The 70,600-nt window shown below is 48.5% G+C and overlaps 1 protein-coding gene and 1 long non-coding RNA gene across 3 annotated transcripts; one reads left to right on the top strand and one right to left on the bottom strand.

Moving 5' to 3' along the window:
* Nucleotides 1-32,734: 32,734 nt before the first annotated feature.
* Nucleotides 32,735-34,255, bottom strand: LOC144374616 (uncharacterized). The gene is made up of 2 exons (XR_013433972.1): nt 34,070-34,255; nt 32,735-32,999 (listed from the first exon to the last, which is right to left on the bottom strand). It is a non-coding gene; the product is annotated as an uncharacterized LOC144374616 (long non-coding RNA).
* Nucleotides 34,256-34,421: 166 nt separating this feature from the next.
* LOC101957842 (uncharacterized) lies at nt 34,422-68,193 on the top strand. Of its 2 annotated transcripts, none has more exons than XR_013433971.1 (6): nt 34,422-34,619; nt 37,087-37,246; nt 52,722-53,900; nt 64,763-64,882; nt 65,055-65,115; nt 66,069-68,193. XR_013433971.1 is itself a non-coding variant. In XM_078037376.1 (6 exons), exons 2-6 carry the CDS (start codon nt 37,189-37,191, stop codon nt 66,858-66,860), a joined length of 1,086 nt encoding a protein of 361 aa, XP_077893502.1. In that variant the 5' UTR covers nt 34,422-34,619; nt 37,087-37,188; the 3' UTR covers nt 66,861-68,193. The 2 variants fall into 2 exon arrangements, 1 of the variants encoding a protein (XP_077893502.1); XM_078037376.1 differs by lacking the exon at nt 52,722-53,900 and having other exon boundaries at nt 65,800-66,536; nt 66,751-68,193.
* Nucleotides 68,194-70,600: the final 2,407 nt, after the last annotated feature.

Raw genomic sequence — 70,600 nt, 5'->3', positions numbered from 1 at the left:
CCCACTCCTGCTGTATCAATGTACACAAGTTGTTCGTCACCCCCTGGTTATTTTGCTGCAGCCAGACTGCTGCACTGGTTGTCTGAGGGAGCTTGATTACTGCAGCAGCCATTGTAGAGGGGATTCACCCCTAAAGGTGGGAGACTCCTCCCACCTGGGTGTAGGGGAGACCTTCTATACTACTGCAGCCAGGATAGAGGGGACTCATCACACCAGGCAAGAGACACCTCCCTCCTGAGTGTGACGGAAAGCTAGTAAGCCACTACAGCCAGGATAGAGGGGACTTGCCCTTTAAAGCAGGAGACCCCTTCCATATGGTTATGTTGTGAGGGCTAGTATACCACAACAACCAGAAAAGAAGGGACTCGCCCTTCCAGTCAGGAGACCCTTCCCTCTTGTGTGTCTGGGAAAGCTGGTAAACCCCTGAAACTAGGGTAGGGGGATGTCACCCCTCTATGCGGGAGACCCCTCCACCCTGAAAATCAGGGGAAGCTCCTTAACCTCTGCAGCCAGGGTAGAGTGGACTCACTCTTCTAGCTGTTACCATGGAGCCCAGTAGGACAATTCTGTTATCATAGTAGAAATGAAGCTATTTCTGTGAAGCCCAGCTGAAGGCCAGTGGCTTTATTTATGTATTTTTGTGAAAAACTAGGAAGAAGGTGCCCAGTACCTGGAGTGCTAATTTTTTTCCCAGCCAGTGGCCAAGTAAAAAAGGGTAATAGGAAAAGAGGAAGTTTAACTTTTCTGTAGAGACACTTTGCTGACAGTTCTGAAATCAGTCATGGAGAAGATTTCTGGAGAAGGTCATTTAAGACTTTTCTATGGGCCTGGGTAGGGAGGGACAAGATGGGAAGGTGGGGCTGACAGCAGCTAGGGTGGATCTAAGAATGAGAAAGGAGATGTAAAAAGAATAATGGGAAAGGGGTTTGGTATTTTCTCTATCAATGAAAACTTGAGCAGTAGAATAGGTTGAGCAGAGGGGAGAATGGGAATGAATGTCCCAAAAAGCCTATGAGGGATGTGAAATTCTTAATAACCTGTTTTCAGTGATGACAAAGCAACTTCAAAGGAAATTTTCACCAGATCTCAGAGAGGGGTCCAAAGGCTCTCCTCAGCTAGTTTGAGCTTTGGGTTAACTGGTAAGAGGATCTGGTGGGACCAGGTGTGGGCACTGACAGGAGAAGAGAGGAGTGAGTGGGTAGAGGGATAACTTTAGTACCTGTGTAAGGTACCGGCAAAATGTCGGAGGAAGAGACCACAAGAGACTGGCTTCATAAAAAAAGCATAAGGGGATTTTTATTGAGGATCCCAATTCAGCGCACTGAGACTCTAAGCCCATTCAAGAAGCCAGAGCAGCCCAGAGCCCAGAGCAGGGGTTGAACAATGCTTAAGTACATTTTGGGGGGAAGATTGGGGGGAGGGGCTTTGTATACATCACAGTCTCTTTTAACAAATCACCTTACACCACGGGAAAATCAAACAATAATTCTAAGACTTGATTAGTACATTCATTGGCGGAAACAGGGCTTGCTGGAGTGATAGGTCTTTCCTAAGGAGGGGGTTACATTTAAACTGATTGGTTCGGACCCTGAATGTTTACATGACAAGCAGCACAGGGTCTTGAATGCTTACGTGAGGAGTTGCACAGGACCCCAGGCCATTAATCAACTAAATGGCCAGTAGGGCCTTGTCCTATTTGCCTCAGGAATTTAACCCATTCTTTGCAGTTTAGAAGCAGGTTTACAATGCCAGGTCCTTTACATTTTAACTCAGGCTCTGCAGCTTAGAAACTTTACCCTTTCACCTGCTACCCCAGCAAGGGAGCAATGGTTTGAGGAAGAGCAGTGGTTTGGGTTTTTAATCTAGTAATTCGAGGGGAGAAAGCAGGTTATTGAGGTTGGAGAGATGATGGAGGGGCTGGGGCAGAAGTTTGAGGGTGAGGACCTATGTGAGCCATGTGATAGGATGGAGGTTTATAAGCAGGGTCAAAAGTAGTGGATGAGTCTGGAGGAGAAGAAAATTGGGTATCCATTGTTGTGGGAGTTTGTTTGCAAGCTAGAAAAATTTGTAGAGGTTTGCAAGAGGTGCAGAGAGCAGAATTGGATCAGTGCAGGAAAAAAAAACTTGGACATAGGGGCTCTTTACCCATTTTTTGGAATGCTCACAATAATTGTAATAATCCCTTAGAAAGGAGAGATCCAGAGATCCCAAAGGGGGTCATTTATTTTGTCTAGGGGATAAGTGGGCTAATTTTGGGTGCTATATTTGATAATTTTGGGGGTTTGATGTCTGGTATCAAGAAGAGGGTTTTGAGGTTTTCCAAGAAGCATTTTAAGGGAGAGTCAACCGGTAGAGAGGACACATTACCCATTTCTCAAACATAGTATAATGGAGAGGGAAAGGGATGCAAACATAGTATAAGGTAAAAGGATGGTGACACAAAGTTAGTGTAAGGGAGAGGGAGGAAACTGATTTATTGACAAAAGGATCATCCCTGATACAGCCAAAAATTAGAGGAGTGCCTAGTGGCATATTGGAGTTGCAGAGATTGTTTGTCACCAAATCCTGACAATAGAGGCTCCTGTCCTTGACAGGGCCAGAAAGAGAGAAAGAGAAAGACCAACAGAAGAAAGAGAGATCATGTGAGAGTGAACACAAGAGAGGAATATAGAGAGAAAAAGAGAGGGGGACCTAGCAGGAGGAGGTTTTTATAGCTAAATTCTAATGGGGTCTCTGGGTCTGCAAGCTGCCCTGTTGGCAGACAATGATGGGATCACACAGTAGTAGCTAAGGGTGTCATCTTCTGCCCTCAGGCATATAGGGCAGGGGTCAGATTTGGGTTTCTGTTGCACCAGACAGGTCAAGTGATCAGCCTTGAGTGGGATTGAGTATTCAGACTTTATGCAAACAGGTGATAAAGAACCAGACAGAGGGGGTTTTGAGTGTGTGGGTTATCCTGCAGCTAACTTTTGTCAGATGTCCTGCAGACAACTTAGATCAGCCTGTCCTGCACCTAACAAGGCAGAATAAATATACCCCCACAGCCAGGATAGAGAGGACTCGCCCCTCCATGCGGGAGACCCCTCCCTCCTGGGTGACCTGGGGAGCTTGATTACTGCAGCAGCCAGGCTAGAGGGGAAATGCCCCTACAGGCGGGAAACCCTTCCCACTTGGGTGTGTGTTTGGGGAGCTCCTATTCTGCTACAGCTAGGGTCGAGGGAACACATCCCTGCAGGTGGAAGACCCCACCCACCGTGGTGGACTGGTAATTCTTTTATGTCAAGAGCTAAAGTAGGCAGGACTCTCCCTTCCGGGTGGGATACAACTCCCACCTGGTGTCGGGGGAGCTTGTATACTGCCAAAGCCAGGGTAAAGGGGACCTGCCTCTTCATGTGAAAGACCACTACCACCTGTGTGTAGGGGGGTGCTTGTATACTGCCTTAGCCAGGGTAGAGAAGACTTGCCACTACAGGCGGGAGAACCTTCCCATCTTAGTGTCTGGGAAAGCTTGTATACTGCCACAGCCAAAGTAGAGGGGACTTGTCGTTCCAGGCAGGAGATCACTGCCACCTGTGTGTCCAGGGGAGCTCGTATACCCCTGCAGCCAGTGTAGAGGGGATTCGCACCTCCAGTCAGGAGATCCCAAAACCTAGGTGTCAGGGGGGACTCCTATACCACTAGAGCAAGGGGAAAGAGGACTTGACCCTCCAGGTGGAAGATCCCTTCCACCTTATTGTAAGGGAAGTTTATATTCTGCCACAGGCAGGGTAAAGGTGACTGACCACTAGAGGCAGGAGACCCATCCCACCTAGATGTAAAGGGGAGCTTCTATACCACTACAGCCATGGTCAAGGGGATTTGCCTCTCCAGGCCAGAGACCCTCCCCCCTCTGTGTGTCAGGGGAAAATCCTTTACCTCCTTTACCGCTGCAGCCAGGGTTGAGGGGACTTGCCCTTCCATGCGAGAGACCCACCAAACCTGGGTGTCAGGCAAAGCTAGTAAACTAGTGCATGCAGGGTAGAGGGGATTCACCACTTCAGGTGGAAGACCCACCCACCTGGGTGTGGTAGGGGGGAGCACTTATACTGCTGCAGCCAGGGTACTGGGGACTTCTCCTTCTAGGCAGAAGACCCCTCTCATCTGGGTATGAGGGGGAGCTCATATAATGCTGCAGCCAGGGTAAAGGGGACTCGCCCCTCAAGGCAAAAGACCCCTGAGTGTTAGGGGGAGCTCCTAAGCCACTGTGGTTAGGGTAGAAAAGACTCGCCCCTTCAGGCAGGAGACCCCTCTCACCTGGGTGTAATGAGGAGCTCATATACCGTCCCAGGCAGGACTTATCCCTAAAGGTGAGAGTCCCCTCCACCTGGGTGTCCTGGGGGGTGCTTCTATACAGCTGCAAGCAGGGTAGCAGGGACTCAAAATCCCAGGCAGAACACCACTTTCACCTGGATGTCCAGGGGAGTGCCTATCCTGCAGCAGCCATGGTAGAGGGGAATCTCCCCTCCAGGGAAGAGTCCCCTCCCAGTGGATGGCCAGGGGGAATTCATATACCTCCACAGCCCAGGTAGAGGGGATTTACCCCTCTAGGCAAGAGACCATCCAACATGGGTGAATGAGAGAGCTCCTATACTGCTACAGTCAAGGTAGAGGGGACTCGCCCCTCCAGGTCAGAGACCCTCCCACCTGGATGTCAGGGGAGCTCCTTTACTGCCACAGCCAATGTAGAGGGAACTCATGCCTCCAGGCGGGAGACCCCTCCTTCCTGGGTGTCTGGGAGCTTCTATACTGCATTAGCCAGGGTCTAGGGTACTCTCTCCTTCAGGCAGGAGACCCCTCACATCTTGATATGGGAGGGTACTCATATAACTCTGCAGCCAGGAGAGAGGGTACTCACCCTACTAGGTGGGAAACCTAAACCCTGGTTGTCAGGGGTTCTTATATACCTGCAGAGGCAGGGAACAGGGGACTCACCATTCCAGGCAAGAGAGCCCAACCACCTGAGGGTGTTAGGTGGAGCTTTTATACCACTATAGCTAGGGTAGTGGGGACTCCACCCTCCAGAAAACAAACCCCTCCCACCTCGGTGTTGTGCTGGAGCTTGTATAGAACCTTAGCCATGGTAGAGAGGTCTCACCACTTCAGATGAGAGACCTCTTCCACCAGGGTGTCTGGGGAGAGCTCCTATACCATCGAAGCCATGGTATACGATATATGTCACTCCAGTTGGGAGATCCATCCCACCTGGCTGTTAAAGGGCAGTCTTAGACAGCTGTGGCCAGGGTACTAGTGACTCACCCCTCCAGGCTGGAGATGCCTCCCACCTGGGTTTGGACGGATCTAAAATACCTAGGCAGCCAGGGTAGGGGAAACTCGCCCCTCCAGGCTGGAGACCCCTGCCACATGAGTGTAAGGGAGGGGGAGCTCTTATACCACTGCAGCCAGGATAGTGGGGACTCGCCCCTGCAGACAGTAAACCCCTCCCACCTGGGTGTCGTAGGGAGTTTGTATATCACCTTAGCCTGAATAGAGAAGACTCGCCCCTCAAGGCAGGAGACCTCTCCCACCAGAGTGTCAGGGGGAGCTTTTATACTACAGCACCCAGGGTAGAAGTGAATTGCTCCTCCAGGCAGTAGACCCCTCCCACCTAGATGTCCACTGGGGGTGCTTGTATGCTGCCCTAGCCAGGGAAGAGGGTCTCGCCCCTCTAGTTGTAAAAGCCCTCCCTCCTGCGTGTCAGGGGAGCTCCTATACTGCTGCAGCCAGTGAAACTCAACCCACCAGGCGGGACACCCCTCCCCCCCGGGTGTTGCAGGGAGCTTGTATACCAAGTTAGCCAGGGTAGTGGGGACTGGAGGTGCTTGTATACCAATTTATCCAGGGTAGAGGGGACTTGAGGTATGAGTCACTCTACCCTTGCTGTGGATGTTTTAAGCTCCTCCTCCACCCAGGTGTGAGGGATCACCCTCCTATAGTGGTGAGTGCCCTGTACCCTGGCTACAGCAGTATAGGAGCTTCCCCCTGACACCCAGGTGGGAGGGGTCTCCCTCCTATGGTAGTGAATGTCCTGTACCCTGTCTGCAGCAGTATAGGAGCTTCCCTGACACCCAGGTGGGAGGGGTCTCCCGCATAGAAGACGGAGTCCCCTCTACCCTGGCTGCTGGGCTTTAGGAGATTCCCCAACACCCAGGAGGGAGTGTTATCCTGTCTGGAAGGGTGAGTACCCTCATTCCTGGCTGCAGCGGTATATGGGGAGAAAGGGAAGAAAGGGGAATGGATGGCACAGGGAGAGGGAGGCTAAAGGCCTAGATTCACTGAAGGCTGGCAGGATTGAAGAGCAAGACCCAGGCTGAAGGAGGCCAAAGCCCCCAGGCAAGGGGCACTGCTACCTTGTTCCAAAGGAAGACCACAGAGCCAACATCCAAGTTTCAGCCCCTGGCTCTGGTGAGTATCCTGGAAAAGGAATATGGAAAAGGCACCCAGCAGGGACAAGGACAACAGGAGGGCTGAAGGAAGGCACAGTGTGAAGTGCTGGAGAAAGGGTGTTTTTGGGGTGCGGGCCAGGACCACAGAAAACAGCTCAGACTAGTGACCTAGAGGAGGGCCCAGACTAGAGAAGAGCAGAGAAGGGTGGGGCCAGACAGGTAGGGATTGCACTAGGGTTGTGAGATGCAGGGAAGCCTAGGGGATTAGGAAAGTGGCCCCAGCAAGGTGCACAGTTCAAGCCCAGAGGAGCAAGGAGCAAGAAGGACCCTCAAAAGCTCAAGAGAAAAGCCAGTCCAGGGAATGGAGAGCCAAGGGCCAGCGCTGGGGCAGGTGGCTCAGGACAGTGGACAGTGCTGGGGAGGGAAAAAAGGGAATCCAGCAAGGGGGAGGGGGGATCGAGGCCCAATGCCACTGCCAGGTCTCAGGGTTCCTGGTGCTGCCCCAAGGGCCTAGGGAGAGTAAGTAGCCTAATTGAGGATCAGGGTTCTCTTTCTCATAAGGCACTCTGGCCCAGATGAGGATCAAAAGGCTTATGATGTGAGGGTACAGTGGGGGGTCACAATGGGTGCAGAGAAAAGCAAGTGTCAGGACCCAATCAAGGAGCCCAGGTAAGGGACCAACCCCACCAAAAGGTATTAGGGACCCAATGATCAGGAGGCCTCAGCTCCAGGAAAAAGCAGTAGGGGAAGGAGAAATAGGATCACCATGAGGATGGGGAGACAGAGGGCTTCGCAAAGGGCACAGAGTGGAACGATTTTGGGGGCCAAATCAAGGAGTGCCCAGGTCAGACATGACAGGAAGACACACCAGAGAAAGGAATACAACCCAAGTAATGGATAAGGAGCTCAGGCTGGCAGCCAGGCCAGGGGACTCTAGGGTAAAAAGTCAGGGTGAAGAAAAGCTGGGTTAGGTTAGGGGCGGCTTTCAAAGCTAGAGGGCAGGAGAGTGAAAGCAGGGGATCGCCCAGTGCAATGTTATCACTTGGCCCAAGTCTACTACCAATTGTCAACTTTGGGTGGCAATGATGGCCCAGACAAGAGGCCCATAGGGATCCTCAGGGCCCAGAGGCCAGACAATTCAACTCCTCTTCCCCCCTGTGAGTAGATCCTCAGAGCGGGACCAGGACCAAAGGAGGGCAATGTGAGGGATGCTTTTAATCGAGGATTGGGGGGTGTTGGTGGGGCGCCAACAACCTTTGGAGGAGACCAGCCTAAGGAGAAGCAGGGGAAGAGGAGGGTCCTGGCAATTACAAAATAAGACAGTACAAGGTTAAAAGAGGGGAGACACAGGAGGGGGCCAGAAAGGGGCCTCAAATCAAGGGACAGGGACTGGGTCCTGGAGAAGGGTGACAGGGGCTCCAGCAAGGAGCTAGGCCCAAAAATGTGTCCTGGGTCCCATAAAAACAGACAGGGCTGTGGAGGAGAGAAAGGGGAGATGAGCGTTCAAAGCCTAAGTTCACTGCTCGGTGTCAGGATTGAGGAGCAGGGCTCAGCCTGAGAGAGTCCAAATGGCCCAGGCAGTGGGCACAGCTATGTTTTCCCAAAGGGAGCCCACAGGGCCAAATGCTCAGTTTCAGTCCCCTGGACATGGTGAGCATCAAGAGAAAGGTATCTTGTAAAGGGGACCAGCAGGGACAGGGAGAACAAGAGAGATGAAGGAGGGTACAGGATGAAAGGCCAGAGAAAGGGTGTTGATAGGGTGCGGGCCAGGACTCTTGAAAGGAGCCCACGCTAGGGACCAACAGGAGGGCACAGGCCAAGAAAGGGCAGTGAAGTTCAGGGCCAGCAGATGGGCAACAGTACAGCTCTGTTTCAGGGAAACCAAGGGGAGCAGGGTCCCAGTGTGGCCCACAGTCCAAGCCCAGGGAAGCACGGAGCAAGAAGGGTTTCCAGAACCTCAACCAAGGAGGCAGGCCAGGGAATGAAGAGCCAAGGGCCAGGGCTTGGGCAGGAGGCTCAAGACAGTGGACAAGACATTGCAGGGATTGCAGATTATCTGGTAGGGGGCAGGCATGTTTCTGGCCCAGGGCCACTGCCAGATGTCAGCATTCTGGGTGCAGGACCAAAGGCCCAGAGAGAGCAAGGGACCTAGGTGATGGGCAGAACTCAATTTCCCATAAGGTGCCTGGCCCAGATGAGAATCCAAGGATAGGGACATGGCAAAGGAGGCTTGGCAAATGAAGGGGGCCAGGAGGAGGGCGATGGGAGTGCACAGCGGGGGTTCTTGGTGGGTCGTGGGGAGGCAAGATTCAGGACCCAAGCCAGTTGCCCAGACAAAGGACCCACCTGAGTGAGCATGGATGAAGGACCCAAGGAGCAGGAGACCTGTAAGTGCCTGGGGAAAGCATGAGAGGAAGAGGAGGATGGGATTCTCAAGGACCAGGAGACAGAGAATAGCACAATGGGCATATAGTGTAGCAAGATGTTGCTTCCATGCAAGGGGCCCCACAGGTTAGACCAAACAGGAAGAGAGTCTATGCTATACCAAGTGACATGAGGAACAGTGTCAGGGGCTAAAGTGAGCACCCAGGCCCAGGGACTGAAGCGCAAAGTGTCATGGTTAGGGAGATCTGGGTTGGGGTATGGGCAGCATGCAAGGCCAGTGGGCAGGGGAAAAAAGGGAGGAGATCTCTCAAGGCTGGGTTGAAGCAAGTCACATGTTAACTTCCAGGCCTCAAGTTTCAGGCAGCAATGTGGACTCAGGCAAGAGACAGGGATCTGTTTCCCATAGGGAACCTTAAGGGCACAGAGGGCAGCTAATTTGGCTCCTTTTCCCAAATGAGTAGATCCTCAGAGAGGGACCTGGACCAAAGGAGGGTCTAAAGAGGGCACTGTGAGGGGATACCTTGTGTATGGAAGTTGTGGTTGTGGTCAGTTAGCAGCCAGGATCCATTCCAGGAGACTAGGCTAGGGAGAAGAAGGGAAAGTGAAGGGTCCTGGCAGTGCCAGGATAACATAGCACCAGTGGAACAGAAAAGAGGCACAGGATAGGGCCTGTAAAAAGAGGCCTGAAAACAAGGGAAGGGAAAAGGTCCTCAAGAAGGGCAGCCAGGGCCTTAAGCAAGACACTGGGCCCAGTAATGGAGAGCCAAGTGTTAGCATCTGGGGTTGGATGAATGAAAAAGGACATGGATAGGGAGGTGAGAGAGGGGAGAAAGAGGAGCAGGTGGCACAGGGGGAGGAGGGCTCAAGACCCAGTTGCACTGCAGGGTGTCAGGATTCCGAAGCAGGGCTGAGGGAGGCCAATGGGCACAGGCAATGTGCAGGTCTATGTTTTTTCAAAGAGAGACTGCAGGGCCAAGAGTACAGGTCAAGTTGCCTGGCCCAGGTGAGCATCCTGGGAAGGGGATCAGGAAAACAGGCCTGGCAGAAACAAAAACCACCAAAAGGCTGAAGGAGGGCTTAACCTGAAGGGCCATAGGTCAGGAGTGAGTAGGGTGGGGGCCAGGATACCAGCAAGAAGCCTAGAGGAGGACCTAGAGGAGGACACAGGCCAGGGGAGAGCAGGGAATGCCCTCAAAGGATGAGGGTGCTGCACTAGGGCACTGCAGTACAGGATAGCCAAAGGGAGCATGGAAGTAGCCCCAGGGATGGGCTCTCAGATAATGCCCAGAAAAGCAGTGAGGAAGAAGGGCAACCAGAGGCTCAAGCGAGGAACCAGGCCAAGGAACTTAGAGCCAAGGGCCATGACTTGGACAGGGGACTCAAGAAAGTGGACAAGATTTGGGAGGGAAAGCAGGGGATTCATCAGGGGGCAATCAGGTTTCAGGCCCAGGGCCACATCCATGTTTCAGAGTTTCTGGTGAAGGACCAAGCACCTAGTGAGAGCAAGGGGCACAGGCGAGGGGCAGTACATTGTTTCCCATAAGGCACGTGGACTCAGATGAAAATCCAGGGCCAGGGTCCTGGCAAAGGAGGCCAGGAAAGGGAGTGTGCCCATAATGAGGACGATGGGAAGGCATAGATTGAGATCAGGGTGGGTGTGTGGAGGGGCTAGAGCCAGGACCCTTGCCAGGCACCCAGGCAAGGTACCCACCAGATCAATGTTGATGAGGGACGCAAGGACAGGAGACCCAGGAGCACCAGAAAATGGCACAAGGGGAAGGGGATAAAAGGCCTCCAGGAGGACCAGGAGAAGCCAAGGGGTACCTAGGGGAAACCTACTGGTGGACCCAAAAGGAGCCCCCAGGTCAGACCCAACATGAAGAGACTCCATGCTATGGAAAAGTCCATGAGGAAAACAGTTAGGGGCTCAGGCAAACACCCAGGCCCAGGGACTGGAGTGCAAAGGGTCAGGGATACGGAGGGCTGGGTTGCAGTAGGGGCAGCATGCAAGGAGAGAAAACAGGGGAGAGAAGAGAGTAGATGGCTCAGGGCTGGGTTGGAACAAGTCCCATGTTATCTGCCAGTCCTCAATGTTCAGGAAGTGAAGGGGACTCAGGCGAGTGGCAGGGCTGTTTCACATAGGGAGCATTCAGGGCACAGAGGCCAGCTAACTCCACTCTTCTGCCCCAGGTGAGTTGATCCTTAGAGAGTGACCTGGAACAAAGGAAGGGCCAAAGATGGTACTGTGAGAGGATACCTGATTGACGAGGTGGCGGGGGGGGGGGGTTAGACTGCCAGGACCCATTCGAAAAACAGAAGGCTGAAGGAAGGCACAAGCTGAAGGGGCACAAGTCGGTTCTGAGTGGAGTGGGGGTCAGGATGCCATCCAGAAGCTCAGGCAAGGGACCTAGATGAAAACCTAGGCTTGGGGAGAGCAGGGACCACTAGCCTGGGAAGGCAGGCCTGCACTTGGGTACTGTTATACAGAGAAGCCAAGGGGAGAAGGGAAGCAGCCCCAGCAAGGAGCCCTCAGACAATGCCCATAAAAGCACTGATCAAGAATGGCCACCAGAGGCTCAAGTGTGGAGCCAGGCCTGGGAATGCAGAGCTAAGGGCCAAGGATGGGGTAAGGAGTTCAGGACAAGGGACGGGGCTTGGGAGGGAAGGCAGGGATCCAGTTGGTGCGAGTCAGGTTAAAGTGCCAGTGCCCCTGCCAGGTTTTATGGGTCTGGGTGCACAATCAAAGGCCCAGGGAATGCAAGGGGCCCACATGAGGGGCAGGGCTCTGTTTCTCCAAGATGCCCTGGTGAAGATGAGAACCAAGGGCCAGGGATCAGGCCAAGGGGAACTGGCAACAGAGTAATCTATGAGGACAGTGACCACAAGGCGTGGAACAGGCTTGCAGTGGGTACGGAGAGGGGCACAAGCCAGGACCCAAGCAAGGGTTCCAGGTAAGGGACAAACCCACCCAAAAAGAGGATTAGGAACCCAAGGAGGAAGAAGCTTGCTCACCAGGGGAAAGTGCTAGGGGAAGGAGAGAATGGGGCAGTGCTAGAATGAGAAGAGAGAGGTAAGTGCAAAGGATAAGGAGGGGAGCTCAATAGGGGACTCAAGCAAGGGGCCCCCCAGGTCTGTCCCAACAAGAGACCCCACGGGAAGCAACACGACAAAAGGAACATTATCAGCGGCTCAAGTGAGCAGCCTGGAACTAGAACTGGAGTGCAAAATATCAGGGATATGAGGGCTGTGTTGGGGTAGGGGCAGCATGCAAGGCTAGATGGCAGGGCATTGAAGGGAGAGGATCAGGCAGGGCAAGGTCGGCACTTGGCCTTCAATGATCAGAGACCAGCCAATTCCACTCTTCTGCCCCAGATAGAGTGGATCATCAGAGAGGGACCTGGAACAAAGGAGTGCCAAAAGAGGGCACTGCGATGGGATACCTTGTGTCCAGAATTGGAGGAGGGGGGAGTCAATGGGGAGTCAGAACCCATTCTTGGAGCCCAGCCTAGGGAGAAGCAGTGGGAGGGGGAGAGTCCAGGTGATGCCAGGATAGCACAATACTGTTGTAGGGTCAAATAAGGCAAGGCACTGAACATAGCAGAAAACAGTTTTATTTGGCTGCAGCCTGGCTCAGAGGGTACAGCTTTTACTGTTATCAATGAATCCCCTGTACCCCAATTTCAGGCAGTTTCAGAATTTTATACACAGCATGTAAGGGGAGGAGGTCAGAATTTCACATAAAAGCAGCTTTTTCTTTCACTATTTTGGGCAAGTTAACTCTTCAAGGACAACACCTGAGTAGGGAGATCTTCTTTTCCCCATTTTTCTTCTTCTTGCCAGTTGTCACCATGGAGCCCAGTTGGTAACATATCTTAAAAATGTAGACATCTCTGTGAAGCCCAGCTCAAGGCCAGAGGACTTGTTTTCACATTTCTTCAAACTACTATAGAGGATATGTTTGTGAAAAACTAGTAAGGGGATGCCCAGCACCTGCAGTGCTGGTATCTTCTCGGCCAGTGACCAAGTGAAACAGGGCAACAGGAAAATAGGAAGTTTATGTATATTGAATGGTTTTGCAGAGACTCTTTTTCTAACAGTCTAAAAATCAGCCATGGTGAATATTTCTTTAGAATCCCAGGTAAGACTTTTCTGTGGAGAAAGGGGGTGTCACTTAAATCCCCCATTTAACAATGCTCCCCATAAATTAATCCTTTAAACTTAAGAGCACAATTACCATTATATTGGCTTAAGGCCTTATAATATCAAAATCTTAGTTGTTGTCATCTTTCCAAAATCAGCTTTCATAGTGCACTGGTTAGTTTTAATCACAGTGGAGCATAATATGGGAGCAATAAACAGGTTTACAGCAGAATACCCAGTATAGCAGTTAAGGTTTTAAATTTACCTAGGGTTGACAACCATCTCCCAAAAGCGTGTTTGGGACCCAAAGTTGAATGCTCTTCTAGATATACACTAGCACATGTGCTAGTTCTCTTGTGTTGTTGGCTATATTCTTAATGTGTTTGCATATTTCAATACATTTGGATGCCACAATCTGAGCTGTTGAACTCTCCACATATTTCTCTCTCCTCAGCCAGTAAATTACTTAATGAAGCAGTTTTGATAGTTAGCCATTAGCGTTGGCTCTGATTTGTGGCTAGGAGGTTTAAGGCTGTGATAGTCTGATTAATAATTATTTCTAGTACAGCTTTTAAGTAAATAATTCTGTTTAACAGGTAAATAAGGGTTCTATATCTCCAACCGCCATTTTGTACCCAGGTAATGGGACCATAAGTGGCAATGATCCTCTGGGGTGGCCACTTACCTTCACCCCAAGATTGGTGACCTCCTAAATCATGTTACTTCCCAATGGACCTCTTTTTTCTTTCCAAACAGTCATCCATCCATTGCATTCCTCTAGCTGGACAGGTCCTAAATATATGTTTTACCCCCTCTTGGTTACTGTATATTTTCTTGAAATATAGTTCCTATAATCTTCATGGTTGGAATTGCAGTAGAACAGAACCTATTAAGTTTACCAAAGGAAACCAAACTAAAGAATAGACTAATGTTTTGGTTAGCATAAGTTAAACAGCATAAATTAACAAACCAAAACTAATAACACCAAAAAAAATCGTAGAAAATTTATATAAGCAAGATAAAAAAGCAAAAATGAATTCTTTTACCCAGTGACCAGTCAGTAGGTGTTACTGTTATCAAACCAGTAGCAAAACCCAGAGAATTTTGTATATATCTAGAAGCAAGGGGTGCCAATGCATTATAGTATACAAACTATATTAGCTGTTGAAAGTGTTTATTAGCCCTGGTTGGAAGTATATCTTTCATGGTGCATTGATAAGCCAGTCCCTCCTGTGTGGCTGAAGAAGGGCCATAGTCTCCTCAAGCTTTGGCTGTGCATACACCAGTTGGCTTCTGGAGTGATTGGAGCAGGGCTGTTGCTTTTCTGATCCTCAAGCTTCTCTGGTGCTCCTTGTTTTTCTAGAGAGCTTCAAGGGCAAAACAGCATCTGGAGTGCACACACAGTCAGCAGCTGCAGGCTTGAGTCTAGTGTATTCAATCAAGGGACCTATTTTTCAAAGTTGACAGCAGTTGGGGTAGATAAAATAAGAGGGAAAGGGCCCTTCAAATAAGTTTAGGTGTTTGAATATTCCATTCTTTGACCCAGAATCAATCTCTAGGCTTGAAGGGGTATGCACCTGTGGTAAAACATAGTGACAATCTTTCTCTAACCCAATGGTTGAGAACCTGTAAAGTTTTTCATAAGTCCTGAAGCTGTCTTCTCAGGGTGAATTCTCATATCTCTCTTAAGTCTCCCAAAAGTCCTCTTATAAGAGGGGGGCCTCACTACGTTATCTTATAAGGAGAGAATCTAGTCTTCCTAGTGGGAATGGATCTAATCCTCAACAGTGTCATAGGGAGAATTTCATCACAATGTAAGTGAGTCTCCTGACATAGCTTACACAATTTAGACTTAAATTCCTGTTCACCCTTTGAACTTTACCAAAACTCTGCAGCCTATAGGCAGTATATAACTTCCATCTTATATTTAAACTCTGGTCATAAATTATATCACCTCTGCCCAAAAGCTGGCCCACTGTTTGAGCCAATAGTTATTGGGATAAAAAATCTGGAATCATTTCCCAGAGAAGCATCCTGGTTATCTCCCTTGACTTTTCAAGGCGGGTGGTAAAGGCTTCCACCCAGACAGAGTAGGAACAAACAAAAACCAAAAGTTACTTATAGCCCCGTGGCATGGTATTTCAGTGAAGTCTACTTCTAATTCTTCAAAAGGTGCTCCTCCTATAGTTTGGATTCCTGCTGGGAACTCTGGCCTCTGACAAGGATTGTTATGAGCACAAGACTCACATTCTTTTCAGAATATCCAGGTGAAGTTTGTGAGCCAGAGAACATTGAAATGTTGACTCACAACACTCTCATGTGCTCTATTTCCAATGTGTTCTCCTGTTTGATAAAGGCTAGGGCTAGATTTTCTGGGATGGCTATGCTGGCCATCACAATATCTCCATCATCCTCCTGGGAAAAAATTTTCTTTTTTAGTCTTAAACTATTTACATTCATGTTGGGAGTATGTTGGCTCCCATTCTGTTATATAATCTGCCATGCAGAAGGGAAGCCTTTAAACCTGGGACTCGATTTTCTTCTCATTTCTTGCAGACAATTCCTTAGCCTCTCTGTATACACCCTCCAGTTGCCCAGAGAAATCACAGTTTCCCTTTTGATGACCGTGGCAATATATAATCACAACGTTCCTGGGAGCCCACAGTGCATCCAAAATTTTATGAGTTTCTTGACCATACATTATGCCTTCTTTTCTCCTGAGTTAATGAGCCCCTTTTCTTTGTATAAGGCCCTATAAACATGAAGGGTAGAAAACACATATTTTGAGTCTATGTAAATATACACCCAGACTTCTGTTGTAAACTGAGGTACTCGAGTCAAAGCAATAAATTTTGCTTTTTGTGCTGAGGTTCCCTGAGGCAGAGGTTCTGCCTTGATAGTGGAGTCCAGAGTGACCACTGCATATCCAGAAAAACAGAACTCATCTTTAATAAAACTTCTTCCAACCAATATTTGTCTCATAGCCAATTTATCAGCTTCCAACAACAAAAGATCTGTGGCTCCAAGGGCCCGTAAACAAGGTGTCCAATCTTGGGCTACAGAGCCCAGCTCTTTGGACAGGTTTCCATATCAAGACTCCTACAGCCATTCCAGACTGTCCCTGGATGTACAGAAAGTAAAGCTTTGTGAGGTCAGGTAGCCCTAGAACAGATGCACTGAGAGTGCTTGTTTAATGTCCTCAAAGTTCTTTTGCATACGTGGCCCACATATTAAAGGATACAATTCTCCCCCCTTTGAGGCTCCACAGAGGGGTTTCCTATAACTGAAAGTTGGGGATCCATATATGGCTGAATCTGTAGCCCACAAGAATTCTCTATTCTGATAGCAGGTTGAAAGGAATGGAATTGAGCATATTTCCTGTTTCTTTTGAGGTCCATTGGCTATTGTCTGTTCTGTTGCTGAGTCAGATGGTAACCAAAGTATTTGACCTTTTTCTTGATATATATAGGCTTTAAAGTCAGAGTCCAGTACTGTCTTAAGGATGGTGTCCTCAAGCCCCTGGGAGAAACTGTCATTTAGGGAAGGGGAGCATACATAAATCATCTAGCACTTTAAGATGCAGGAATTTTTTTGGTATCACTTCGTATAGGATCTTGGCTGGTGGGATTCTCTAACTCTCAAATCTAATGTAAATCTTAGCAGAAATTGATGACCTGAGACATCATTTGTATAAAAGACACCTATGTCAATCTCAGCGTGGGCCATCTGCCATGGTTTGAGGACAGGTTCCCAGGAGGTTCTGATGTGGCGGCCACATTTTTCTCACCTAGTTGTTGCTCTTTGTCTGCGTGGCTTTTTTTCTCTTGACAGGTGGGAGCCTGCTCTAATTGTGTATAGTAGCTACCCCACTTGTGATTTTGTTCACTATGCCTTGGTGCATGGGGCTCTGTGTCCCTTCCTGTTGGTGGCTCACAGCAAGTGGCTTGGAGCCAGGGTTGCATGACCTTTTAGAGAGTGCAACCTATGGCTCACTATGGTGAAATATATATATATATATATATATATATATATATATATATATATATATATATATATATTTTGAGATTTGTAGCAGCTGAGCCGTCCTGAGGAACTGGGTCCTATGCATCATATACATTTGAGTGTGTCTATTGGACCCCTGCAATATTCATCAAACATCAATTTATGAGCAAGTGGGAAGAAACTGAAAGGAGAAGTTAGAGCCAAAGGCTGGGCGAAAGAATTCATTCCTTCTCTGTTCAAGGCTTAGCATTTGAGCATGGCAGTATGTGATTTCTCACTGGGGCCACTGCAGCTTTCCCTTTTTGTCTGGCCATGCTATTTTTTCCTTATAAACATTTTGACCATTGGCTTTGTTCTAGTGAGACCTCCCATTTGAGTGACATCTGTGTTGTGGCGAGGGCAGCTGTAAGGAGATCCATCCTCTTCTTTATCTTTTTGGTCTGCCTGTCTTTGAGCCTCTGGGTCTCCATTGAGGAAAACTGTGGTGGCCATCTTCTTCATCTCTGGCACACTTCTCAGTAAAGCCAGTTTGTAATTTTTAGCAAATGTCACTCTAAGCCTGTTCCACAAAGGCTGCATTGGTCACCTGTTGCTTGAGCCTCTGCACCTCTTCTCTGACAAACTTGCATTGTGGTTCCCCTTGTATGATGCTTGCATGGTGCCCCTCTTTCCCGGGCACCTCTGGGCAGAGAGAGGGGCAGCAGCAGCACTGGACAGACACTCACTTCTGAGTCAGTTGGGCACAACTCTTTTGATTATTACTGCCAGTTTCATAAGGCAGAGGGGCCTTAGGCAGATGTGGGGTCTAGGGAAATATTCAGGGCTATCAGAGGTGCAAGAGGAGAGATGCTGGAGCAGTGGGAAGATTTGCTTGGCTCTATTTGTCTGCAGATGTGCTCTGGCTTTGACTAGGTCTTAGGTCTGGCTTGGATTCCTGGGCACAGTTTATTTCTTATTTTTTTTTCTCTTAGACTTCCTTTGACAGCTTCTTGATATCTCTTTATTTTTAGCCCTTCTTTGTTGTGGCCTCATCCTAGATCTGGATAATGGACTGAATCAGATAAGTCATGGTCCAGAGTTTCCTCCATGTAGGAGGAAGTATGATTTTTCCAGCTTCTGAGTGCAATGGTGATGAAAGGCTGGCACACAAAACTGCCTTGTCTCCCTCAGGTGTTTCTCTGGTCAATATGCACAAGTCTTTAGTCCCTTGCAGGGGCATATGGAGTGCTCTCATCTGGGTTGTTCCTCTGATCTTGGGGCAAATCTCCCACCTTAATCTTTGGAGGTGAAAGAGTCTTTCATTGTAGGAAGCCTTTGGCTCTGAGGACACCAAAGAGAAAGAAATACCCAGTATTGGAGGCCATCATTTGTTGCTTCTGAGGATGACAAGGCTGAGGGGACAGTTTTCTTTCCCACTGGTATTGGCAAATTTGGGTAGAGTTGCACATAAGGTGGTGGGTCCTCTTCTGGCTCATGGGGCAAACTGTTTCCCTTCCTGTTTTTCCTCCATCAGGTATTCTGGTCAGCTGCTTTGCTCTGGGTCTTAGAGACCTCTAGGCTCCTGGCTAGCATCAGCTTGGACTGTCTATCTAGACAGGCTCTCAACAAAGGGGGCTGTTTCTGTACTAACTCTTGACAGCAATCAATGTAAAAGAAATGGTTCAGGGACTCCAACAATAATAAAAAGGCCCTCAGCAATGACTCTCTCATCTGAAGAGCCTTCTGTTGCCCAGACCACATCTTGTGTGGGCCATTCTAATTCAGATAGTATGCTACATTTTTGGAATGAGTTTCACCCCACCATTACCAGGAAAACCTTCCTAAAGGTTTCTAACAAACATTCCAGAAGGCTCAGTTTCCTTTGTGTGCCTCCCATGTTCCAGCCTGCATAAGCATCACACCTGTAGGACAAGACTCACTGTTTACATCTCATGCTATTCCACTTGTGGGGACTTAGGGCCCTCTTAGCATTGTGGGTTAGCCTCAACCCCTGACCTGGAGCTTTCACCTAGATGTTTGTTGGTGAAATTCCACCATAGACTGTATGATGTGCCATGGAACCTCAGATCAAGACTCCTCACTCGCTTCAGCTCTGGAGTTTGGTAGGAAACCTTCCCTTTGTCCATCTCATTTGCATACTTTTCCCACAGACATGGTCAGAAATAAATTTATATACTGCCCAAATTCCAACATTTCCAAACCAAACAAATCGGGTGTCATGGTTTTCCCTCTGCTCACTGACCCAGAAAAAAGTCTACTAGGGCAACTCCCTGGGTCTGTTTCAGCTCCATCCACTTTGGAGAAAACTCAGGACTCAACAGAAGTTGATCAAGCCTCTCTTTCACCCACTTAGGCCTTGAAGAGGAAGTGAGGTTGTCTTCAAAAACAAATGGACCCAGGTCCTAACTGTTCAATTGGGCAGAGCCTCAAAACCCTAATTCTGGCTTTTGCTGCCTGTGGGTCCCTTTGTGCTCTAGGATGGCAGCCCCAGGGTGCTGGGTAAGTTGATCCTCCTTCAGACCGAGAGTGGCCTGGGTGTGCCAAGGAGAATGCAGTGCCCCCCCCAGAAAAGTGGGTCCGTTGATAAAAGAGAGGCACAATAGCCCTCCCTACCTCCTCTGTCCCATCTGGTCCCCACAAATGTTGTAGGGACAAATGAGGCAAGACACCGAACATAGCAGGAAACAGTTTTATTTGGCTGCAGCCTGGCTCAGAGGGTACGGCCTTTGCGTAATCAATCAATACCATGAAACCCGCGTTCAGGTAGTTTCAGAATTTAATACCCAACATATAAGGGGAGGGGTTCAGAAGTTCACAGTCTGAAAAAGTTCACATAAAAACAGATTTTTCTTTCACTGTTTTTGACAAGTTAACTCTTCAAGGAGAACTCCTGAGATGGAGAGAAATTCTTTTCTCCATTTTTTTCTCTCCCTGCCAGTTGTTACCATGGAGGTAGGTTGGTAACATATCCTTAAAATGTAGACATTTCTATGAAGCCAAGCTCAAGGCCAACAGCCTTGTTTGCACATTTCTACAAACTACTATACTTGATATGTTTGTGAAAAAGTAGTAAGGTGTGCCAGCACCTGGAATGCTGGTATCTTCTCGGCCAGTGACAAAGTAAAACAGGGCAATAGGAAAATAGGAAGTTAAGCAACATTGAATTCTTTTGCAGAGACTTTTTCTGACAGTCCTAAAAACAGCCATGGTGAAGAATTCTGAAGAAGCCCATTTAAGAGTTTTCTGTGGAAGATGGGGGTTACACTTCAATACAAGGAGAACAGAGGGGAGGCAAAGGAGGGGGCTCGATAAAGGGGCTTGAAATCAAGGGAAAGGGATAGGATCCTGGAGAAGGGTGGCCTCAAGCAAGGAGCCAGGCCCCGGAATGGAGATCCAAAGGCAGGGTCCCATGAAAACCGACAGGACTATTAAGGGGAGGAAAGGGAGAAAGGGGCACGAGTGGCACAGGGAGAGTAGGGCTCAAGGCCCAGGTCCACTGATGGGTGTAAGGGTTTGGAAGCAGGGCCCAGGCTGAGGGAGGCTAAAGAATCCAGAAAAAGGGGAAGGGCTACATTTCTTTCAAAGAGAGCCTGCAGGGCCAAAGTCCAGGTCCAGACCCATGGCCATGGCGAGCATTCTGGTAAAGGGATAAGGAAAAGGGGCATCACAAGGACAGTGACAATAGGAGGTCGCAAGGAGGGCACAACAGGAAGTGCTGGAGGATGCCTGTTGATGGGGGGGTGCAGGACCCCCACAGGAATACCAGGCTAGGGACATAGAGGAGGGCCACATTCTGAAAGAGCAGGGATAGGTGAGGCCTGCGCAGGAAGGCAGCACTAGGTTTCTGCCATGCAGGGAAGCCAAGGGGAGCAGGAAAGCAGCCCAAATGAGAAGCAAGCTGAGAGCAAGAAGAGCCATCAGAGGTTCAAGTGAGGAAACAGGCCAGAGAATCATGAGAAAATGGCAAATACTGGGGCCGGCGGGATCAGGACAGTGGACATGGCAGAGGAGGGAAAGCAGGAGATACAGCAGTGAGGAAGCAGGCTCCAGGCCCAGAGCCTTGCCAGGACTCAATTTTCCAAGAGTAGGACCAAGGGCCCAGGGAGAGTAAGAGGCCCAGTTTAGGGACAGGTCTCTCTTTTCCATGAGGTGCGCTGCCCAGACAGGTGCCTGGCAAGGGATGGGTGACATGAGGAGGATGATGGTAGAGCAAGTGAAAGGGTCCTGGTGGGTGCGGAAAGGGCTAGAGCCAAGGCCCAAGCCAGGATCCTAGGAAAGGTACTGATCCCATCAACAGAGCAATAGAAATCCCAGAAACAGAAGGCAAGCACTCCAGGGGAAATCACAAGTGGAAGAAGAGAAAGTGTTGACACTAGAATGTGGAAACAGAGGGCAGAGCAAAGGGCACCCAGTGGAGTGCACTTAGGGGCCCAAGCAAGGGACCCTAGGTAATGCCCAATGTGAAGTGACACCGTGTGATGCCACACAACATGATGAATGCAGTCCAGGGCTCAGGCAAGCAGTGAGTTTGGGATACTGGAGTGCAAAATGCCAGGTTGAGGGAGCACTGGGTTGGGGTAGGTGTATCATGCAAGGCTAGATGGTAGGGGAGTTAAGAGAGATGATTGTGCAGGGCAAGGTCAGCAGATGGCCCAAGTCCACTGACAAATGTCAAGGTTTTGAAGGCAAATGCGGCCCAGGTGAGGGGCAAGGCTGTATTTCCCATAGAGAGCCTTCAGGGCCCAGAGGCAAGCCAATTTCACTCCTCTGCCCCAGGTGAGTAGAACCTCACAGACAGAAAAGGACCAAAGGAGGGCACTATGAGAAGATACCTTGCTTCAGAAATTGGGGGTGGGGTTGGTGGGAAGCCAGGATCCCTTCAAGGATCCCAGGCTAGGGAGAAACAGGGGGAGGGGAGGATCCAGGCAGTTCCAGGATATCACAGTACAAGGGGAACAGAGGGGAGGCCCAGAAGGGGCCAGAAAAATGGGCCTGACATCATGGGACAGGGATAGGATCCTCAAGAAGTGTAGCCAGGGATTCAAGCAAGAGACGAGGCCAAGAAATGGAGAGCAAAGTGGCAGGACATAGGCTGGTGTCTCGTGAAAATGAACAGGGCTGGGGAGGGGAGGGAGAATAGAAATGGAATCGAGTGGTACAGGGAGAACAGGGCTCAAAGACCAGGTCCACTGCTGGGTGTCAGTGTTGGGGGAGTAGGGCCCGGTCTGATGGAGGCTAAAGGGCCCAGGAAAGGGGCAGGGCTACATTTTCTCAAAGGGAGCTCGAAGGGCCAAAAGGCCTGTAAAGTCCTGGGACCTGGTGTGCATCTTTGTAAAGGGATCAGGAAAAGGGCTAAGGTAGGGACAGGGACAACAGGAGGTCCAAAGAAGGGAATAGCAGAATAGACTAGAGGATGTGTGTTGTTGGGTTGGGGGCCAGGACTCCAGAAATGAAACCAGTCTAGGGACTTAGATGTCATACCATGCCAGGGCAGAGCAGGGAAGAGCAGGACCAGGCAGGCAGGTACCACCAGGGTTCTGCAAGGAAGGGAAGCCAAGGAAATCAGAAAATCGGCCCAAGCGAGGTGTGCAAGTCAAAGCCCAGGGACGCTGGGAGCAAGAAGGGGCACAAAAGGCACCAGGGAGGAGCCAGTCCAGGGAATTCAGAGTGGAGGGCCAATGCTGTGGCAGGGGACTCATGACAGTGTAGGGCCAGGGAGGGAAGACAGGGGATCCGAAAGGCAACAGGCAGGCTTGAGGCCCCGGGCCACTGCCAGGTGTCCAGGTTCCATGTTTAGGACGAAAAGTCAAAGGAGAGTAAGGAGCCCAGGTGAGGGGCAGGGCTCTGTTCACTGGTACTAATGAGAATCCAGGGCCATTGAATGGGCAAAGGGGTCCTGGCAAGATACAAGGCCCAGGAAAATGGCAACAGGAGGATACTGCACAGGATCATGGTGGGTGTGGAGAGGGCCCATAGCCAGGACCAAAGCAAGGAGCCGAGGCAAGGGTCTCATCTGACCAACCAAAAATGAGGGGCCCAAAGAGCAGGAGGCTCCAGGTGTGCCTAGTTAAAACACAAGGGGTTGGGAAAAAGGGGGCAAAACGCAAAGAAGTAGTCAGCTGGATGCACAGGGCAACCCTAGAGAAGCACGCTAGGGGTCCTAAAATGGAATGACATCAGGCAAAGCCACACGATGCCATGGGACTCTGGCACACAGTCAGGGGCTCAGGTGAAGTTTCAGAGACAGGGAGGCTGGGTTGGGGTTTTAGCCACATTGTCGGCCAGATGGCAGGAGAGGGAAGGGAGGGAACCATGCAGGGAATATCTGGCACAAAGCACACTTCCCCTGCCAGGTTTCAGGTTTCTCGCAGTAAGGGAAATGAGGTGAGTGGCAAGGCTGTGTTTCCATAAGGAGATTTCAGGATGTAGAGGCCAATAGCCTGCCCTGGGTGAGTAGATCCTCAGAGAGGGACCAGAAGCAAAGGAGGGCCTAAGGGGGGAAACTGTTAGGAAATGCATTTCGTCCAGATGAAGGGGGAGGGTGTTGGTGGGGAGCAAGGACCCAATCAAGGAGCCCAGTCTGACAGAAGTAATGGAGGAAAGTGTCCATGCAGTGCCAGGATATGACAGCAGAAGAAAAACAGAAGGGAAGCATAACAGGGCCCCAAGTAAGGGGCCTGAAATCAAGGTACATGAGCAAGATCCTTGAGTAGAGCAGCCAGGGTCTCAAGCAAAAAGCCAGGCCTAGGAATAGAGAGCCAAGTGCAAGGGCCTGGGTCAAGGCATATGAAAACAGACAGGGCTGGTGAGGGGAGAGACAAGAGAAGGAGCTGGTAGTGCAAAGGAGGTAGGCTCAAGGCCCAGGCCCACTGCAGGCTGTCAGTGTCTGGGAGCAGGGCCTGGGCTGAGGGAGGCCAAATGGCCTATGCAAGTGGAAGAGCTATGTTTAACAAAATGGAGCCCCTGGGGCCAAAGGCCAGGGCCAGTCTCCTGGCCTGGGTGAGTATCCTGGGAAAGGGAACAGAAAAAGGGGCCTGGCAGTGTCAGGGATGACAGGAGGGCCAGAGCCTGAAGGGTCTGATGATTGATGTGGGTGGAATGTGGGCCAGAATACAAGAAAGGAGCCCAGGTTAGGGACCTAGAAGAGGGCCCAAGACATGGGAGAGCATGGAAGGGTGGGGTTGGTAAGGTGGGGCTGCACTAGGGGACTAGTACAGAGAATCCAAGGGGAGCAGGGAAAGAGCCCTATAGAGGGTCCCACACACCAAGCCAAGGGAAACACTGAGCAAGAAGGGCCACCAGAGGCTCAAATGAGGAGCCAGGATAGGGAATGAAGAGCCAAGGCCTGGGGAAGGGGCCTCAGGTAATTGGAGAAGGGTGGGTAGGGAAGGCTGTGGATCCAGCAGGGTGCAGGCAGGATTCAATCCCTGAGCCACTGCCAGGTTTCAGGGTTCTGGGGCAGGACCAAAGACTTAGGGAGAGCAACGGGCCCAGGCCAGGGGCAGGGCTCTGTTTCCTATAAGATGCACTGGCACAGATGAAAATCCAGGACCAGGGACTGGACAAAGGTGGCTGGCAAGGGAAGAAGGCCAGGAGGTAGACAAGGGGAGGGCTTGATTCAAGGTCACAGTGGGTGTGGAGAGGGGTGAGATCCAGTAACCAAGCAAGAAGTACAGGCAAGCGACGGACCTGACCCAAGATAATAAGAGACACAAGAAGCAGAGGACTGCACAAGGGGAAAACAGGGAAGGAGAGGAAGCGGCAACGTGAGAAGGAGGAGACAACTGGCAGGCGGGCGGCACAAGGGGCACCAAGGGTAGTGAGGTAGTTTACACAAGAAAGGGGCCCCTGCATCCAACCCAACACAAAAAGATGCCATATGAAGCCATGCAATACTACCCCACACGATGAACGAGCACAGTCAGGAGCCTAGGCGAGGAGCCAGGCCTGAAGACTGAAGTGCAAAGAGTCATGGTTCAGGAGGGATAGGTTGGGGTAGGGGCAGCATGCAAGGGGAGAGGACAGGGGAGGGAAGGGAGGGAATCCAGCAGAGCAAGTTCTGCACAAGGGCAACATCCACTGCCAGGTCTCAGGGTCCGGGCAGCCAAAGGGGCCCAGGTAAGAGGTTGGGCTCTGTTTCCCATAGGAATATTCAGGGTACAGAGGCCAGCCAATTCCACTCCTCTTCCCCAGGTAAGTAGATCCTCAGGGAGGCACCTGGACCAGAGCAGGTCTTGGGAGGGTAGGGAGAAAAGATAGGGGAGCTGGTGGCGCACAGGGAGAAAGGCTCAAGGCCCAGGTGCACAGATAGGTGTCAGGATTGGAGAGCAGGACCCAGACTGAAGGAGGCCAAAGGGCCCAGGCAAGGGGCAGGGCTACTTCTTCCTTAGAGATCCAGGAGGGCCAATAGGCCAGGTCCACTCATCTGGTGTGGGTGTGAATCCTGGGAAAGGGATCAGTAAAGGAGGCTTGGCAGGTACAGAAATAAAAGGAGGGCCAAAGAAGGGCACAGAGGGAAGGGCCATAGGATGGGTGCTGCTGGTGTATGGCCTGGACCCCAATAAGGAGCCCAGGTGAGGAACCTAGAGTAGGGCCCACCCCAAGGGAGAACAGGGAAGGGTATAGATGAGCAGGCAGGAGGCACTAGTGGACTGCAGTGCAGGAAGACCAGGGAGAGCAGGGAAGCAGCCCATGAAATGGGCCCACAGTCAATGCCCAGGCATACTCTGGGCAAGAAGGGCAAGGAGAGGCTCAAGCAGGAAACCAGGACAGGGAATGGAGAGGCAAGGGCTGGGGCTGGGGCAGGAAGCTCAGGACAGTGATACTTGCATGGGAAGGGAGGAGATCTAACAGGGGCAGTCAGATAGAGGCCAAGGGCCACTACCAGGTGATAGGGTTCTGGGTGCAGGACCAAGCACCCAGAAAGAGCAAGGGACCCAGGCAAGAGGCAGGGCTCTGTTTACCATAAGGCCCCCTGGCCCAGATTAGAATCCAGGGCCAGGGACCTGGCAAAGGAGGCCTGGAAAGGGAAGGGGGACAGGAGGAGGGTGACGGCAGGGCATGGTGGGGGATTCTGTTGGGTGCTCAGAGGGGCAAGACCCAAGACCTAAGCCAGCAGCCTAGGAAAGTGACCCACTCGACCATTCTTTGATTAGAGACCCAAAGAGAAGGACAGAGGAATTCACGAGAGAAAGGTGAGGAAGGATTTGCATGAGGACAATAAGAAAGAGAAAAGCACAAGGGGCACCTGGAGGCACCTGCTGGGGGGCACAAGCAAGAGGCCCCCAGATCAGACCCAACAAAAAAAGACTCCATGCTACGGTAAAGGACATGAGAAAAGGGGTCAGGGGTTCAGGCGAGCAGCCAGGCCCTGGGACTGGAGGGTAATAGACCTAGGTTAGGAAAGTTTGAGTTGGAGTTGGAGCAGCATGCAAGGCAAGGGGGCACTGGAGAGAAGGGAGAGGATTTCTCAGGGCTGGTTCGGAACAAGTCACATGTTTACTGCCAGGAATCAAGGTTCAGGCAGTAAAGGGGACATAGGCGAGTGGCAGGGCTATTTCCCACTGGGAGCATTCAGGATGCAGAGGCCAGCCAATTTCGCTCCTCTTCCCCAGGTGAGTAGATCCTCAGAGAGGGACCTGGAGAAAAGGAGGGGCAAAAGCGGGCACTATGAGGTGATACCTGTGGTGCAGAGTTTGGGGTCAGGTCAGTGGGCAGCCAGGACTCATTTGAGCAGCCCAGGTTAGAAAGAAGCAAGGGGAGCAGAGGGTCAGGGCAGTGCCAGGATACCTCAGCATAAGGGTAACAGAGGGGGAGTCCCTTCTACCCGGGATACAGTGGTATATGAGCTCCCCCACCCACACCCAGCACAGGAGGGGGCTGGTATAAGGGGCCCGAAACCAAGGGATATGGACAGAGTCCTCGAAAATGGCGGCAAGGGGCTCAAGCAAGGAGCTGGGCCAAGTAATGGAGAGCCACGTTCTAGCACCTGGGCCTGGGTGAATGAAAAGGGACACAATTGTCTGTGGAGCTCTTATACCTCTGCAGCATGGGTATACCAGATTGGCTCCTCCAGGTAAAAGAACCCTCCACCTTGGTGTCCAGGCTAGCTTGAATTCTCCTCTGCCCATGGAGAGTGAAATTGCCCCTCGAGGCAAGAGAATCCTCCCACCTGATTTTGTAGGGGGAGGCTCGTATACAGCTGCAGCCAGGTTAACAGTGACTCACCCCTCAAGGCGGTGGATACCCCTTTCACGTAGATGTCTTAGGGAATTCCTATACCTCCACATGGAAGGTGGTGGGGACTCGCTCCTCCAGGCGGGAGACCCCTCCCTCCTGGGTTTCTGTGGGAACTCTTATACCTCAGCAGGCAGGGTAGAGTGGACTCTACCCTCCAGGCAAGAGACACTTCCCAACTGGTTGTCGGAGGAGCTAGTACACTGCCCCAACCAAGGTAGAGTGTACTTGCGCCAGCAGGCGGAAGACCCCACCCACCTGGGTGTCTGTCGCCCCTTCAGGTGAAGAAATCTCCCACCTGGGAGTTAGGAGACCTCCTATACTGCCACAGCCAGGGTTGCAGGGTCCCGCCCCTCCAGGCGAGAGACCCCTCCGACCATGGTTCGTACAGGGGGCTCCTATGCAGCTGCAGCCAAGGTAACAAGGACTCGCCCCTCTAGGCAGGAGAACCCTTTAACCTGGACGTCTGAGGGAATTCATATACCTTCACATGCAGGGTGAAGGGGAATCTCTCCTCAGGGCGGGAGACCTCTCCTTCCTGGGTGTCTGGAGGAACTCCTATACCTCTGCAGGCAGGGTAGAGGGGACTCGCCCCTTCAGGCAGGAGATGCCTCCCAACTGGGTATCAGAGGAGCTAGTGCACAGCTCCAACCAGGTTAGAGGGTACTCGTGCCACCAGGTAGGAGACCCCTCCCACCTAGGTGTCTGGGGGATCTTGTATACCACCACAGCCAGGTTGGAGGTGACTGGCCTCTACAGGTGAAACTCATCCCAACTGGGTGTCAAAGGAGCTCATATACCGTTGCAGCCAGGGTAGAGGGGACTCATCCCTCCAGTTGGGAGATGCCTCCCAGGTGGGTGTCCTGGGAGCTCTTATATAGCACCAGCCAAAGTAGTGGGGACTCACCCCTCCAGGTGGGAGAACCCTCCCACTTGGCTGCTGGGATGAGCTTGTATATCATCAAAGCCAGGGTCGAGGGGCCTTGCCACTCCAGGCGGGAGACCCCTCCCACCTGGGTGTCTGAGGAAGCTTGTATACCTCCACAGCTAGGGTAGAGGGCATTTGCCTCTCCAGGCAGGATACGCCACCCACCTGGGTGTCAGGGGGCCATATTATACCACCATAGCCATGGAAGAGGGGACATGCCCCTCCAGGGTAGAGTTCCCTTTCACCTGGGTGTCCAGGGGAGCTCCTATACTGCCACAAGAAGGTTAGGGAAAACTTAACCCTCCAGGCGGGATAACCCGGAACACCCAGGGTAGTGGGGACTCGCCCCTTCAGCAAGGAGACCCCTCCTAACTGGGTGTCACCAGGAGCTTGTATAACACCTTAGCCAGGGTAGAGGGTTCTTGCCCCTCCAGGCGGAAGACCCCTCTCACCAGGGTGTAAAGGGGAGTTCATATACTGTAGCAGCCAGAGTAGAGGGGACTCATCCCTCCATATTGGAGACCCCTCACACATGGGTATGGTGGGGGGCAGCTCGTATACCACCATAGGCAGGGGAGAGGGGAATCGCCCCTCCTTGTCACAGAACCCCTCCCACCTGGGAGTAGGGTGAGCTCCTACACCACTGCAGCCAGGGTAGAAGAGACACACCTCTCCAGAAAGGAGACCCCTCCCACCTGGGTGTCTCTGGGAACTCCTATAGAGCAGCAGTCAGGGGGGAGCCAACTCGCCCCTTCAGGCGAGAGACCCCTCCCATCTTGATTCTATGGTAAGCTTGAATTCTGCCTTAGCCAGGGTAGAGGGTACTTGCCCCTCCAAGTGTGAGACCCCTCCAGCCTGGGTGTTGGAGCAGGCAGATACATAGCTGCAGCCAGAGTAGCAGAGACTCACCTCTCCAGGAAGGAGACCCCTTTCATCTGGTTGTCAGGGTGAGCTCTTATCCTGCTGCAACCATTATAGATGGGACTTGCCCCTCAAGGCAAGAGATCTCTCCCTCTTGGATGTGTGTGTGGGGGAGCTTCTATGTCTTCAAAGCCAGGGTGCAGGGGACTTGCTCCTCCAGACACTTAAAACCTGGGTGTCAGTGGGAGCTCCTATACCACCACAGGCAGAGTCCAGGGGATTCTACATTCCAGGTGGGAGTCTCCTCCCAACTTGGAGTCAGGAGAGCTCCTATACTGCAGCAGCCAGGGTATAGAGGACTCGCTCTTCCAGGTAGGAGAACTCTTCCACCTGGGTGTCTCAGGGAGCTTGTATTCTACCTTAGCCAGGGTAGCAGGGACTCGCCCCTCCAGGCAGGAGACCCTCTTCACCTTTTTGTCCAGGGGAGCTCTTATCTCACCCAAACCATTGTGGAGGAAACTTTCCCCTCACAGCAAGAGAACCCTCCCCCCTGGGTGTGAGGGGGAGCTCCTATATCTCCAGAGCCAGGGTAGAGGGGACTTTATCCTGGCGGCATGAGACCCCTCCCACCTGGGTGTCTGTGGGAGCTCCTATACCTCCACAGGCAGTGTCCAGGGGACTCTACCCTCCAGTTGGGAGATTCCTCTCACCTGGGTGTCAGTAGAGCTCTTATACTGCAGCAGCCAGCTTTGAGGGGACTTGCCCCTCCAGGCTGGAAACCCTTTCCACCCTTCCACCTGGGTGTCTCAGGGATCTTGTATACCACTTAGCTAAGATAGAGGCCACTTACCCCTCTAGACGAGATATCCTTCCAGCTTGGGTATCAAGGGGAGCTCATATACTTCTGCAGCCAGGGTACTGGGGACTGGTCCCTCGAGGCAGGAGAACCCTCCCACCTGGGTTTATTGGGAAGCTTGTATGCCACCTCGGGGATTTGCTTGTCAATGTTTAGACCACTCCCACCTGTGTGTGCGGGGGGAGGGGACGCTTATATAGTGTCTTAGTCAGGGTAGAGCATATCTGCCCCTCCAGGTTGAGTCCCTTCCCATCTAGGTGTAGAGGGGATCTCCTATACCACTGCAGCCAGGGTAGAAGACTAGCCATTTCAGGCAAGAGGCCCCTCCCACCTGGGTGTCTGAGGAAGCTCATATACCACCAAAGCCATGGTAGAATGTACTTGCACCTCTTGGCGAAGAACCCCTCCCACCAAGGTGTCAGTGGGGAACTCATATACCACCACAGACAGGATAGAGCAGACTCACTTATTCATGCGGAAGACCCCTCCCACCTGGGTGTCTGAGGGAGCTAGTGTACCTCCCCATGAAGGGTAGAGGGGACTTGCTGCTCCAGTCAGGAGACTCTTCCCACCTGTGTGTCAGCAGGATCTCCTATACCGCCAGACAGGGTAAGGGAAACTTGCCCCTCCAGGTGTGAGACCCCTTCCACCTGGGTTTCTGAGGGAGCTCCTATACAACCGCAAGCAGTGTAGAGGGGACTCTACCCACCAAGCAGGAGACTCCTCATACCTGCTTGTAACGGGAACTCCTAAACTGCAGCAGCCAGGGTAGAGGGGGACTTGCCACTCCTGGCAAGAGACCCCTCCCACCTGAGTGTCAGAGGCAGATCTTATACACCTGCAGTCAAGATAGAGGGGACTAGTAACTACAGTCGGGAGACACCTCCCATATGGGTGTGAAAGGTGGAGCACGTATACCTCTGCAGCTAGGTTACTGAGGACTTACTGCTCCAGGCAGGAGACTCCTCCCACCTGGGTTTCTTGGGGAGGTTGTATACCACCTTGGCCAGGATAGAGGGAACTTGCCTGTCCCTGCGGAAGATCACTCCCACCTGTGCGTAGGGGGATGCTTGTATAGCACCTTAGCCAGGGTAGAGAAGACTTGCCCCTCCAGGCGTGAGACCTCTCCCACCTGGGTGTGTGAGGGGGTTCCTATACCACTGCAGCCAGGGTAGAGGTGACTCCCCACTCCAAGCGAGAAACCCATCCAACCTGGGTGTCAGGGAAAGCTAGTATATCAGTGCAACCAGCATCAAAGGGACTTGCCCTTCAGGCAGGAGTACCCTCCCATCTGGGTGGGTGGGGGAGCTTTTATAACACAGCAGACTGAGTAGAGGGGACTTGCCCCTCCAAGCTGGAGACCCCTCCCACCTAGGTGCCTGGGAGAGCTGGTATACCCCCTCAGCCAGGGTAGAGGGGAGTCACCCCTTTAGGCAGAAGACCCCTCCCACCCGGGTGTAAGGTAGAGCTGGTATACCACTGCATCCAGGGTAGAATGGAATCACCCCCTCCCCCAGGCAGAAGTCCCCTCCCACCTAGGTGTCAGGTGGAGCACATATACCCCAGCAGCCAGGGTAGAGGCAACTTGCCCCTCCAGTTGAGAGACCCTTCCCACCTCGGTTTTGGGGGAGCTCCTGTACCTCTGCAACCAGCATAGAGGAGACTTGCACTTCCAGGCAGAACTTTCCCACCTGCATGTTGGACTGCCACAGCTAAGTTAGCAGGGACTCCCCACGCCAGGGGGGACACCCCTCTTACCTGGGTGTTGGGGGAGCTTGCATAGCTCCATAGCCAGGGTAGAGGAGACTTGCCCATCCGGTTGTAGACCCTTCCCACCTTGTTGTGGGGGGAGCTGCTGAGTTCAGACCCAAAGGATTTGAAAGCATTGGGTCCAAAAGACACTTGCGTATCCTGAGTTTGCAGAAACCCTAATCCCCAGTATGACTGGGGACTAGGGAAAAAATTATCTTAGTGGGGTGTGGGGTAGATACAGCCAAAATGGGGGAAAAAGAGATGGTCTTTTGATGGGGGACTTTGAAGGCCAAAGGATCTTAGAGAGTGTGGGGATTTTTCTTATTTTGGCTAAACTGTGTACATGATGTCATACAGGCTTGTAGAATTGTATTCTCTTCTGAGCAGTTTATTCTCAGGATTAGCAAATCACTATCTTTACTCAAATCCATCAGCATGCATCTGTCTATATATCTATCCATCTGTCTATGTACCAGCCAATCCTCCTTCCACCCATCTGCCCATTTTTTCTTCCATGCATCATGGATTTGTGTATTTACCCACCCATCTACCCATACATCCAGCCATCCATTCAGACATACATACATCTTCCCATCAGTCCATGCATCCTTCCACCCATTCACCCATTCTTCCATTCATCCAGGGGCACCTGGCCACTTCACCACATCCCCAGCCCTGTTTTGTATTTTATTTAGAGTCAAGATCTCACTGAGTTGCTTAGCACCCTATTTTTGCTGATGCTGGCTTGAAAAAGCAATCCTCCTGTCTCAGCCTCCTGAGATGCTGGGATTAATGTCCTGCACCACCATGCTTGTACTTCTTATTTCCTCATTGGTCTGATAACAGGTTGGAGTCACCATTTGGGGTTATTTTCTCAGATCCATCACGGTTATGCTCCCACCCACCTTGTTTGAACCACAATGAAAAGGGGTGCTGGGGATATAGCTCAGTGCTAAAGTGCCCCCGCCCTCAATTCAATCTCTACATGGGGGACAATAAATGCACCTGGAATTCAATTCTCAGCTCTGGGCAGCTATGTGCCCATGTTTCCACACTTTTTACACAAGAGCCCCCCTTGTCCATGGGCAATATTTTTAGGTAGAATGAATGTGAGACACTGTGCAGGATGTGAAAGACTTCACAAAGTCCAACTTAAGAGAAGAGAATCAAATTGTATTTACTTTCCATTTTGGGAGTTAATATGATAGGCTGTATTGGCCCCAAGTGGCAAATTTTTATGTTTTATATTCGAGCTTTCTGGCAGAGCTGAGCAGGGTTAATATTTCTTTCTGGTTTAACTATCAGATAAAACCCAGGAAGCTGAGAGTGCTGGGTCAGCTTCTGGGGGTACGTTGCTTCTTAGGCAGGATGCAGATGGGCTTGTGGCTTTTCCTGAAAATGTTGGTGCATCTGAAACCTTGACATGGAAAGGGTAGAAAAGAGGGGGACTTTATACTGAGAGAAAATAATGAGGTCAGTCTGTGCAATAGAATGACATGTTTCAAGGGGCAAATGAGCTAGAGCTCACAGACATGTTATGAGACTACAGATGCCTGAAGCCTAACTTAATACAATTTTACATGTTATGATATTATTTGCATATCACCTATTGCAATAATAATACAATATTATTATTTTACTATAAATACAAACTCCTACATACAATTTTCCCTTTACATTCATGACAATGATTTCCCATTCTAGAAAATCTCAAAGCCCTTGTCAGCACCTGAACACAGGGTAAGGACAGGGTTTCCTTGTGTACCTGGTGTAGCTGCACTGGTCAAAGTTCCTTTTCTACTTTCAATCAATACCTTTTCTTTTTTGCTTTTAGGGCAAACAGCTGACCAGACTTGTGGGATTAGCAGAGTCAGGTCTGTACATCAGAATTGAAAATAGTAGAATGTAGACTATCTACATTGAGCACAAGGCACCCATTTTATTTCCGCTGCACATTGCTGTTTTAGAGGGTTGCCTGCCTCCCCCAACCCCACCCCTTTCTCTGCTGGGGATGGAACACTGAGCCATAGCCCCAACCTCAAATGTTTCCTTTTATAACTCAGGCTGCCTCCTCAAAGATCAGAGGCCAGGAGGTAATGAGAATTACTAAAATAATTTTCAAATTGTTTCATTAGTAAATATCATATATATGTGTGATATATATGATATCTTTAAAAAGTGTTTCAAAAATTTGGAGAGTGTCTTTCTAATTTGCCTGAGGTCATATATATACACCCAGTGGGGCTTGACCTGGACCTCTGAGCTACATCCCCACCCTTTTCATTTTATTTTAAGATAGGGTCTCTTGGGGCTCGGGTTTTATCTCAGTGGTAGAATGCCTGCCTCACACACATGAGGCACTGGGTTCCATTCTCAGCACCGCATAAGAAGAAATAAGTAAAGATTGTATCATCTACAACTTAAGAAAAATTAAAAAAAAAAAAAAAGAGAGAGAGAGAGAGGGTCTCACTGTTTGCAGACACTGACCTGACCTTGCGCGCCTCCAGTCTCAGCCTCCCTGAGAAAATGTGCTTTGTTTTTGTGTTGAGGTTTAAACCCAGGGCCTTGGCCATGCTGGGAAAGCACTCTATGGCTGAAGCGTAGCTCAGTGATAGTTTCAGCTCCGTACCAGAGGCTAAACCAAGGCTTCCCACCTGCATTAGTTCCCAGCACAGCTGAAAAGCTCCGCCTGAAAAGGGCTGGGGCTAAGAATCTGTCACTCTGCCCAGTTTCACCTAGTGATTGGATGATGTTAGCTGTCAGTCACGATGCAGAGGCGGGCCAGGAGGCTATTTATCCGGGAAGCTGGGGAAACTCTCCAATCAGTGAGCAGAGGGAGAGGAAGGCGGGCTTCCGCAATATCGCGGGCTTTTCTTCCTCAGCGACTCCGTTCCTTATCCTTCTATCTGAGAGTTCTCTGCTCCAGGGTCTCAGGTGGCTTTGAGCAGCCTGTGTCCGCCCCCCCCCCCCCGCCCCCCATCTTGGGTTCCTGGAGGTTCCGCGAGAGGACGCCGGGTCACCACAGAAGACAAAAATGGTGAGTTTGAGACCAGGGCTGAAGGTATGCGTCACCTGGTGTGCGGGTGAGCTGGGGAGCACTGCAGAGTCCCTGCTGGCCGGTGGCCCTGTCCCTTGGTCTCATGGGGTGAGCTGGGTTTTGGGTTTTTGAGGTGAGCTGCTGAACGTGGCAGAGTCCCCGCTGGAGGATGGCCTGGACCCTGTCCCCTGGTTCCCTGAGTTTGGAACCCCGGCACAGGTCTCTGGTGTCCCCTTTGCTCCCTACTGGTGGCCCGACCCAGTCTTCCCAACGTGTAGGAAGCAGGGCCACAAATGCACCTTGCTTCTCCCAGTGGAGCTCCTCTGGAGGCTGCTGTAGGTCCTCCAAATTGCAGGCACCTCCTGCCTTCTAAAACACCACCTTCCCTCCACCTCACAGTTTACCCAGACATTCATTCTTCCCACTGGGTTCAAATGGACACCGTCCGCTAATTGTCACTTTTCATCTAGTGAAATATTGGAAAGAATATTTCTTTTTTTTTTTAATTGGGGATCCAAACTTGGGGAGCCACATCCCCAGCCTCCACTTTTACTGAATTTTGAGATCTGCACCCACTTGTTGTGGAAGCTGGTCTCCAACTTGTGATCCTTCTGTTACTGCTGTTTACTAGTGATGAGTCTTTGCTTCCCCGAATGCTGAAGTATAACACCAGAGAAGTACACCAAGGCAAATGTAGAGTGGAAAGTAGAAGGTTTATTAAACGACAGCAGAAAAGACTTCTCCCTGCAGGAAGAAGGGGACCCAAAAGGTGGAATCCCTGTAAGGGGGAGGTCTTCCCTCTTTTATAGCTAAAGTCTTCTTTCTGCTTTCCCACACTTTGTTTCTCATTATGTTGCAGTTATAGAATGCAGGTGGGAAAGTCCAAAAAAGTGGGAGATAGGTGGGATGGAGGAGTAATCTGGGCAGGAAGGGCCTGGGGTGGCTTTTGGATTAGCACTTCCCTGTTTGCTGGGAGCTGTTTCATTAACAGTTCCTTAGAATGAATTCAGGCCTTGGGGACATTAATATTTCAAATGCTGCTCTGGTTTCCAGGACTGCATTCTCTATAATGGCCTCTGTTTTATTCATCATACACAATATTAGAACCAATTTGTCAAACTACCTATCTGTAAATCTGGCTTCTGCTTCAGCCTCCAAAGTTTCTGGGATTACAGGCCTATATCCAAGGGGCAAAACTGACTTATGTAGTCAAGGGGAGAAATAGAGAATGTCCACACATTTCTGTCCCTTTCAATGCTTTATTCACTCAAATTACTCAATACAGTTTAACTGTATAGGTTCTTAATCAAGAAAACAACAATCCTTAATGTAGGCACTGCAATAGACATAATCAATTCACAGCAAACAATTCTAGCTTAATTAATTCCCAGCAAACAATTCTATATTCATTCTAAGCATTGCAAAACACAATCATGAAAGGCTAATGTCAGACATTCCCTCTGCATGCTAAGTTCAAAGGTCTTATGTCTTAGGCTTTGAGTCCAGCTGATGCATACTCACTCAGACCAAGGTGATCATGTCTGGAACCAAAGCAGGCTTTTCCTGGTGGAACAGATGACCAGTTAAGGAGGAAGTTGAAGAGAGGAGTTGCAGCTCTCACCAAGGTCCAGAGAAGGCAGTAGAGTTTGAGAATGTTGAGAATCTCACAGGGACTCTGGAAAGATGCCAAGTGATGAAATGTCAGGTCCTCAGCAGGCACTCCAGCTTAAGTGCATCCTTGTTTCAGCTGGCTGAATTCCTGTTCATCAGCTCTATCATTTATACTAAATTTTGGGGCTTTTGATCACCCTTTCAATCCTTATCAGCTACCACTTTATTTCTTAGTGACATCATTTACCCTGGGGTCATCTCCACCCTGATTTTCTTGCCTTTCTCTCTTTTCAGGCAAAGACAGGCTGCCAGAGGTTTCACTCTCTTTATCAGGGTGAGGGGAAGTAACTTGTTTGAGGCCTTACTGGAGGGATTTGTGGATGTGCCTGGTGAAACTACAGGTCTTTTAAAATGAAGTTACTTAGGCTCAGGCCTAAGGCCATTCTAACAAGGCCTGTGCCACTGTCCCTAGTAAGAGGAACACTTTTGAAAGCATTTGTTTTCTATTTTTGAATATTATACTTGAGGGGAAAGAATAATCACTTAACAGTTCCCTGTGTTTGGTGAAAATAATTACTTTAAAAGCAAAAAGGCATTTGTTTATAGAACCTAAGGATATCGAATCTTGGGTTATGTTCCAAGCCCCCCTGCCCCACTTTGACATAAATTATTTATTTACTTAAATTTGTTTTTATTAGTTATACATGGCACACATAGATAGAGTGTAACTGCTCCTTTTTCTGGTTGTACTTGATGTGGATTCACACCAGTCCTGTAGTCATATATGCACATAGGATAATAGTGTTTAATTCATTCTTCTGTTCTTCATCCTCAGCTCTTTAAATTTGATTTTCAGATGGGGACTGGCTATGTTGCCCATCCTGGCCTGTAAGTCCTCACCCTCCTGCTTCAGTTTCTCAAGGTACATGTGGGTCGGTGAAATTGCACCATAGACTGTATGATGTGCCATGGAACCTCAGATCAAGACTCCACACTCATTTTAGCTCTGGAGTTGGGTAAGAAACCTTCCCTTTGTCCATCTCATTTGCATACTTTTCCCACAGACATGGTCAGAAATAAATTTTTATACTGCCCAAATTTCAACATTTCCTAACCAAACAAAACGGGTGTCATGGTTTCCCCTCTGCTCACTGACCCAGAAAACAGTCTACTAGGGCAACTCCCTGGGTCTGTTTCAGCTCTAACCACTTTGGAGAAAACTCGGGACTCAACAGAGGTTGATCAAGCCTCTATTTCACCCACTTAGGCCTTGAAGGGGAAGTGAGGTTGTCTTCAAAAACAAATGTACCCAGGTCCTAACTGTTCAGTTGGGCAGTGCCCCAAAACCCTAATTCTGGTTTTTGCTGCCTGTGGGTCCCTTTGTGCTCTTGGATGGAAGCCCCAGGGTGCTGGGTAAGTTGATCCCCCTTCAGACCAAGAGTGGCCTGGATGTGCCAAGGAGAATGCAGTGCCCCCCCCCCAGAAAAGTGGGTCCGTTGATACAAGAGAGGCACAATAGCCCTCCCTACCTCCTCTGTCCCATCTGGTCCCCACAAATGTTGTAGGGACAAATGAGGCAAGACACCGAACATAGCAGGAAACAGTTTTATTTGGCTGCAGCCAGGCTCAGAGGGTACGGCCTTTGCATAATCAATCAATCCCATGAAACCCGCGTTCAGGGAGTTTCAGAATTTAATACCCAACATATAAGGGGAGGGGTTCAGAAGTTCACAGTCTGAAAAAGTTCACATAAAAACAGATTTTTCTTTCACTGTTTTTGGCAAGTTAACTCTTCAAGGAGAACTACTGAGATGGAGAGAAATTCTTTTCTCCATTTTTTTCTCTCCCTGCCAGTTGTTACCATGGAGGTAGGTTGGTAACATATCCTTAAAATGTAGACATTTCTATGAAGCCAAGCTCAAGGCCAACAGCCTTGTTTGCACATTTCTACAAACTACTATACTTGATATGTTTGTGAAAAAGTAGTAAGGTGTGCTAGCACCTGTAATGCTGGTATCTTCTCGGCCAGTGACAAAGTAAAACAGGGCAATAGGAAAATAGGAAGTTAAGCAACATTGAATTCTTTTGCAGAGACTTTTTCTGACAGTCCTAAAAACAGCCATGGTGAAGAATTCTGAAGAAGCCCATTTAAGAGTTTTCTGTGGAAGATGGGGGTTACACTTCAATACAAGGAGAACAGAGGGGAGGCACAGGAGGGGGCTCGATAAAGGGGCTTGAAATCAAGAGAAAAGGACAGAATCCTGGAGAAGGGTGGCCTCAAGCAAGGAGCCAGGCCCCGGAATGGAGATCCAAGGGCAGGGTTCCATGAAAACCAACAGGACTAGTAAGGGGAGGGAGGGGAGAAGGGGCACGAGTGGAACAAGGAGAGTAGGGCTCAAGGCCCAGGTCCACTGATGGGTGTAAGGGTTGGGAAGCAGGGCCTGGGCTGAGGGAGGCTAAAGAGTCCAGAAAAAGGGGAAGGGCTACATTTTTTCAAAGAGAGCCTGCAGGACCAAAGTCCAGGTCCAGTCCCATGGCCATGGTGAGCATCTTGGTAAAGGGATAAGGAAAAGGGGCACCATAAGGACAGTGAAAACAGAAGGTCGCAAGCAGGGCACAACAGGAAGTGCCTGAGGATGCCTGTTTATGGGGGGTTGCAGGACCCCCACAGAGATACTTGGCAAGGGACTTAGAGGAGGGCCACATTCTGAAAGAGCAGGGATAGGTGAGGCCTGTGCAGGAAGGCAGCACTAGGTTTCTGCCATGCAGGGAAGCCAAGGGGAGCAGGAAAGCAGCCCAAATGAGAAGCAAGCTGAGAGCAAGAAGAGCCATCAGAGGTTCAAGTGAGGAAAGAGGCCAGAGAATGGTGAGAAAATGGCCAGGACTGGGGCTGGGGGATCAGGACAGTGGACATGGCAGAGGAGGGAAAGCAGGAGATACAGCAGTGAGGAAGGAGGCTCCAGGCCCAGGGCTTTGCCAGGACTCAATTTTCTAAGAGTAGGACCAAGGGCCCAGGGAGAGTAAGAGGCCCAGTTTAGGGACAGGGCTCTCTTTCCCATGAGGTGTGCTGCCCAGACAGGTGCCTGGCAAGGGATGGGTGACATGAGGAGGATGAAGGGAGAGCAGGTGAAAGGGTCATGGTGGGTGTGGAGAGGGCTAGAGCCAGGATCCTAGGAAAGGTACTGATCCCATCAACAAAGCAGTAGAAACCGCAGAAACAGAAGGCAAGCACTCCAGGGGAAATCAAGTGGAAGAAGAGGAAGTGTTGGCACTAGGATGTGGAAACAGAGGGCAGAGAAAAGGGCACCCAGTGGAGTGCATTTAGGGGCCCAAGCAAGGGACCCTAGGTAATGCCCAATGTGAAGTGACACCATGCGATGCCACACAACATGATGAATGTAGTCCAGGGCTCAGGCAAGCAGTGAGTTTGGGATACTGGGGTGCAAAATGTCAGGGTGAGGGAGGACTGGGTTGGGGTAGGTGTATCATGCAAGGCTAGATGGTAGGGGAGTTAAGAGAGATGATTGTGCAGGGCAAGGTCAGCAGATGACCCAAGTCTACTGACAGATGTCAAGGTTTGGAAGGCGAATGGGGCCCAGGTGAGGGGCAAGGCTGTGTTTCCCATAGAGAGCCTTCAGGGCCCAGAGGCAAGCCAATTTCACTCCTCTGCCCCAGGTGAGTAGAACCTCACAGACAGACAAGGACCAAAGGAGGGCCAACGGAGTGCACTGTGAGAGGATATCTTGCTTCAGAAATTGGGGGTGGGGTTTGTGGGGAGCCAGGATCCCTTCAAGGATCCCAGGCTAGGGAGAAACAGGGGGAGGGGAGGATCCAGGCACTTCCAGGATATCACAGTACAAGGGGAACAGAGGGGAGGCCCAGGAGGGGCCAGAAAAATGGGCCTGACATCACAGGGCAGAGACAGGATCCTCAAGAAGTGTAGCCAGAGATTCAAGCAAGAGAGGAGACCAAGAAATGGAGAGCAAAGTGGCAGGACATAGGCTGATGTCTCATGAAAACGGACAGGGCTGGGGAGAGGAAGGAGAATAGAAATGGGATCGGGTGGTGCAGGGAGAACAGGGCTCAAAGACCAGGTCCACTGCTGGGTGTCAGTGTTGGGGGAGTAGGGCCCAGGCTGATTGAGTCTAAAGGGCCCAGGAAAGGGGCAGGGCTACATTTTCTCAAAGGGAGCTCAAAGGGCCAAAAGGCCTGTCAAGTCCCTGGCCCTGGTGTGCATCTTTGTAAAGGGATCAGCAAAAGGGCTAAGGTAGGGACAGGGCCAACAGGAGGTCCAAAAAATGGAATAGCAGAATAGGCTAGAAGATGTGTGTTGTTGGGTTGGGGGCCAGGACTCCAGAAACGAAACCAGTCTAGAGACTTAGATGTCATCCCATGCCAGGGCAGAGCAGGGAAGAGTAGGACTGGGCAGGCAGGCACCACCAGGGTTCTGCAAGAATGGGAAGCCAAGGAAAGCAGAAAATCAACCCAAGCGAGGTGTGCAAGTCAAAGCCCAGGGATGCTGGGAGCAAGAAGGGGCACAGGACGCACCAGGGATGAGCCATGCCATGGAATTCAGAGTGGAGGGCCAATGCTGTGGCAGGGGACTCATGACAGTGTAGGGCCAGGGAGGGAAGGCAGGGGATCTGAAAGGCAACAGGCAGGCTTGAGGCCCAGGGCCACTGCCAGGTGTCCAGGTTCCATGTTTAGGACGAAGGGTCAAAGGAGAGCAAGGAGCCCAGGCGAGGGGCAGGGCTCTGTTCACTGGCCCTAATGAGAATCCAGGGCCATTGAATGGGCAAAGGGGTCCTGGCAAGGGACAGGGCCCAGGAAAATGGCAACAGGAGAACACTGCACAGGATCATGGTGGGTGTGGAGAGGGCCCATAGCCAGGAACCAAGCAAGGAGCCCCGGCAAGGGTCTCATCTGACCGACCACAAATGAGGGACCCAAAGAGCAGGAGGCTCTGGATGTGCCCAGTTAAAACACAAGGGGATGGGAAAAAAGGGGCAAAATGCAAAGGAGTAGTCAGCTGGATGCACAGGGCAAACCAAGAGAAGCACGCTACGGGTCCTAAAATGGAATGACATCAGGCAAAGCCACACGATGCCATGGGACTCTGACATACAGTCAGGGGCTCAGTTGAAGGTTCAGGGACAGGGAGGCTGGGTTGCGGTTTTAGCCACATTGAAGGCCAGAGGGCAGGAGAGGGAAGGGAGGGAATTGTGCAGAGAATGTTTGGCACAAAGCACACTTCCCCTGCCAGGTTTCCGGTTTCTCTCAGTAAGGGAAATCAGGTGAGTGGCAAGGTTGTGTTTCCATAAGGAGATTTCAGGATGTAGAGGCCAGTAGCCTGCCCTGGGTGAGTAGATCCTCAGAGAGGGACCAGAAGCAAAGGAGGGCAAAAGGGGGGACACTGTGAGGAAATGCATTTCGTCCAGATGAAGGGGGAGGGTGTTGGTGGGGAGCAAGGACCCAATCAAGGAGCCCAGTCTGGCAGAAGTAATGGAGGAAAGTGTCCATGCAGTGCCAGGATATGACAGCAGAAGAAAAACAGAAGGAAAGCATAACAGGGCCCCGAGTAAGGGGCCTGAAATCAAGGTACATGAGCAAGATCCTTGAGCAGGGCAGCCAGGGTCTCAAGCAAAAAGCCAGGCCTAGGAATAGAGAGCCAAGTGCAAGGGCCTGGGTTAAGACATATGAAAACAGACAGGGCTGGTGAGGGGAGAGGCAAGGGAAGGAGCTGGTAGTGCAAAGGAGGTAGTTTCAAGGCCCAGGCCCACTGCAGGTTGTCAGTGTCTGGGAGCAGGGCCTGGGCTGAGGGAGGCCAAATGGCCTATGCAAGTGGAAGGGCTATGTTTAACAAAATGGAGCCCCTGGGGCCAAAGGCCAGGTCCAGTCTCCTGGCCTGGGTGAGTATCCTGGGAAAGGGAACAGAAAAAGGGGCCAGGCAGTGTCTGGGATGACAGGAGGGCCAAAACCTGAAGGGTCTGAGGATTGATGTGGGTGAAATGTGGGCCAGAATACAAGAAAGGAGACCAGGTTAGGGACCTAGAAGAGGGCCCAGGACACAGGAGAGCATGGAAGGGTGGAGTTGGTTAGGTGGGGCTGTACTAGGGAACTAGTACAGAGAATCCAAGGGGAGCAGGAAAGCAGCCCTAGAGAGGGGCCCACACACAAAGCCCAGAGAAACACTGAGCAAGAAGGGCCACCAGAGGCTCAAAGGAGGAGCCAGGACAGCGAATGAAGAGCCAAGGCCTGGGTAAGGGGCCTCAGGTAACTGGACAAGTGTGGGCAGGGAAGGCTGTGAATCTAGCAGGGTGCAGGCAGGATCAAATCCCCAAGCCACTGCCAGGTTTCAGAGTTCTGGGGCAGGACCAAAGACTTAGGGAGAGCAACGGGCCCAGGCCAGGGGCAGGGCTCTGTTTTCTATAAGATACACTGGCACAGATGAGAATCCAGGACCAGGGACTGGGAAAAGGTGGCTGGCAAGGGAAGGGGGCCAGAAGGTTAGCAAGGGGAGGGCTCGTTTTGAGGTCACAGTGGGTGTGGAGAGGGGCGAGAGCCAGTAACCAAGCAAGGAGTACAGGCAAGGGACCCACCTGACCCAAGATAATAAGAGACACAAGAAGCAGAGGACTTCATAAGGGGAAAACAGGGAAGGGGAGGAAGGGGCAATGTGAGAATGAAGAGACAACTGGCAGGCGGTCAGCACAAGGGGCACCAAAAGTAGTGAGGTAGGTGGCACAAGAAAGGGGCACCTGAATCCAACCCAACACAAAAAGATGCCACGTGAAGCCATGCAACACTTCCCCACACGTTGAACGAACGTAGTCAGGGGCCTAGGTGAGGAGCCAGGCCTGAAGACTCAAGTGCAAAGCGTCATGGTTCAGGAGGGATAGGTTGGGGTAGGGGCAGCATGCAATGGGAGAGGACAGGGGAGGGAAGGGAGGGGATCAAGCAGAGCAAGTTCTGCACAAGAGCCACATCCACTGCCAGGTCTCAGGGTTCGGGCAGCCAAAGGGGCCCAGGCAAGGGGTTGGGCTCTTTTTCCCATAGGAATATTCAGGGTACAGAGACCAGCCAATTCCACTCCTTTCCCCAGGTAAGTAGATCCTCAGGGAGGCACCTGGACCAGAGCACTTCTTGGGAGGCTAGAGAGAGGAGATAGGGGAGCTGGTGGCACACAGGGAGAAAGGCTCAAGGCCCAGGTGCACAGATAGGTGTCAGGATTGGGGAGCAGGACCCAGACTGAAGAAGGCCAAAGGAGCGATGCAAGGGGCAGGGCTACTTATTCCTTAGAGATCCAGGAGGGCCAATAGGCCAGGTCCACTCACCTGGCATGGTTGTGAATCCTGGGAAAGGGATCAGTAAAGGGGGCTTGGCAGGGACAGAAATAAAAGGAGGGCCAAAGAAGGGCACAGAGGGAAGGGCCATAGGATGGGTGCTGCTGGTGTATGGCCTGGACCCCAATAAGGAGCCCAGGTTAGGGACCTAGAGTAGGGCCCACTCCAAGGGAGAACAGGGAAGGGTATAGATGAGCAGGCAGGAGGCACTAGTGGACTGCAGTGCAGGAAGACCAGGGAGAGCAGGGAAGCAGCCCATGAAATGGGCCCACAGTCAATGCCCAGGCATACTCTAGGTAAGAAGGGCCAGGAGAGGCTCAAGCAGGAAACCAGGACAGGGAATGAAGAGGCAAGGGCTGGGGCTGGGGCAGGGGGCTCAGGACAGTGATACTTGCATGGGAAGGGAGGAGATCCAACAGGGGCAGTCAGGTACAGGCCAAGGGCCACTACAAGGTGTTAGGATTCTGGGTGCAGGACCAAGCACCCTAAAAGAGCAAGGGACCCAGGCAAGAGGCAGGGCTCTGTTTTCAATAAGGCTCCCTGGCGCAGATTAGAATCCAGGGCCAGGGACCTGGCAAAGGAGGCCTGGAAAGAGAAGGGGGACAGGAGGAGGGTGACAGCAGGGCATGGTGGGGGATTCTGTTGGGTGCTCAGAGAAGCGAGACCCAGGACCCAAGGCAGCAGCCTAGAAAAGGTACCCACTCGACCATTCTTGGATGAGAGACTCAAAGAGAAGGCCAGAGGAATTTGCGAGAGGAAGGCGAGGAAGGGTTTGCATGAGGACAATAAGAAAGAGAAAAGCACAAGGGGCACCTGGAGGCGCCTGCTGGGGGGCACAAGCAAGAGGCCCCTAGATCAGACCGGACACAAAGAGACTCCATGCTATGGTAAAGGACATGTGAAAAGGGGTCAGGGGTTCAGGCGAGCAGCCAGGCCCTGGGACTGGAGCGTAATAGATCTAGGTGAGGGAAGTCTGAGTTGGAGTTGGGGCAGCATGCAAGGCAAGGGGGCACTGGAGAGAAGGGAGAGGATTTCTCAGGACTGGTTCAGAGAAAGTCACATGTTTACTGCCAGGAATCAAGGTTCAGGCAGTAAAGGGGACATAGGCGAGTGGCAGGGCTATTTCCCACTGGGAGCATTCAGGATGCAGAGGTCAGCCAATTTCGCTCCTTTTCCCCAGGTGAGTAGATCCTCAGGGAGGGACCTGGACCAAAGGAGGGGAAAAAGCGGGCACTATGAGGTGATACCTGTGGTGCAGAGTTTCTGGTTGGGTCAGTGGGCAGCCAGGACTCATTTGAGCAGCCCAGGTTAGAAAGAAGCGGGGGGAGCAGAGGGTCAGGGCAGTGCCAGGATACCTCAGCATAAGGGTAACAGAGGGGGAGTTCCTTCTACCCGGGATACAGTGGTATATGAGCTCCCCCACCCACACCCAGCACAGGAGGAGGCTGGTAAAAGGGGCTGGAAACCAAAGGACATGGACAGAGTCCTCGAAAAGGGCGGCCAGGGGCTCAAGAAAAGAGCTGGGCCAAGTAATGGAGAGCCAAGTGCTAGCACCTGGGCCTGGGTGAATGAAAAGGGACATGATTGTCTGTGGAGCTCTTATACCTCTGCAGCATGGGTATACCGGATTGGCTCCTCCAGGCAAAAGAACCCTCCACCTTGGTGTCCAGGCTAGCTTGAATTCTACCTCTGCCCATGTAGAGTGGAATTGCCCCTCGAGGCAAGAGAATCCTCCCACCTGGTTTTGTACGGGGGGGGGGGCTCCTATACAGCTGCAGCCAGGGTAACAGTGATTCACCCCTCAAGGCGGTGGAGACCCCTTTCACGTAGATGTCTTAGGGAATTCCTATACCTCCACATGAAGGCTGGTGGGGACTAGCTCCTCCATGAGGGAGACCCCTCCCTCCTGGGTTTCTGTGGGAACTCCTATACCTCAGCAGGCAGGGTAGAGTGGACTCTACCCTCCAGGCAAGAGACATTTCCCAACTGGTTGTTGGAGGAGCTAGTACACTGCCCCAACCAAGGTACAGTGTATTCTGGCACCAGCAGGCGGGAGACCCCTCCCTCCTTGGTTTCTGTGGGAACTCCTATACCTCAGCAGGCAGGGTAGAGTGGACTCTACCCTCCAGGCAAGAGACATTTCCCAACTGGTTGTTGGAGGAGCTAGTACACTGCCCCAACCAAGGTACAGTGTATTCTGGCACCAGCAGGCGGGAGACCCCATGCACCTGGGTGTCTGTCGCCCCTTCAGGTGAAGAAATCTCCTACCTGGGAGTTAGGAGACCTCCTATACTGCCACAGCCAGGGTTGCAGGGTCTTGCCCCTCCAGGCGAGAGACTCCTCTGACCATGGTTCGTACAGGGGGCTCCTATGCAGCTGCAGCCAAGGTAACAGAGACTTGCCCCTCTAGGTGGGAGAACCCTTTCACCTGGATGTCTGAGGGAATTCATATACTTCCACATGCAGGGTGGAGGGGAATCTCTCCTCAGGGCAGGAGACCTCTCCCTCCTGGGTGTCTGGGAGAACTCCTATACCTCCGCAGGCAGGGTAGAGGAGATTCGCCCCTCCAGGCAGGAGATGCCTCCCAACCCTGTATCAGAGGAGCTAGTGCAAGGCTCCAACCAGGTTAGAGGGTACTCGTGCCCTTCCACCTAGGTGACTGGGGGATCTTGTATACCACCATAGCCATGTTGGAGGTGACTCACCTCTACAGGTGAAGACTCATCCCAACTGGGTGTTGAATGGAGCTCATATACCATTGCAGCCAGGGTAGAGGGGACTCACCCCTCCAGTCGGGAGATGCCTCCCAGGTGGGTGTCCTGGGAGCTCTTATATAGCACCAGCCAAAGTAGTGAGGACTCACCCCTCCAGGTGAAAGAACCCTCCCACTTGGTTGCTGGGGTGAGCTTGTATACCATCAAAGCCAGGGTCGAGGGGACTTGCCACTCCAGGCGGGAGACCCCTCCCTCCTGGGTGTCTGAGGAAGCTTGTATACCTCCACAGCTAGGGTAGAGGGCATTTGCCCCTCCAGGCAGGATAGCCTCCCACCTGGGTGTCAGGGGGCCATATTATACCACCATAGCCATGGTAGAGGGGACATGCCCCTCCAGGGTAGAGTCCCCTTTCACCTGGGTGTCCAGGGGAGCTTCTATACTGCAACAATAAGGTTAGGGGAAACTTAACCCTCCAGGCGGGATAACCCGGAACACCCAGGGTAGTGGGGACTCGCCCCTTCAGCAAGGAGACCCCTCCTAACTGGGTGTCACCAGGAGCTTGTATAACACCTTAGCCAGGGTAGAGGGTTTTTGCCCCTCCAGGCGGAAGACCCCTCTCACCAGGGTGTCAAGGGGAGTTCATATCCTGTAGCAGCCAGAGTAGAGGGGACTCGTCCCTCCATATTGGAGACCCCTCACACATGGGTATAGTGGAGGGCAGCTCGTATACCACCATAGGCAGGGGAGAGGGGAATCACCCCTCCTTGTCACAGAACCCCTCCCACCTGGGAGTAGAGGGAGCTCCTACACCACTGCAGCCAGGGTAGAAGGGACATGCACCTCCAGGGAGGAGACCCCTCCCACCTGGGTGTCTCTGAGAACTCCTATAGAGCAGCATCCAGGGGAGAACCAACTCGCCCCTCCAGGCGAGAGACCCCTCCCATCTTGATTCTATGGTAAGCTTGAATTCTGCCTTAGCCAGGGTAGAGGGTACTTGCCCCTCCAAGTGTGAGACCCCTCCAGCCTGGTATACAGGTATACAGGGCAGGTATACAGCTGCAGCCAGAGTAGCAGAGACTCACCTCTCCAGGAAGAAGACCCCTTTCATCTGGTTGTCAGGGGGAGCTCTTATACTGCTGCACCATTGTAGATTGGACTTGCCCCTCAAGGCAAGAGACCTCTTTCTCTTGGATGTGTGGGGGGGAGCTCCTATGTCTCCAAAGCCAGGGTGCAGGGGACTTGCTCCTCCAGACACTTAAAATCTGGGTGTCAGTGGGAGCTCCTATACCACCACAGGCAGGGTCCAGGGAATTCTACATTCCAGGTGGGAGTCTCCTCCCAACTGGGAGTCAGGAGAGCTCCTATACTGGAGTAGCCAGTGTATAGAGGACTCGCTCTTCCAGGTGGGAGACCTCTTCCACCTGGGTGTCTCAGAGAGCTTGTATTCTACCTTAGCCAGGGTAGCAGGGACTCGCCCCTCCAGGCAGCAGACCCTCTTCACCTTTTTGTCAAGGGGAGCTCTTATCTCATTAAAACCATTGTGGAGGGAACTTTCCCCTCATGGCAAGAGACCCCTCCCCCTGGGTGTGAGGGGGAGCTCCTATATCTCCAGAGCCAGGGTGGAGGGGACTTTATCCTGGAGGCATGAGACCCCTTCCACTTGGGTGTCTGTGGGAGCTCCTATACCTCCACAGGCAGTGTCCAGGGGACTCTACCCTCCAGGTGGGAGATTCCTCTCACCTGGGTGTCAGCAGAGCTCCTATACTGCAGTAGCCAGGTTTGAGGGGACTCGCCCCTCCAGATGGGAAACCCCTTCCACCTGGGTGTCTCAGGGAGCTTGTATACCACTTAGCCAAAATAGAGGCCACTTACCCCTCTAGATGGGATATCCTTCCCGCTTGGGTATCAAGGGGAGCTCATATACTATTGTAGCCAGGGTAGAGGGTACTTGCCACACCAGGCGAGAAACCCTCCCACCAGGGTGTCAGGGGGAGGTTGTATACTGCCCCATCCAGGGTAGAGGGGACTTGGCTCTCCAGGCAGAAGAACCCTCCTACCTTGGTGTCAAGGAAAGCTAGTATACCACTGCAGCCAGGGTAGAGTGTACTCGCTCCTTCAGGAGGGAGACCACTGCCATCTGGGTTTGGGAAGGGAGTAGTATACCACTGCAGCCAGGGTAGTGGGCACTAGCCCCTCTAGGCCGGTGACCCCTCCCACCTGGGTGTCAGAGAGAGCTCATATACATGGCAGAAAGGGAAGAGGGGAATTTCCCCTTCAGTTTGATTACCCCTCCCACCTGTGTGTGGGGGAGCTCACATGCTGTCACAGCCAGGTTAGAGGGAAGTCTCCCCTCCAGGAGGGGGACCCATCACACTTGGGTGTCTATGGGAGCTCATACACCACCAAAGCCAGGGTAGAGTGGACTCTCCCATTCAGGCAGGAGAACCCTTTCACCTGATGCCCTAGTGAGCTCCTATACCATTGCAGGAAGGGTATAAGGAACTCTACCCTCCAAGCGGGAGACTCCTCCCACCTCAGTTTCAGGGAAGCTCCTGTACCACAGCAGCCAGTATAGAGGGGAGTTGCCCCTTTACTGGGAGAGCACTCCCACCTGGGTGTATGGGGGAACTGTATACCTCAGCAGCCAAGTTAGAGGTGACTCAACCCACTGGGTGAAAGAACTCTCCAACCTGGGTGTCAAATGCAGCTCACATACCCCAGCAGCAAGGGTGGAGGCGACACACTCCTCCAGGATGGAGACACCTCCCACTTGGGAATGGGGGTAACTCCTATACGGCCTCAGCAGGGTAGAAGGGACTGACCCCTCTAGGCCAAAGACCCCTCCCACATAGGTGTCTGGCGAGAGGGGGTTCATATACAGCTGCAGCTTGGGTAGCAGCCACTAACCCCTCCAGGTGGGAGATCACTCCCTCCTGGGGGAAGGAGGGGGCATTTATACCCCTGCAGACAAGATTGAGGGGGTTTGACCCTTCAGATGGTAGACCCTCACACTTGAGTGGGGGAGAAGCTCATATACTTCTGCAGCCAGGATAGTGGGGACTGGTCCCTCAAGGCAGAAGAACCCTCCCACCTGGGTTTATTGGGGAGCTTGTATGCCACCCCTGGGATTCGCCTGTCCATGTGAAGACCACTCCCACCTGTGTGTGAGGGGGAGGGGGCGCTTATATAGAGTCTTAGTCAGGGTAGAGAATATTTGCTCCTCCAGGCGTGAGACCCCTCCCACCTAGGTGTAGAGGGGATCTCCTATACCACTGCAGCCAGGGTAGAAGACTAGCCATTTCAGGTGGGAGACCCCTCCCACCTGGGTGTCTGAGGGAGCTAGTATACCTCCCCATCCAGGGTAGAGGGGACTCGCTGCTCCAGTCAGGAGACCCTTCCCACCTGTGTGTCAGCAGGATCTCCTATACTGCCACAGACAGGGTAAAAGAAACTTGCCCCTCCAGGTGTGAGACCCCTTCCACCTGGGTTTCTGAGGGAGCTCCTATACAACCGCAAGCAGTGTAGAGGGGACTCTACCCACCAAGCAGGAGAATCCTTATACCTGCTTGTAATGGGAACTCCTAACCTGCAGCAGCCAGGGTAGAGGGGGACTTGCCACTCCTGGCAAGGGACCCCTCCCACCTGGGTGTCAGAGGCAGATCTTATACACCTGCAGTCAAGATAGAGGGGACTAGTAACTACAGTCAGGAAACACCTCCCATAAGGGTGTGGAAGGTGGAGCACGTATACCTCTGCAGCTAGGTTACTGAGGACTTACTGCTCCAGGCAGGAGACTCCTCCCACCTGGGTTTCTTGGGGAGCTTGTATACCACCTTGGCCAGGATAGAGGGAACTTGCCTGTCCCTGCGGAAGATCACTCCCACCTGTGCGTAGGGGGATGCTTGTATAGCACCTTAGCCAGGGTAGAGAAGACTTGCCCCTCCAGGCGTGAGACCTCTCCCACCTGGGTGTGTGAGGGGGTTCCTATACCACTGCAGCCAGGGTAGAGGTGACTCCCCACTCCAAGCGAGAAACCCATCCAACCTGGGTGTCAGGGAAAGCTAGTATATCAGTGCAACCAGCATTAAGGGGACTTGCCCTTCAGGCAGGAGTACCCTCCCATCTGGGTGGGTGGGGGAGCTTGTATAACACAGCAGACTGAGTAGAGGGGACTTGACCCTCCAAGCTGGAGACCCCTCCCACCTGGGTGCCTGGGAGAGCTGGTATACCCCCTCAGCCAGGGTAGAAGGGAGTCACCCCTTTAGGAAGGAGACCCCTCCTACCTGGGTGTAAGGTGGAGCTGGTATACCACTGCATCCAGGAGAGAATGGAATCACCCACTCCCCTAGGTGGAAGTCCCCTCCCACCTAGGTGTCAGGTGGAGCACATATACCCCAGCAGCCAGGGTAGAGGCAACTCGCCCCTCCAGTTGAGAGACCCTTCCCACCTCGGTTTTGGGGGAGCTCCTGTACCTCTGCAACCAGCATAGAGGAGACTTGCACTTCCAGGCAGGAGAAGCCTCCCACCTGCATGTTGGACGGTGGGACTCATATACTGCCACAGCTAGGTTACCAGGGACTCCCCACGCCAGGAGGGACACCGCCCTTATCTGGGTGTTGGGGGAGCTTGCATAGCTCCATAGCCAGGGTAGAGGAGACTCGCCCATCCGGTTGTAGACCCTTCCCACCTTGTTGTGGGGGGAGCTGCTGAGTTCAGACCCAAAAGATTTGAAAGCATTGGGTCCAAAAGACACTTGCATATCCTGAGTTTGCAGAAACCCTGATCCCCAGTATGACTGGGGACTAGGGAAAAATTATCTTAGTGGGGTGTGGGGGAGATAGAGCCAAAATTGGGGCAAAAGAGATGGTCTGAGTGGGGGAATTTAAAGGCCAAAGGATTTTAGAGAGTGTGGGGATTTTTCTTATTTTGGCTAAACTGTGTACATGATGTCATACAGGCTTGTAGAATTGTATTCTCTTCTGAGCCCTTTATTCTCAGGATTAGCAAATCACTAACTTTACTCAAATCCATCAGCATGCATCTGTCTATATATCTATACATCTGTCTATGTACCAGCCATCCCTCCTTCCACCCATCTGCCCATTTTCACTCCCATGCATCATGGATTTGTGTATTTACCCACCCATCTACCCATTCATCCAGCCATCTATTCAGACATACATACATCTTCCCATCAGTCCATGCATCCTCCCACCCATTTACCCATCCTTCCATTCATCCAGGGGCACTTGGCCACTTCACCACATCCCCAGCCCTGTTTTGTGTTTTATTTAGAGTCAAGATCTCAGTGAGTTGTTTAGCAACCTATTTTTCCTGATGCTGGCTTGAAAAAGCAATCCTCCTGTCTCAGCCTCCTGAGATGCTGGGATTAATGTCCTGCACCACCATGCTTGTACTTCTTATTTCCTCATTGGTCTGATAACAGGTTGGAGTCACCATTTGGGGTTATTTTCTCAGATCCATCACGATTATGCTCCCACCCACCTTGTTTGAAGCACAATGAAAAGGAGGGCTGGGGATATAGCTCAGTGCTAAAGTGCCCCCGCCCTCAATTCAATATCTACATGGGGGACAATAAATGCACCTGGAATTCAATTCTCAGCTCTGGGCAGCTATGTGCCCATGTTCCCACACTTTTTACACAAGAGCCCCCCTTGTCCATGGGCAATATTGTTAGGTAGAATGAATATGAGACACTGTGCAGGATGTGAAAGACTTCACAAAGTCCAACTTAAGAGAAGAGAATAAAATTGTATTTACTTTCCATTATGGGAGTTAATATGATAGGCTGTATTGGCCCCAAGTGGCAAATTTTTATGTTTTATATTCGAGCTTTCTGGCAGAGCTGAGCAGGGTTAATATTTCTTTCTGGTTTAACTATCAGTTAAAACCCAGGAAGCTGAGAGCGCTGGGTCAGCTTCTGGGGGTACGTTGCTTCTTAGGCAGGATGCAGATGGGCTTGTGGCTTTTCCTGAAAATGTTGGTGCATCTGAAACCTTGACATGGAAAGGGTAGAAAAGAGGGGGACTTTATACTGAGAGAAAATAATGAGGTCAGTCTGTGCAATAGAATGACATGTTTCAAGGGGCAAATGAGCTAGAGCTCACAGACATGTTATGAGACTACAGATGCCTGAAGCCTAACTTAATACAATTTTACATGTTATGATATTATTTGCATATCACCTATTGCAATAATAATACAATATTATTATTTTACAATAAATACAAACTCCTACATACAATTTTCCCTTTACATTCATGACAATGATTTCCCATTCTAGAAAATCTCAAAGCCCTTGTCAGCACCTGAACACAGGGTAAGGACAGGATTTCCTTGTGTCCCTTGTGTAGCTGCTCTGGTCAAAGTTAATTTCCTGCTTTCAATCAATACCTTTTCTTTTTTGCTTTTAGGGCAAACAGCTGACCAGACTTGTGGGATTAGCAGAGTCAGGTCTGTACATCAGAATTGATAATAGTAGAATGTAGACTATCTACATTGAGCACAAGGCACCCATTTTATTTCCGTTGCACATTGCTGTTTTAGAGGGTTGCCTGCCTCCCCCAACCCCACCCCTTTCTCTGCTGGGGATGGAACACTGAGCCACAGCCCCAACCTCAAATGTTTCCTTTTATAACTCAGGCTGCCTCCTCAAAGATCAGAGGCCAGGAGATAATGAGAATTACTAAAATAATTTTCAAATTGTTTCATTAGTAAATATCACATATATATATGATATCTTTAAAAAGTGTTTAAAAATTTGGAGAGTGTCTTTCTAATTTGCCTGAGGTCATATATATACACCCAGTGGGGCTTGACCTGTACCTCTGAGCTACATCCCCACCCTTTTAATTTTATTTTAAGAGAGGGTCTCTCGGGGCTGGGGTTTTACCTCAGTGGTAGATGCCTGCCTCACACACATGAGGCACTGAGTCCGATTCTCAGCACCACATAAAAAGAAATAAATATTGTACCATGTAAAACTTAAGAAAAATTTAAAAAAAAAAAAAGGGAGAGGGAGGGTCTCACTGCAGACACTGACCTGACCTTGGGCTCCTCCAGTCTCAGCCTCCCTGAGAAAATGTGCTTTGTTTTTGTGTTGAGGTTAAACTCAGGGCCTTGGCCATGCTCAGAAAGCACTCTATGGCTGAAGCATAGCTCAGTGATAATTTCACCTCTGTACCAGAGGCTAAACCAAGGCTTCCCACCTGGATTAGTTCCCAGCACAGCTGAAAAGCTCCGCCTGAAAAGGGCTGGGGCTAAGAATCTGTCACTCTGCCCAGTTTCACCTAGTGATTGGATGATGTTAGCTGTCAGTCACGATGCAGAGGCGGGCCTGGAGGCCATCCATCTGGGACGCTGGGGGAACTCTCCAATCAGTGCGCAGAGGGAGACGAAGGGCGGGCTTCTGCAATCTCGCAGGCTTTTCTTCCTCAGCGACTCTGCTCCTCATCCTTCTATCTGAGAGTTCTCTGCTCCAGGGTCTCAGGTGACTTTGAGCAGCCTGTGTTCCCCCCGCCCCCCCCCGCCACGGTCTCGGGGTCCTGGAGGTTCCGCGAGAGGACGCCGGGTCACCACAGAAGACAAAAATGGTGAGTTTGAGACCATGGATGAAGGTATGCGTCACCTGGTGTGCCTGTGAGCTGGGGAGCACTGCAGAGTCCCTGCTGGCCGGTGGCCCTGTCCCTTGGTCTCATGGGGTAAGCTGGGTTTTGGGTTTTTGAGGTGAGCTGCTGAATGTGGCAGAGTCCCTGCTGGAGGGTGACCCTGGACCCTGTCCCCTGGTTCCCTGAGTTTGGAACCCCGGCACAGGTCTCTGGTGTCCCCTTTGCTCCCTACTGGTGGCCCAACCCACTCTTCCCAACGTGTAGGAAGCAGGGCCACAAATGCACCTTGCTTCTCCCAGTGGAGCTCCTCTGGAGGCTGCTGTAGGTCCTCCAAATTGCAGGCACCTCCTGCCTTCTAAAACACCACCTTCCCTCCACCTCACAGTTTACCCAGACATTCATTCTTCCCACTGGGTTCAAATGGACACCGTCCGCTAATTGTCACTTTTCATCTAGTGAAATATTGGAAAGAATATTTCTTTTTTTTTTTTTTAATTGGGGATCCAAACTTGGGGAGCTTCATCAGCCATATCCCCAGCCTCCACTTTTACTGAATTTTGAGGTCTGCACCCACTTGTTGTGGAAGCTGGTCTCCAACTTGTGATCCTTCTGTTACTGCTGTTTACCAGTGATGAGTCCTTGCTTCCCCGAATGCTGAAGTATAACAGAGAAGTACACCAAGGCAAATGTAGAGTGGAAAGTAGAAGGTTTATTAAAGGGCAGTAGAAAAGACTTCTCCCTGCAGGAAGAAGGGGACCCAAAAGGTGGAATCCCTGTAAGGGGGAGGTCTTCCCTCTTTTATAGCTAAAGTCTTCTTTCTGCTTTCTCACACTTTGTTTCTCATTATGTTGCAGTGATAGGATGCAGGTGGGAAGGTCCAAAAAAGTGGGAGATAGGTGGGATGGAGGAGTAATCTGGGCAGGAAGGGCCTGGGGTGGCTTTTGGATTAGCACTTCCCTGTTTGCTGGGAGCTGTTTCATTAACAGTTCCTTAGAATAAATTCAGGCCTTGGGGACAATTTCAATTGCTGCTCTGGTTTCCAGGACTGCATTCTCTATAATGGCCTCTGTTTTATATATCATACACAATATTAGAACCAATTTGCCAAACTACCTATCTGTAAATCTGGCTTCTGCTTCAGCCTCCAAAGTTCCTGGGATTACAGGCCTATATCCAGGGAGCAAAACTGTGACTTATGCAGTCAAGGGGAGAAATAGAGAATGTCCCCACACTTCTGTCCCTTTCAATGCTTTATTCACTCAAACTACTCAATACAGTTTAACTGTATAGGTTCTTAATCAAGAAAACAACAATCCTTAATGTAGGCACTGCAATAGACATAATTCACAGCAAACAATTCTAGCTTAATTAATTCACAGCAAACAATTCTATATTCATTCTAAGCACTGCAAAACACACTTAATCATGACAGGCTAATGACAGACATTCCCTCTGCATGCTAAGTTCAAAGGTCTTAAGCCTTAGGCTTTGAGTCCAGCTGATGCACACTCACTCAGACCAAGGTGATTATGTCTGGAACCAAGGCAGGCTTTTCCTGGTGTAGCAAATGACCAGTTTAGGAGGAAGTTGTAGAGAGGAGTTCTACCTCTCACCAAGGTCCAGAGGAGGCGTAGAGTTTGAGAATGGTGAGAATCTCCCAGGGACTCAGGAAAGATGCCAAGTGATGGGATTTCAGGTGCTCAGCAGGCTCTCCAGCTTAAGTGTATCCTTGTTTCAGCTGGCTGAATTCCTGTTCATCAGCTTTATCATTTATACTAAATTTTGGGGCTTTTGATCACCCTTTCAATCCTTATCAGCTATCACTTTATTTCTCAGTGACATCATTTACCCTGGGGTCATCTCCACTATGATTTTCTTGCCTTTCCCTCTTTTCAGGCAAGGACAGCCTGCCAGTGGCTTCACTCTCTTTATCAGGGTGAGGGGAAGTAACTTGTTTGAGGCCTTACTGGAGGGATCTGTGGATGTGCCTGGTGAAACTACAGGTCTTTTAAAATGAAGTTGCTTAGGCTCAGGCCTAAGGCCATTCTAACAAGGCATGTGCCACTATCCCTAGTAAGAAGAACACTTTTGAAAGCATTTGTTTTCTATTTGTGAGTATTATACTTGAGGGGAAAGAATAATCACTTAACAGTTCCCTGTGTTTGATCAAAATAATTACTTTAAAAGGAAAAAGGCATTTGTTTATAGAACCTAAGGATATCGAATCTTGGGTTATGTTCCAAGCCCCCCTGCCCCACTTTGACATAAATTATTTATTTACTTAAATTTGTTTTTATTAGTTATACATGGCACACGTAAATAGAGTGTAACTGCTCCTTTTTCTGGTTGTACTTGATGTGGATTCACACCAGTCCTGTAGTCATATATGCACATAGGATAATAGTGTTTAATTCATTCTTCTGTTCTTCATCCCCAGCTCTTTAAATTTTATTTTCAGATGGGGGTCTGGCTATTTTGCCCAGCCTGGCCTGTAAGTCCTCACCCTCCTGCTTCAGTTTCTCAAGCTGTTGACATTAAAGGCAATGGCAATCCCAGCTATGAAAAATAGTTCATTTTGATCCAAATATTAATTACCACATTCAGGAACATGGATTCAAGTGACCCTAAATGATGTATGTGTCCCACCCTGAAAGACAAGGATTGAACTCAGGGGCACTTAATCACTGAACCACAATCAGTCCTTTTTAAGTTGTATTTTGAGACATGCTCTCACCAATTTCCTAATGGCCTCTCTAAGTTGCTTAGGCTCACTTTGAATTTAGCAATCCTACCTTATCCTCTCAAGCTACTGGGATTACACTTGTGTGGCACTGTGCCTGGCCTACAAGAACTTTTATAAAAGAAACTGTATCACTACATATACAATTGCATTGGTAGGATCATCAGATTGGTGGGCTACAGAAAAAGAAAGGAAGAAAGAAAAAAGAATTTTTTTCTGTCTGTTGTTATTATATTCTTACTTTGGTAGATGGTGGGGACTAGATGTCTGATAAGGGTAGTGATATATTCTGAGAAATTTAATAGTTTTGAGAATTGTGGTCTGATACAGAAATTAAGATAATTGGCTATTAAAGGGCTTAAGATAGCCCAAGATAATTTTTGCTCTCCATACAGAACCCTGTCTTTTCACCCTCATGGTGGTCTGGTTAGCCAAGTCAAGTACTCTGAAGGTTCTTTGATGTAGATATAACTGTATAGAGAACTTGAGTTCACAGCTGTAAAAATCTTGTGCTCCTCTTTTTATCTTCCCTAGGTGTAAACACCATGTCAGATTTTTTGGGCAGAGGTTCCCTTTGGACGCCTCACAGGGTCCATATCCTCAGCCACTATTCTCTCCTGGAGCTGCCACAAGGTGCCCACAGCTGCCCTGCAGGGTGAACAGAATTTCAGGCCCTGGGTCAGCTCCTCCTAGAGGACAGCCTGAGGTGTGGGGTGCAGCCTCTCAGGGAAGCTGCTGGGGGCCCTGGGCTGAGGAATCTCCTGGAACAGGCCTCCTCTAGATAGCTACTTCCTTGGGACTTTTTTTTCCCAAGCTCTGTTCCCATTCCTTGGAGACAGGTGGACAGTCAGCCTGTGGATGCTGGTGCTGAGGGGCCAGGTCACCAGTGTGAAGGAGTGAAACCGCTCCCAGAGCATAAGGAACACCCACCTCAGTGCAGAGCTGTGCAAACCTGAAAAGTCTCATAGACTGGAGTCATGGTCTAGGTACTTGGAAGGGTGATCCTAGAGGCTTTCAGGAAGCAAGACCAGGAGTGGTCATGTTCCAGATGTCAGGGACCTTCTTTGCCCCCTTGAGCCTGAGACATGTGTGCTCTCTCAGCACCAGAGCCTGAGACATGTGTGCTCGCTCAGCACCAAAGCTTTCTGTGTATCACTTTGAAATGATCTGCTCACTTTTTTGAGGCCCAGGTTTATTTTTTTCAGAGCCAAATGGGATAGACTATTATTAAATAGGCAAGAAAGAAGTGGATTTTAAAAAGTTTAGTTACATTTCCATTGTTAAAAAATTACAGCCAGGTACACTGGTGCACACCTGTGATCCTTGCTGTTCCAGAGGCTGAGGCAGGAGGATTGCAAACTTGAGGATAGCTTAGCAACTTAGCCAGGCCTTATGTCTGGGGATATGACTTATCAGTAAAGTTTCTCTGGGTTTAATCTCTGATCCCAAACCAAAAAAAAAGGACAGAACAGAAAAACAAACAAACAAAAACATCTAATTTACCTTTTTGTATCCCTGAGTATGCATAGACAATTGGTGAGATTTGATTTTGTCTTTTCAGTGATTTCCAATTGAAATTCATGTCCTAGATCCCAAAATGCCACTTAAGATACAGAGCAACTCTGTCTACCATTATTGCTGCAGAAAATGAATCCATTTCTACAAAAATTGTGGTGGATAAATGTATGAATTTGTTTTTATGTAAATTAGTTACAGTTGTTGACAAGCTGATGAATTTGACAGGGGATGACAGTTAGTTGTTGACTTTGTTGTCTGGACTTGGCAGGTTCATGTTAGCTGTGTGTTTTTTGGTATCAGGAATGGAACCCAGATGTGCTTAGCCACTGAGCCACATCCCTGGCCCCTTTTAGATTCTTGCTTTTGAGACCATGTCTTGCTACATCACCTTGGGCCTCTGACCCCTGAACCACTGGCATTACAGATGTGCATCATCACACACGTCTTCATAAGAAGTTTTAAAGACAATTTTGGCAATACCTAAAATACCCAACTGTGATCATTTAATCACTGAATAATTTATCAGTGAAATAATAAATGACACCTGTTTTCTGAAAAGGAGAGATATATATGTCTAAGTAAGGTTGCTGATCCTCTCAAAAGCACTCCCACCATGTCACCTGATTCCTGTTCCCTCCAAATTACCTCCTCCTAGGGCCACCCATTTGAAAGCTGGTCTTTTAGCTTATGAAACTTGGGAGTAATATAAATCCTCTCTCTACTCTCTCTGTCCTGTACAATATTTTCACTGGTCTTTGATACAGTGTGCTATTTTCATTTTAGATATAGTTTTTCTTAAGTTCACCCCCCAAAATACAATAATCCATGCCCTTACTTTCACATAATTTACTGAAATGCTCTTTGTTTTTTCAAAGAGTGTAGATTATGGGAAAGTTCAATCTCTTTTGTAAGAAAGTGTGTTGTCTTTTCATTGATTTTTGTTGTCTTTCATTGTGTATGTTTTGTGTTATAATCTTTTTTATCACTCATTACATATAGATTTTTTTTTCTTCGTGTGTGTGTGTGTGTGTGTGTGTGTGTGTGTGTGTGTGTGTATGTGGACTGTTGGGGATTGAACCGAGGGCTATCAAGTTCTTACCACTGAGCCACTCTCCACCCCAAGAAAATTAGTATTGTAGACTTTTGTTTACTTATCTGCTTATGTATTGAGTGCTGAGATTGAAGCCAGGGACTTGCTCATGCTTATGTTGTCCTCAAAAAATGAATTTCAATTTGTGAACAGCATTTTGGAGGTGGGCAGGTGTTTTACTGGGGAATAAACCTACAGGCACTTGACAACTGAGCACATCTTCAGCCCTTCCTACTTATTTTGTACCTATTTATTTTTATTTTGCATAGTTGTAGATGGGCAGAATACCTTATTTTGTTAATTTTTCTGTGGTGCTAAGGATTATACCCAGTGCCTCATATATGCTAGCAAGTGCTCTGCCACTCAGCTACAATGCCAGTCCCCCCCATTTATAGTTGATGAAGGCCAAGAATCACAAAATTTCTGGGTGTCTTGCTAAATTCCTGAGAGAGCCTCCAACTTTTCGTTTCCCTGCCTTGACCTTCCTATTGGCTAAAATTGCAGGTGCACACCACCACACCAGCAGTTGAAGACTTATCATCCAATTTCTTTACAGATGGAAATAGTATTTAAAATCAGTTTCTTTGCTTTTGTCCATAGTTTTGAAATTTGTAACTATAACTCTTTTTCTTTGCTTTATTTTTTGCATTATTTTTTGGGAAAGGTATTCATTATGTAATATTGTTTTTTATGTTTATATTTGTTAAAGTTTATGGCATGGTAGTTCATTCACTTCCTTATTAAATCAATTTTGTTTTTCAGAGCAATTTTAAGCTTACTTAGTTTGTTAGTCAGTGTTCTCTAGAGGAACAGCATCAAGAAGAAGTATTATTATAAAAGGGGGCTTATAAAATTGGCCTACTTGACCTGAAGCTGGATGTCCACAGTGGCAGTCTGCAGCATGAGAGCTTGAGAAGTAGTAGCTGCAGAATCCAAGAGGCTGAAGCCTCAGAACAAGAGGGATCAATGGTGCTGCCCTAGTCCGGACTAAAGGTTCTGGAACCTCCTGGAGAATCACTGGCAAAGTCCACTTTGGGAGAGTGAAGAAGGCAGAGTCTGATATCCTCAGGCCATTGCAGCATCTATTGGAGAAGAAAGGGGCTTGCTCTGCTGCTACTTCCTTCTTCCAACTTTTGTTCCACCCATGACACTGTGCTATTGAATGGTGCTGCCTATACCTAAGGAGGTTCTCCAGTTTGGTTTGCTATCCCATATGTCAATCATTTGTAGATAGACCCTCATGGACACACCCAGAGGCTTCTTAATCACAGGTATCTCTTAATCCAATGGGGTTGACAATTCAAATGAGCCATTACACATATTATCAAATACCATTTCTCCACATTTTGCATTGATGTTGGATGCTTGTTAGTTACTGAATCAGTGTCCTACATTTTATTGAGTGGATGAAGCAACACCTTATCCTCAGCTGAAATCCATCCTTTATCTTGGGGTTCCTCCTCTGTGTGATGTGTTTTGTGTGTCACTTTACATAAAATGTCATACAGAAGAGTTTCAGTGCATCAATATTGTTGTCTTTTCCAGAATGTTCTTGACTTGGAATCTTACTGCACTTGGCCTTTCAGACTGGCTTCTCTCACTTACCAGTCTTTATTTAAGAGTGCTGTGTCTTTCCAGGCTGCAGACCTCATTTTCTGGGTGATGTTCTTTGGTGTGGTTAAACTGCAGCTTGTCCATTCAGCATTGAAAGGTGCATCTTCCATGCTTCTAGCTTTGGGCAGTTCTGGATATGCCTGCTGTAGTCACTGCTGAGAAGTTTTCTGTGCATAATTTTCACCTCATTTGCATAGACACCTGGGAATGTGGTGAATTAATTGTAGAGAGCACCATGTTTATTTTGTAAGAGCGTGACTGTCTTCCAGAGAGAGTGTTCTTCTCTCCATTCACATGAGCAAGGGAAGGGTTCTTGTTAATTCATGTTTTCACTGTCTTTTGGAGCTTTTGGTGTTTGGCATTTCACCACTCCAGTGAGTATCTGGTGGCAGCTCATTGTTCACTTTGAAGTTTCCTAATTATATGCTGGTGAACATCTTCTCACACATGTATTAACTGTGCCTATTTATTGAATGAGTGTCTTTCCCAATCTTTTTCCGACTTTCAAGTTGGTTGCTTATTTTTTTACTGAGTATTCTTCATGTACGTTGAATACCAACCAAGTGTCACTATGTGTTTTGACAATATTTTTTTCAGTTCTCCAGCATGTCTTCTCATTCTCTCAAGTACATCTTTTGAAAAACACAAACTTCATTTTGATCAAGTTCTATTTAAAAGTTTTTCACTCACAGATCATGTGTTTGATGTTGCATATGAAGCTGTCATGCCAGCTCAGATTTCTCTGTAAGTACTTCTTTGCTATTTTAGTGAAATTTGAAATTTTGCATTAGGTACTACAATGTATAGGCAATTTTTTGGTTCCAACAAGTGAATCTTGGGCCTCCTATGTGCCAAGCAGGTGCTTTGCTAGAGCTGCAGCCCCAGCTGTGTGTCCTACTTTGAGACTGAGGCTCCACTGGGAGCTCTGTGACATTTGTGTAATGAGAATGTTTTGTTTCTCTATATGTTAATTAATGTCCAGGTGCTTTGGCAACATTGTCCAAAAGAGTATATTTTCCATTGATTTTCCTTTGCTCCTTTGTCAAAGATCAGTGGAATATTTTTATACTTTGCCAAAAACCACTGTGTCTTGATGATTGAAGATTTTTAGTAGTTGTTAACCTCAGGTAGTGTTCATCCTGTGAATTGAGTGTTCATTACTGTGTTGGTTGTTCTGGATCTTTTGTTACTGAAAACATAACTTAAAAGATTTTTTATTGGGATTATATTGAATCCATGAATGAAATTGGTAAGAATTGATGCTAACACTGAGGCTTCCCATCTGTGAACATAAAGTATCTCCATATATTTTCCTTGTCTCTGATATTTTTATTAGAATTTAGCAGTTTTTGTCATACAGATTATTGTTAGATTTATGTATGAGTATTTCTCTTTTATTAGTGCTGTATAAGTGGTGTATGTTTGTTTTTCGTTTTATTTTGGTGCTGGGTGTTGGACTCAGGGCTGCTCTACCATTGAGGTACATTCCCAAAACTTTTAATTTTTTGTTTAGAAACAGAGTCTTGCTAAATTTCCCAGGGTGGACTCATAGCTGGGATCATCCTGCCTCGGCTCCCTGATTGGCAAGGACCACAGGCATGGCCTCCATGCCCAGCTTCATATTTATTATTTAGCTTTTTGTTGTGATGGATAATGTTAATTGGTTTTTCAATTCTGAATTGGCCTTGCATGTGTGCTGTGTTCCTGGGCCCTGCAGAGGCCGATGTGAGTGGATCTGGGCCACTGGGCTTGACTTTCCACAGTAGTATGCTGGTCCCTGGATAATGTTAACTGAGTTTTAAATTTGGAATCAGTCTTACAGAGCTGTAATAATTTCCTCTTGGCTGTGGTTATAATTCTTTTTATTTATTTTTGGATTCAATAAAATATTTTTTGATGAGGAATTTTACATGCATGATCATGAGAATCGTTCATCATTTTCTATTTAATACTTTTCTTTACGTAATTAATTTTGATAATATGGTAAAATATGCCATATAAAGAATTAGAATGTGGGCTGGGGTTTTGGCTCAGTGGTAGAGAACTTGTCTATCATGTACAAGGTCCTGGGTTCAATCCTTAGCACCAAATAAATAAATAGGATAAAGCTATTGTGTTCAACTACAACTAAAAAAATAAATATAAAAAGAAAGGAGGTTTTAACTCAATTTCTGTTTTCTGGAAATAACAGTAGAAAATTGGTGGCAGGTCTTAAGTGTCTCATGGAATCCTGTTTGAGATGTCTTCCCTTTCTTTTTTTTTGGAGGGGGGCGTGGGTAGTAATTATATATTTTTTAAATTTATGAAATATGTTTTAGTCTTTCACAATTAAAGGTATAATAAACTATATTTGTCTGCAGAATAGACGGATAAACTTTGCCACTTAGATTTCAGTTTGCCTGGACCATCATTGTTATCTGTCTCCAAGACACCTGCTGTCAGTCATTCTTTTTCCATGCTACGAAGAACAGCCCACTAAAGGCTTTCTCTTGGTCTCCTACCAACCCTCTGTTGATACTGTCCTGCTTCAAATGTCATGTGTCTTAAGTCCTTGGGCATGGTTCTTTGTGAGTGGGAGGGTCATGTTCTGGTAGGTGGTCCTTTTGGCTGTTCCACACTGGGCAGAAATCATAGCCTGCTTAGAGACCCACATGGAGTGGCCTGCTTCACAAGCAGTCAGCGTGGGATAGTTGAAGATTGTGGGCTGCAAACCTGCTGCTTTGATACACCCTGGAAGTGCTTGTGCCTGAGGTTTTCTTGTACCAGCTATGCTACGGGAACTAGGAATCTCTTTGATAACAGACCACCATTGTACATGTGGCCTATCTTTATCAAAGTGTCCTTGAGCAGAACGGTGGTATGTGTCTCATGACTGTACATTATCTGAGTGAGACATCTGCTGTTCAGAAGAGTTTGACAATCATTGGACGTTCATGGTTGCCATGAGGTTTGAGAAAGGATTTTCTGCTGTATGTTAAGAAAACTATTTTTCAAACCCATATAATTTTGTAAGGCTGTTGTTTGGAAAAGGTGACATCTTGGGGTCATCAACTTTTTTCAGGGACACTTGTCATCTTTCCACACACCCCATTCTGCTTTGACATTAACCACCAGAAATTATTATATTGTTGTCTTTATTAACCAATGTGTTTGATTACTAATTGGGTAAATTTGTTCTGCAGTAAAGCACCTGCAAACTTATAGTTGTCCTCAGTGTAATCACCCAAGTTGAGCTCAGTCCCTAGTGAACACATTGTGACAATCTGTATGGAAGATTGTCTAACTGTTGTCTATGAGGGAAACTCTTTAGTGACTCCATACTCTGAGGGTGTGAGTTGGGGCTCATTCTAGGCACTTCTTTAAGGATGGAACAATTGACTTTCAGAAGAAAACAGGAAATCAGTAAATACTATGTTGTCTATATTAACTGTGTAGGCCCAATGAGGCACTGTGGTTGGCAGGATCTCTCAAATGCTGAGTTTTGTGAATCCAGTGATTTCCTACTCAGTCAGCTTTCTTTTCTAAGGGTAAGTAATATGGAGAGTGCTAATATTAGCTCTCTACTGCACAGGAATTTTGTAAGGAGGTGATAGAGATACAATCAACAAATAAGATAAGTGTGACTTGGGAGCCCCTCTTACTTCCTGTGAACTCACCACAGGAAGGGTGTACAACACTCTAGTATTTACTTTGTGTGTGGCCCAATTCTACTGTTGGAGTGACTGTGAAGCATTAAATGCACTGAAAATTTCAATGACCAAATCATGGAATTAATCGGGAGGCCAGGGAATCATGTGAACATCATGCATGTTGAGTATAGATTTCTTATGCTGTCAAATCTCTCCTGGCCTCCACTACACATCTGTGGGATATTTTAAATCTCAGTGACCTTTGAGGATGTGGCTGTGAACTTCATGCATGAGGAGTGGGCTTTGCTGGATGCTTCCCAGAAGAACCTTTACAGAGATGTGATGCTGGAAGTCCTCAGAAACCTGGCATCTATAGGTAATAATTTGTGTATTGATTTAATTAGAGAATTTGTGTTAATTTTTTTTTATTCATGTAGAACATGAAAAGACAATCAGTTGGTGAATTATTGTAGCATAAAATGCACCTAGGATTTGAAAAATCATTTCTAGCTCTTAAAAATTTTAAATGATGTGGTTTGGCATTTTAGGAAACAAATGTGATGAGAAGAACTTTGAAGATCAGATCAAACATTCTGGAAGCAATGTAAGGTAATTGTACTCACAAGAGGAATCCTTGAGGGAATTTGAGAATGTCATATAATTTTTAAAACCAATGCAAGAAATTTGCACAACTTTAAATGGATTTATTCTCATAAGATTTTTTACCAGAAATATATACTTCACTGGGACTGGGGTTGTGTCTCAGTGGTTGAGAGCTTGCCTAGCATGCTTGAGGCACTAGGTTCTCTTCTCAGCACCACATTTAAGTCAATAAAGTCTATTGACAACTGAAATAAATTATATAATTTAACTGTAAAAGATATTCAGTCTTTTCAAAGTGCTTGACTTGCAGAAAGTATTATGAAATTGCATATGTGAATATCACTATTTGGATAATAACCATAGGCAAGCTGTGTTGCAAAGCATTGTTTCCTCTCAATCTCTTTGTTCTGGCAATTTGAACAAGTTTGAAAAACCTAGGCTTTACCTCATGTTGGTAGTAACGTTAGCCTAGGACCTTACATAAATACAACATCATGAATTAATCAAGTATTAATAATGTGCTGGTCATTCTTCAGAGAAGTCATATGCTAAACTTCAAAGGCAAAGAACAGTGTGGGGAAACTTTTAATGAGATTCCAATTCTTAAGCAAAGAAAAATTTTAATAGAGTAAATTCATGTGACTGCATTATGTGTGCCAAAGACTTCATATGCCCTTCATTCCTTCATAGGCAGATCACATCTCACTATGGACATGAACACTACAAGCATGAAGAATGTGAAGAGAAGCCATGTGAATTGAAACAATACAGGAAATCTCTGGTTTCTCTCAAAAGTGTGCACACACACATGTTAACACAAAGTGGAGATGGACCCTATGAAAATATAGTATGTGGGAAAGTCATCAGTTGTTCCAATGACATTCAAAGGCATGAAGATTCTCATATTGGTTGGCAACCTGATGAATGTCAACAATGTGAGGAAGTCTCTTCTCCCGCAGGTATTCAAAGACACACAAGAACACATAGTGGAGATAAACCTTTTCAATGTGAGTTATGTGGAAAAGCCTTTCATTCTCTGACATTATATAGAAAACATGAAAGAACTCATTCTGGAGAGAAATGCCATGAATGTAAAGAAGGTGGTAAGACTTTGGTTTCACCCACAAGTCTAAACAGTCACCTGATCACGCACACTGGGAAAGCACTTTTTAAATGTAACGTATGTGGGAAAGACTTTGCTTGCCAAAGTTTATTTAGAATACATCAGAGAAAACATACTAGAGAGAAACCCTATGAATGTCAACAATATGGAAAAGCCTACACTACTTCATCTTACCTTCAGATACATGAAAAAATTCATACAGGAGAGAAGCCCTATGCATGTCAACAATGTGGGAAAGCCTTCAGTACCTCTTCCTACCTTCAGATACATGAGCGGACTCATACTGGAGAGAAGCCCTACGAATGTAAGCAGTGTGGCAAAGCTTTTACTCAGTCCTCTAGCCTTTACTCACATAAAAAAACTCATATGAAAAAGAAACCCTATGAATGTCAACAATGTGAGAAAGCCTGCACTACTTTGTCTTACCTTCAGATACATGAACAAATCCATACTGGAGAGAGGCCCAATGAATGTCAACAATGTGGAAAAGTCTTCACTACTTCTTTTTCTATCCGCAGACATGAACGGACTCATAGAGGAGAGAAGCCCTATCAATGTCAACAATGTGGAAAAGTCTACACTACTGCCTTTTACCTTCACATACATGAACAAACGCATTCTGGAGTGAAGCCCTATGAGTGTAAGCAGTGTGGAAAAGCCTTTGCTAGATCTTCTCAGCTTCACAAACATGAACAAACTCATACTGGAGGGAAGCCCTATGAATGTAAACAATGTGGCTAAGCCTTTGCTGAATCTTCTCAGCTTCACAAACATCAACGAACTCATACTGGGGAGAAGCCCTATGAATGTGAACAATGTGGAAAAGCCTTTGCTAAATTCAGTCACCTTAAGAGACATGGAAGAACACATACTGGAGAGAAGTCCTATGAATGTAAGCAGTGTGGCAAAGCCTTCGCTCAATCCCATCATCTTCAGAGACATGAAAAAAAGCATACTGGAGAGAAGCCTTATGAATATCAACAAGTGGAAAATGCCTTGACACATCCAGTGAACCACACATACATGGAAGAATTCATGCAGAAGAGAAACCTAATGAATACCAACAATGTGGAAAAGTCTTCATTTCTTCCTTTTTTCTTCACAGACATGAAGGGACTCACACTCAAGAGAAACTGTATGAATGTAAGCAGTGTGGCATAGCTTTCACTCAATCCTCTCATCTTTGCTCACATGAATGAACTCATACTGGAGAGAAGCCCTATGAATGTCAACAATGGGGAAAAGCCTTTGTTATATCCCATCAGCTTCACTTACATGAACAAACTCATTGCAAAGAAATTTTGCTGGTGAAAACAATTGACAAAGTCTTTTGTTATCACTGTTCTTCTCATCAACATGTTGGACGTTTACTGGAGAAAAATTCTTTAAATGTGAAATGTGGTGAATCAATAATTCTTGTCACCTTCAAACACAAAAAAGGGCTCACTCTCCTGAATACTGTACTGGGGATTGTACTGGAGTTTTGGTCTGGTGGCACTCTACCACTGAGACACATCCTCATTCTTTTTTATATTTTTAATTTTAAGACAGGGACTTGCTGACTTCTTTAGGGTCTTTCTAAAATGCTGAGGCTGGCCTCAAACTTGTGATCCTTCATCCTCAGCCTCCAAAGTCTCTGGGAATAAAGGCATACATCACCACGACTGTTTAAATGTGAAAAAATATGGCAAATCATTCCATTTTCTCTCTTGTCTTCCAAGCCATTTTACTCACTGGAAAACAAACACTCTGAATGGGGGCGATTTGCTATACTTTATTACCTTCATATTTCAGGCCTATTTTTCTTCTCTTTTATGAAAATACTCATGGAGAGAAGCCCTGTGAATGTGAAAAATGTGGGAAATCTTTAAATTTTTGCAGTTTATTCTGAGTACTAGAAAGATTCTTTTGGAAAGATTCCTGCCAAAATGAATAAATCTTATGCAAGTAAGAAATACAAAGGGTTCAGATGTTTTAGTTTTTTTCAGTTGTATTAAAAAACTTTAGAAAATCCTGTGGAGGGCTGGGGATGTGGCTCAAGTGGTAGAGCACTTGCCTGGCATGCGCGTAACCCGGGTTCGATCCTCAGCACCACATAGAAACAAAGATGTTGTGTCCGACAAAAATTAAAAAATAAATATATATATATAAAAGAAAATCCTGTGGATAAGCAATGTTGGGCAGTTCTTAATTTTGACAGTTTTATTCAAAGACTTAAAAGGATTTACATCTGGGAAAACCCATCTGCTTGGTATTTATCTATTTATTGATTGATTCATTTATTTATTTATTTTGGATAAAGAAATCGAAGCAGAATACATTACAGCTCTTATTACATATATGTACCAGAATTATTCATATCTCTGTATATAAAGAATTTTGACACCGATTTCATGTCCTTATACATGTACTTTGTATAATGATGTCCATCACATTTCACCATCCTTGCTAATTCCCCTGTTTTCTCCTTTTCCCTCTTTCCCCGCCCTATCTAGAATTCCTCTAATCCTTCCATGCTCCCCCTTTCTACACCACTAAGAGTCAGCTTCCTTATATCAGAGAAAACATTCAGCATTTGTTTTTTGGGGATTGACTAACTTCACTTATCATTATCTTCTCCAGTGCCATCTATTTACTTGCAGATGCCATGATTTTATTCTCTTTTATTGCTGCATAAAATTCCATTGTGTATATATGCCACATTTTTTTTTTTTTTTATCCATTCATCCACTGAAGGGCATCTAGGTTGGCTCCACAGTTTAGCTATTGTGAATTGTGCTGCTATAAACATTGATGTGGCTGTGTTCCTGTAGTATGGTGTTTTTAAGTCCTTTGGGTCTAGTCAAGGAGAGGGATTACTGGGTCAAATGGTTTCATTCCCAGATTTCCAAGGAATCTTCACACTGCTTTCCAAATTGGCTGCACCAATTTGCAGTCCCACCAGCAATGTATGAGTGTGCATTTTTCCCCAAATCCTCACCAACACTTATTGCTGTTGTCTTCATAATAGCTGTCATTCTGATTGGAATGAGATGATATACTAGAGAAGTTTTGATTTGCATTTTTCAGATTGTTAGAGATGATAAGCATTTCTTTCATATATTTGTATATCATCTTCTGAGAAGTGTCTGTTCAGGTCGTTGGCCCTTTTGTTGATTGGGTTATTTATTTATTTATTTATCTTTTGCTTAGCTTTTTGAGTTCTCTCTATATAATAGAGATTAGTGCTCTGTCTGATGTGTGAGGGGTAAAAGTTTGCTCCAGAGTGTAGGCTTTCTGTTCACCTCACAGATTGTTTCTTTTGCTGAGAAGAAACTTTTTAGGTTGATTCCATCCCATTTATTGATTCTTGGTTTTAATTCTTGTGCTATAGGAGACTTATTAAGAAGGTTGGGGCCTAATCCCACATCATGAATATTACAGACTACTTTTTCTTAAAGAAAAAGTAGTCTGTAATATTTGTAATATTGCAGAGTCCCTGGTTTAATTTCTAGGTCCTTAGTTTATTTTGATTTGAGTTTTGTGCATGGTGAGACCTAGGGGTTTTATTTTGTTGCTTATGAATTTCCAGTTTTCCCAGCACAATATGTGGAAGATGCTTTTTTCTCCAGTGCATGCTTTTGGCACCTTTATCTAATATAAGAAAATTGTAATTTTCTGGGTTATTTTCTGTGTCCTCTATTTTGTCTCATTGGTCTACCAGTCTGTTTTGGTGCCAACACCATGCTGTTTTTGTTACTATTTCTCTGTAGTATAGTTTAAAGTCTGGTATAGTGATACCACCTGCTTCAGTCTAAGGATTGTTTTAGCTATTCTGCATCTCTTATTTTTCCAGATGAATTTCATGATTGCTTTTTCTATTTGTATGAGGAATGCCTTGGGGATTTCGATGGGAATTGCATTATATCTGTATAGTGGTTTGGTAGTATGGTCATTTTGATAATATTAATTCTGCCTATCCAAGAGCAAGTTTGATGATTTCATCTTCTGAGGTCTTCTTTGATTTCTCTCTTTAGGGTTCTGTAGTTTTCATTGTATAAATCTTTCACCTCTTTTGTTTAGTTGATTCCCAAGTATCTTTATTTATTTATTTTTTGAGGTTATTGTGAATGGGGTAGTCATTCTTATTTCCTATTTAGAGGATTTGTCACTGTTACACAGAAATGCCTTTGATTTATGGGTGTTGATTTTATATCCTGCTACTTTGCTGAATTCATTTACTAGTTCTAGAAGTTCTCTGGTGAAGTCTTTTGAGTCTTCTAGGTATAGAATCATATCATCAGCAAATAGAGCTAATTAAGTTCTTCTTTTCCTACACATATTCCTCTGATTTCTTTCATCTGTCTAATTACTCTGGCCAGGGTTTCA

This window comes from Ictidomys tridecemlineatus, unplaced genomic scaffold, assembly GCF_052094955.1.
Source record: "Ictidomys tridecemlineatus isolate mIctTri1 unplaced genomic scaffold, mIctTri1.hap1 Scaffold_775, whole genome shotgun sequence".
NCBI lineage: Eukaryota > Metazoa > Chordata > Mammalia > Rodentia > Sciuridae > Ictidomys > Ictidomys tridecemlineatus.
Note: the sequence above shows the minus strand (reverse complement) of the source record. Positions and strands in the feature narration are given on the sequence as shown.

Coding starts and splice junctions, on each gene's coding strand:
- LOC101957842 (XM_078037376.1), top strand. CDS start 37,189: ATGATGTGCCATGGAACCTCAGATCAAGACTCCACACTCATTTTAGCT. Junction 37,247..64,762: donor CATTTTAGCTCTGGAGTTGG/GTAAGAAACCTT, acceptor TTTAAATCTCAG/TGACCTTTGAGGATGTGGCT. Junction 66,537..66,750: donor TGGAGAGAAGCCCTACGAAT/GTAAGCAGTGTG, acceptor TTCTATCCGCAG/ACATGAACGGACTCATAGAG.